The 72,089-nt window shown below is 44.3% G+C and overlaps 1 protein-coding gene across 1 annotated transcript; it reads left to right on the forward strand.

Annotated features, from left to right (window-relative positions):
• The first annotated feature begins 339 nt into the window (after nt 1-339).
• On the forward strand, nt 340-41,353 carry NAGPA (N-acetylglucosamine-1-phosphodiester alpha-N-acetylglucosaminidase). The gene is made up of 11 exons (XM_088454748.1): nt 340-627; nt 3,626-4,114; nt 4,606-4,745; nt 7,291-7,399; nt 11,922-12,050; nt 13,287-13,492; nt 14,417-14,464; nt 21,457-21,585; nt 35,117-35,248; nt 36,478-36,559; nt 38,857-41,353. The coding sequence occupies exons 1-11, from the start codon at nt 458-460 to the stop codon at nt 39,086-39,088; spliced, it is 1,866 nt and encodes a 621-aa protein (XP_088310874.1). The 5' UTR covers nt 340-457; the 3' UTR covers nt 39,089-41,353.
• The last annotated feature ends 30,736 nt before the right edge of the window (nt 41,354-72,089 follow it).

The raw sequence follows: 72,089 nt of genomic DNA on the forward strand, positions 1-72,089 counted from the left end.
GCCTATGGACATTGCCTTGTTTTCCCTACTACTCTGACACCATCATGTAAGAGAAAGTATTCCAAGAGAAATCAATCCTAGAAAAGCAGGAGTCTCCTGACATTTCAGGAGAGTATACAAATAAGAGTGGCAGCAATGCTGTCCATGTCTTTGCTACAAATCTAGGAGCAGGAGCACCGGTGCTAATGCAGGGATGTCATGTCACTATAAAAGGTTTTTGCACTGTGTGAGCCTTTGGCCAATTTGTCCTTCCTAGATAGTCTACTGATTTGTAACGACGGTCACTGAATTATTGGTAAAGTAATCACGGTCCTGTCTCAAAAGCACAGAGCAGTGACTGACAGACTGACTGGCATGGAGCAGAAGCTGCAGGACACGTTCTCCCTGTCCGGCCTGTATAGCATGCAAAGTGACGTCACGCAGGAAGCAGTCATGTGACCGGCCTCAATGCAACAACATGTCTGCGCCCAGGAGGAGAGGGAGATCAGCGTTTCTGCTGTTAGACGCATGTCTTCATTATGTCCCAGCAGCATGTAAGCGGAATGGTGCCCAGTGCAGGACATGCTGTAATAAGGACACACTGAGGATCGCACTGTTTTTGCAGTGCTGGCTTTATGTTAGCGCCAGGTAAACTGATGAGGAAGTTGGGGAATAGTTTGCATAAGCTGACGTATCACTAACCTCACGTAACATTGCTATTTCTGTTAAACATTATGTAACTTTAAAGTAATTGTTTTGCTTATTTCTCCAACTAGTAGTGCATGGCCTGACGCTTGTGTTTTACTGACCTATGGATTCAGCGCTCTTATACGTCCAGCTCTAAAGCTTGTTAGTCATGTGCTACAGATTTTCATCAAGTCTCTCTGTATTTGTGAGCCATATGGTTAAGACACATATGTATCGACTGTGTTAAATATTTATATTGAAAGTACCTAAGGGACAGATTTATCAAAGCTAGGAGAAAGATAAGTAAAATCCAATCAGCTTCTTACTGCCATGTTACAGGCTTTGTTGAAAAATTACAGGAGCTGATTGGTTGGTACTTTATCTCTCTCCAAGCTTTGATAAATCTGTCCCTTAAGGTGGGTATACTTGTGTGCGACGGGCAATCGTGCCGATGACCAGGGACACTCTGGACATCGTATGATCGCCAGTACACACTGCAGCGATTAATGAAGGATGTACCAATCACTTATTCCATCCTTCATTACACTGCATGGCTCTGCATGTGATGTCTACAGGTTTGATGTGCAGCACGTCAGACCTGACAATGTCTCATGCGACTGCAGTGTATATTGTGCATACACACTGCACGATTTGTCGTTCTGATTTCTCCATATCGGAATGACATCACTCCAGTGTGTACCCGGCTTTAGGGGCCTATGTATCAAAGCTTGATAAGCGATAAATCACCAAAAAAATCTGTTTCTAACGTACATTTTATAGGCTGTGTTTGAAAAAATTACAAATAGGAGCTGATGAAGGCGGGTATCCACTTGCAGGTTAAAATGAGCGATTGAACTATAACGATATTATATATCGCTCATTAATCGTGCACAAATCGGGCATGAAAATATCGGAAACGACCAGCAATGGTCGCTCCTGTTGGTCATTTCCGACATCAATCATCCCCTGAACATGCTGGTCAATCTGCCGATAACGACAGATTGACATGTTCAGGGATGTATCGTTCAGTGTAGGCACTGGAGGGGAAGAGGAATGACTGTACGATTACAATGTTGTAATCGTACTGTCGTTCCACTATCTGCTAGTGAATACGCACCTTGAGTCCTATGGTAGATACTTATAACGTTAAAGAAACACTGTTTTAAAGAGAGAGATTAGCTCCTGGCTCTCTTTATGCTATGTGGCTTAACTGGCTATGCAACTCTGGCCCCAACTCTGGTGGAGCACTAAGTGCAACATAAAGTATGTGAAATGACATTAGCCTCATATTCATGAAGAGCTTGACAATGACTCCTTGGGGTAGATTTACTAAGAAGCAGTTTGTCAAAGCAATAGTTTTAAAACGGAAATAGAAATAAATGCTAAACCAGGCTTGTTTAGCATTTATTCCTGCTGTTGGTGAAAGCCGCCAATGATAAGCGACTTTAGCAACTACAGTTTATGTAGAGCGAGTATTCATACTGATCAAAGACTAAAGAAAGCCAACCGGAGCGGATAACGTCGGGGTCATGTATCGATATTCTCCCCTATTAGATGATTCTCCCCTATGTATTCTGCTTATTACCAATGAAAGGTGCAACCAACTACCATAGTGATAACTAACAACAAGGAGGATAAGAGGATATTTGTAAAGGTGAACAAAACAATATCATAACGGTTTAAAACATAACTTTTATTAATATTAGTTAGAATATCAGTTGTTTAACTCTAATATAGTAAAAAAGCTTAAAAACATTTAGAGATGTATACAGCTGTAAAAAATAAGTGAATAATAAAAATATTTATGGATTAAGTCCCAGACGCTAAGTACTGCCCAAGTTCTTGAAGAAGTATGGCTGTCCATATATGAACTTGTGATAATGTAATCGAGTCTGACAATCCATCCGTTCGCTCCATCTCAGTTCAGTAGTTTATGTAAAGTAAACTTCAAAAATACGATTCAAATGTGTTGTAGTGAATAATCTGCATGGTCTCTCCCTAGCCATTGATATAATCGTCAGTGGAAGGGCATATGTATATCTGGGTATAAAGAGAGACCATATAATAGGATATGTTGGTTATAAAGACACAATTATCCTTTGTGTAGGTGCAAATACAATCTGGAGTTGATTTGCGTTAAGGCAGAAAAATATTCACAGTTCAGATTTCAGAGCTGATAATTCCAACATTCGGGCAGAAAGGATAATATCAATCGGTTTTCCACAATGTCCATAGTGTGGAATCATTTTACCATTCTAAACTTTATTATTAATAAAAAAAATGTATGACATTCTATCTTTTACATTTTTTTTTTTTTAGATGAACTAGTGATCTGTCCCGGGAGCAATTTTGAAGTTACGGTGATAGTCTTTTGTTAACTGAGGACTTATAAGATTTCCTTGTAAATAACATTAGTCGATTTTCCTCCTGACGTCAACACGAAAAGATTTAGTTTAGACGTGACACGCAAAAGGGCCATGTAACATTGTCCATGAGAAAAACAGTCTCCACTTCAACTCCAGCCATGTTAAATGTCTGTCCCTGTGCTTTATTTATTGTCATGCCAAAGCAGACTTACTGGGAAATGGACTCCTTTGAAATTATAGAATTGTTCACATAAATTAAATAGGAACGGTAATAAATGGGAAAAACTTAAATTTTGTATCAGTAAACAGGGTTTAAATCAATTGTTCTGGAGAAAGCAGATCATACATATCAATCTCTACACGGTATAAAATAAAGTCCATAGTTGTGATCTATACGTAACGGTTTAGCCAAGGGAGCGCTCGGACATCCTTTTTTTTCATGGACTTGCTTCACTAAAATTGTCACTGCTCGCTCCCTTTTGTCATGCATTAATGTTTCATACACCTAATTTTACATTTTTTACTATGTATAGATTTACATTTGTATCACATTCAACAAAAAAATAAAAGCAAGTATGTTTGTTTTGTTTTAGGAACTCACTGCTAGATGATTTACTGTTGCCTTATAATGTCTTTTCTGAGTTTGGTCCAAGCCGCAGCCATCGTGAGATCAGAGACTGTCTTCCTGTTACTAATGGGAATACCACACATGAAACGTGGCCTAGTAATAATTACACAGCGCTTCCAGTGGCCACCGTTAGAACATATGAATCAATCTTTCCTGATACAAATAAACTAAAAAAGACAGTTTATGGTCACTTTACCTTTATAAATAATCCCTTGAGGACTGTGTCCGTGCTGGAGCCTGGTGCACCAGGGAGTTGTAGTAGAAACCTTACTGCAACCGTAGAAGAAACTGTGAAATATGGGATGTGCATTGTGGCCCAGAATGGAGGATTTTTTAAAACGGATACTAATGAATGTCTTGGGAACGTTGTGAGTAATGGCAAATTAGTACAGAATTCCAAAGGCATCCAAAATGCTCAATTTGGCATCAGGGCAGATGGCTCCATGGTCTTTGGGTAAGTCATTTACAATAACATTATATGTCACTGCCATACTACAATGTTACTGTGTTGTGTTGCCATCTTACCATTAGTGCAACATTTATTTAAATTCTGCATGCATGATATGTATTTTTATTCTTTCATGAAGACTTTTAAGACCATTCTAAAAAGACCATGTAAAAATAAATAAACCATCAGAAATTGATGTACAAATTATATATATCATGGACTGGCCTGCATTATATGTGTGTATATATATATATATATGGGGTAGACAGGTACTGTGGAACTTCAAATCCCAGCATGCCCTGCCACAGATTTGCAGTTAGGGCATCTGGGATGTGTAGCTCCAGAGCAGCTGTAGAGCCACAGGTTGCCTACCCCTGATATATGACAAACAAGCTGAAAACTCAGGATAGCTCTTTTATTCATGTACATATATGTTGTGAGTGCAGGAAATAATAATAATTGGTGCCCTTTTGTTTTCTCATTGATGTGTGTTCCAGGTATTTGTCAGAAGAGGAGGTATTGGCTGTAGAAAACCCATTTGTGCAGCTAGTGAGTGGAGTGGTCTGGCTGCTGCGGAACGGTGAGGTGTATATTGAGCAGAGCAAGAGTGTAGAATGTGACAAAAGCCAGAATACAGGTACGTCTAGCAGGATGTGTGTCCTTTGTCGTTCCGCTGTATCTCTTGCTCATTTTTGTGTCCCCAGCTTGAAGCGGGCAGGGTTAGGACAACTTGTAGCCAATCTAACCATCCCCTTATTGATAAAATAAATACAGTATGTGAGCTTTCAGCTTTCCTGCAGCTTTAAAGCGTCTTCTGAACAAATGTTAATTTCTGTTTAAAAAAAAAAAAAAAAATGGTTATGAGAAGTTGCATGTTTTATATACCTAAGCAATTATGTATTTTGTAGTAGTGAATGTAGACTAATTTTACACAAAACAAAAAGCACATCTGGTGTGTTTCTACATATAGGGTCATGACTAACAAACATCTAATCCTCACCAAGTCCTATTATTTATTACATCTAATATCATGTGACAAATGACATAATAGATTTTATTTTTCTTTACTTCAACAAAAAAACAACAACATAAAAAAAGACATGTACAAACAAAGCTGTAAATACACTCCACCATTCAGCAGCTTGTAGAGCCACAGTTAGGAGCAATAGCTTAAAGCAGAGGTTCCCAAACTTGGTTCTCAAGGCCCCCTAACAGTCCAGGTTTTAAGGATATCCATGTGTGACCACTGGTGACTTAATTAGTACCACATTCAATTTGATTTAACCACCTGTGCTCAACCATGGATATCCCCAAAACATTAACTTTTGGGGTGCCTTGAGGACCACGTTTGGGAACCTCTGGCTTAAAATAATCATTTACTATCTCTCCATTCCTTTTGAGGAATTTCGTCCTGCTCCTCCTTACACTGCGTCACTTATATAGTGTTTGATAACCAAGGCATATCGATGTGCACAAAGACCAAACAACTCCCCTTTGGTGTCATCTGCACTCCGAAAGTCCTTTGTTTTGATCAGATGCAGCTTTGCAGTGTCTGTGAAGAGAAGGAACTCCTGGTAACTGAACAAGAGCCCCCTTTTGACTACAGAAAGCATTTCTTCTTTCTTGATGTATGCACTTTCTCTTTAGTAGTATTAGTAGTAGTAGTAGTAGTAGTAGTAGTAGTAAAAAAGCTGACATTATATTTGTACATAAACTGCAGAGGGTTTAGTTACAATATAAGCCATTCGCCACTCCACAGCGCCTCTGCTAATTCTATACATTGAGAGTGCCTGTATTAGGTAATATATTCATGAGTTTTTAAATTAAAAGCTATCTCACTAGGCGGTACTACCAAGAGCCTGACACTAGAAGGACCAGCACTCCCTTTCATCTACTGACACCATACACACAAAGTGGACCTTACACAATTTAGAAGTGACATCAGGTTTTGAAAGTTATCTAGAAAAGGGGTATGGTTTATTAGGTTGATATTTCGAATGTCGACACGTCAAATTTGAGCACTGACATCAAGTTGACATTGACAGAATGTCAATATTGTGAGTGTCGACATAGCGATTTTACATTCACATTGACTGTAAACCTACCCCTAACTCTAAAATCTGCTGTCGCCGATCTTAATGTCAACATTATGACTGCATACCCACAAAAGAAACACACACCAAACATTCTTGTAAACCAGTAAAAAAGCTACCATTCTATTTGTGCATAAAATGCAGAAAGCTTAGTTGTCACGTTTGCAAATAAGCCCCTTGCAACTTCACAGCGCTTCTGCTAAGGGAGGTTTTAAACAATGAGTCCCTATACTGAGTCATATATTCAAGTGTTTTACATTAAGAGATATCCCACTAAGAGGTACAATCAAGAGCCTCCAAAAAGTGCCCTGGGCGATCTTTAGTGTGTGTGTTTGTTTTCTAGATCACCTGTATCTCTCTAGCACCTGCTGTCACTTCTAAATTAATCCAGCAACTTCCATTTTGTATATCGTTACCCTAATATGAAAGCACTTTGTGTAATCTTTTTCTCAGATTAATGAAATGTAACATTTCCATTAGATTTTAAATTTTTCAAGGCATCATATGGTCTGATCTTTGGGTGAATATGCTGAGGTGCCCACTCCTGGAAAAAATGAACAATGGCCTCAATGTCCTCCATTTGTAAATAATTCTTCCTACTGCAGAATGATAGACATGAAATCATTTGTAAATGGAGTTATAAGACTTTCTAGGCTTATAAGCAGTAACAATTACTTCTCAGAGATCATCACAGATTCCTCTCTTTAGCATAGTATTAACTCAAATTAGAACACACCTTTCCAAGCTGCTACATAGCAATGTAAGTAATTCCTGATGATCAAATCACCTTGCTAAAGCTACCTTCTTTATTGATATAGAAGCTTGTACAGTGTAATTACTGTTCGCACGTATCTTCTTCAGGTTGGTTTATTTTTAGTTGAATAAACAATGACAAAGTAAATTCTGTAACGGGTGATTTGTCACATGAGATTACACTTATCAAATTTAAGGTCTTAACTAAAAGTAGATGATTGTTACTCGTATTAATATGTAACAAGATATACATCTGACATTTAGGCATTTTGGTATATCATTTAATTTTTTTTTCCCCTTCAAATCCATTTATTTTGCTTCCATGTTCTTGACCAGGTTCTTTTGATTATTTTGTTAATGTGAGCTCGGCTAGGACAGCTGTGGGGCATGATAAAGAAGGCAGAGTTATTCTATTCCATGTAGATGGGCAGACTAACGAGAGAGGGTAAGTCATCGCTGGTAATGATTACGCACTCACCTCACACATCATTGATTTTCCTGAAAAGAAAACCGTTCTGGAAGTCGGTAAAATATTGCCGGAATTCTCTATATTTAAAATGCATAATGCTATTGCTTGCCTCAGACAGGGAACTGAACTGTCAGACCCTTTAGATTATCATAAACCAATTTGCACTCTACTACGAACAACTCTATAATGTTAAGAACCTTAATGATGCAGTGACATTCCAGCCCACTGTGACTACCATAAACTGTTTCCAAAATCTTACCACATTTTCCCTGAACGAGTGCTATTCCCTATTGTTAACATTTCTTCTTTGCCATACTAATGAAATTGTATTGCTCAATCATTATACTCCTCACCTTCAACCCCATAATCTATATAATAATTCTGTAAGGTCTGTCCCGTCCCCAACATGCATGTGCAGTGGAAGTCTGAGCACGCCCCAACAGCTCCCACTGCTAGGGAGATGGGACAGACCTAGTCTAGGAGGCAGACCGACCGCTGGGGACAGGGTAAGTTTGGGAGCGGGACTGAGTGGGGGAAATTGGGGCTGGATAGAGGGGGCGAGGCTGGACAGAGCGGGGGGCGGAGCCCGGTGCAGACTGAGGTGACTTGGCATATGTTGGGTACCTTTACTAGTAAGTATATAACAGGACACATCCTTTCTGGTGCCAGAGTTGTAATTGATCAGCACTAGAAAAATAAAACTTCACCACTTCTGCCAAAAATCTTAGCAAAGATTGGGAAAAAGTATATTGTGGTACATTGGCTTCCAATACTCCTCATCTGCTTTCTTTCCCCTGATTAAGTGTCTCCCCTGGTACAGTCACTGTACAGAGCATGTAGAATCATCATTCTACCTATAGTTGATTGAAGGTTTCAGTGATTTATTATCTGTCATGTATTTTGTGGATTGTTTTGTGCGTTTTTCTGTGTCTCATTCTTGACTTTAACAACTGTGTAAATTACATTTCCCCTGTTGTTTTTTTCCCTCATCTCCCTTTTTCCCCTTATTGTTTGTTTTCTTGCTTTCCCCTTTGTATTGTACTTTAAGAAGAAAAAATATTGTAAAACATATAATTTCAGAAAATCAGTCATTGTAAGAATTAAGCTCAGGCCAAGGTCTCTTAAAGAGCATGTCATTTCACTTCTGTTGATAAGTCTTTCATTGCTGAGAAACTAGTCCTGCAAGAACTGATGTGTTATATGTAACTATAGCTATCTAACGGTAATAGGACATTGGTGTTATATTTCTTTTAACCTTGCCATTATATATATTTTTTAACTTTCAGATTGTGCTCTTTAATAGCACAAAGTTCACTTACCTTTGTACATTACTGTGTATTTATTCATTACAGTTGCTTTTGTCTGTCTATTTCTTGTTGTGTTGTATGTTAATTAATCTTTTTTTTTGTTTGTGTCCTGCTTTACTGCTTATTCATTCACCAGAAGATGCACAATGTCCAGTAAGCAATTACAAAATGAGATAATTAAGATTGGCTTGAACTCAAAGAAAGTCACATTTTTAAGTGCATGTTGGTACCAACATTTTATATTTCACGGTCATCGGGAGGGAACTCTTAAACAACCACAATTTCCCTGACAACCAGGTACCTAAGATTCATAAGGGCCTGTCACTCATCGGCTCTAGAGTTATGGTTAGATTGGGAAGACACTTCCATTATGGACTAACTCATTCTGTGCCACATTCCTCCCCATACTTCTAGTGGCACCCCAGTAAACTTTTATGCATTATTGTAGCAACCGTTGAAAGATATACACAGGGTACCAATAAATGAAGACCTATTGAATGATATATCAGTCAGTCCCACTGATAACAACCTATATCAGTGTTTCCCAAACTTTCTTGAATCACTGAGCCCTAGAGTATCAGCATTTTGTTCATAGCACCCCTAGGCCAAAAGTGTCTTATTGGTAAATGTATTTAAAATGATTAAACTAAGTTGTGCTTATATGTTATCCTTAGGGTCAGTTATGTGGTGGTGGGCAGGGTTGCACTTCTGTTTGTCCACATATTTTACGGTAGGCAGCCACCAACTCTGGTTTAGCCTATCACATGGACCAAAAATAATTGGATTTGCAAGTGACCAGTTTGGGATCCACTGATCTAAACAAACTTGCTAAGTGGACAGGGGAGACTACAAAATAAGAAGACAAACTCATTAAATAATTCACACACATCCTTGAGAAAGGCCGCCTGTACAGCTGAAACGCATTGGGGCCACATAAATTGTCAGACACCTCTGCACTAGGAGCCATAGAGCATCTTACTGATCAGTTTTACCATCTGTTATCCATGTCTATCTTCATACATGTCTGAGACTGTGGTGTGAGTAAATACTCCTTGCGACTCTGCCTTGGTTGAATTCTGATTGCTTCTTTCAGTGAATACATGCAGATTATGAATAGCAATGCCTGCAGGATTGCTTTGTGATCAGTTCTGTGTTTTTCTGCGTTTAATCGCTACTGTGGCAGTTTGATACAGATTGAGACTGTGGCACTTTGATACAGACTGTTACTAAGGTCGAGTTCATCCCCCACCTCTTCTTTCTTCTCTCTGTCATATTTTGCCTTTTACCTTAATTCATTTTTCTTTACCCCATGGTCGAGTATTAGTGTTTTATATTTACTGTGTGTCCTTGTGCTCTTGTTCGTCTTTCTCATTTGTCAGTCTTTTTGGTTCATTTATCAGCTGTTTGCATTGTGATCTGTTTAGGACTGACCAGTCACTAGCCATCACACTTACTAATAGCAGACGTTGATTAAGTACCTTTTTATATGCCTCATGTGTTTCCCTGGAGCATTACAACCCAATACATTTACACACATTCCCTCATTACACGCTGGGCATAGTGCTGTGAAATAAACCCCACTTTTGTGTGGAAGAACTTGACCGTCTACACAGAGTGTACTGCCCTCAACCCCATTCAACACATTTAGGATGAAGCAGAATGCAAACTGTGAGCCAGGTGTTAGCGGCCACCTCTTTGCCCAACCTCACGTATACGATTGTGGCTAAATGGATGTGAACAACCGCAGCTTTGTTCCAAAGTCTAGTGGAAAGCTTTGTCAGGTGATTGGATGTTGTTATATCAGCAAAGGGAGAACAAACATAGTATTGGCCATGTAGTGTATCTGTGTTGTGATTGTGTTTTTTTTTTCAGCCTTGATACAGTAGCTATTGAGCAAAGAACTCTGTGGCTTGTATATTAAATAATAAAGGACTGGAGTTGGTGTGGTCTTAATAATAAAAGGGAAGATGTGAATGTGACTAAACCGTGAGATATCCTAGGAGTATGGAGACCGCAAGTGTATTTGAACATTTAGTACTAGCGCTTGTCCCCAGCGTTGCCAGTGTTTTTCTTTTTTCTTGCATGCCCCCTCAGCATTTGTTTCATCTGCCCCATCGGCGGCTCTCTTTTACTTCCTCAGCCTCTCCCTCCCACCCCTCTGTTTCTTTTCCACTTACCTTTACCCACAGTCATCCTCCACATGCCATCCTGTCTATGTCCAGTACCAGCAGAGTGCCATCGACTGGGTGGGTGCATCGCGGCAGGTGCGCACCTCGTGCTTGTAAGGTCCGATGAGAGCAGACTCCTATCGCAATGGCCTAATTGTAATCAGCAGTTATCTTTTATTATATAGATTATTATGATGTAGTGTTCACTCTAGGATTTTTTTGGGCAAGGTGCTAATCGCAGAGGAGGGCACATTTTAATTTTGCATGGTCGCGATTTGTGGGCACTAATGTGTAGCATAGTATTAAATGTAATAGTTAAATCATTCATACTCACCAATGATGTAGTGTCTGTCTTTCATGCAACATATGAATTGATATAACTAATCTTAGGATCCCTTCAATTATCTAATGCTGGGTACATACTGGCAGATATTTTGGCCGATCAATTGATCAACCAATATATCTTGTGTGTGTCGGCCAGTGTGTACCAGTGATATGTCTGTTAATGACATCGTTCACAGACATATCATGTCGGCTGTGCTGCACAGTTAATGCCCAATATATCTGCAGATATATTGGGACATCGTGCTGTGTGTACGGCCGGTCAGACAACTGCCTGTATACTTGCAGCAGAGGCCGCGGATAGCGGGACTCACGGCCAGATGACAGATGATGGTTGTACAGTGTGTATGAACAACCATCATCTGGAGATATATCTGTTAGGTGTGTACCCAGCATTAGAGTAGCTGCCAGATCAATTTGTTTGACGGCTGCGTGCGAACGCATCTAGCGAGCGGGTCTGAATCGGGCCCACAGTTCTCTGTCCTGAAGTAAAGATTTCTTTTTCATAGACAAATTTGCAATTTTACAGCATGTCATGTCACAACCATGAAATTGATGGGAAAAAAAAGTTTTCTTGCAGCGGAGTTTAGCATTGTGTAAGCTATATAAAAGTGAGAATGATTGACTGTTGTAAAGTTTTTTTTTTTTTGTTTTGTTTTTTTATACCCCTTCATTCTTTAGCCTGAACTTGTGGGAGGTGGCACATTTTTTAAAGCAACAAGGAGTTTATAATGCCATAAATCTGGATGGTGGAGGATCTGCTACTCTTATTGTTAATGGAACCCTTGCTAATTATCCATCTGATCACTGGTGCGTATAAATAGATATTTATGTCTGTCGTGTCCTTGTTTATTCCATTGCAGAAATAATAAAATACTAATAGGATAAATGAACAGCGTTGTGGATACCAATTCATATAAATAAACTGCAAATGTGCCCATATACTCACAAATAACACAATTTATTATGTACATAAATATACATAATCATTTAAAAATACTAAAAAAGTAAATGCAAATATGACTGTGACACAACAACTAGAATCATATCAGTATACTGAAGAATAAAAGGGTGTTAATAGGTACAGTATATGCATCAATATTTTCAATATAAAGCTGGAAAGCATATAAAACATCTGCAGCCCCAGCACTAATAAAAGTTAATGTAAATGCCATAATAAATAACCTAACAGCCGCGTCATCTGTAGGTATAAGGTCTTTGATAAATATCCAATGGCGAGTTAATTTATCAGTTCCATGAACTCACTGATGACTAGAAATAATATATAGCCACCATAGAAAAGAATCCTTGTGCCGCCCCACGTTTGTAACAAGCTAGTGCAGTTTTAAATGTAATAAAAACAAACCTCCGACATTATGGAGCTTCCACTGTTGCTCACTACTTTAGTGCTTAGGTGCAGCATCTCCTGTGTAAAGCCGGACCTAATCCGAATGCCAGCTCCTGGCTGTCTACTTACTGGTGGACAAGCGGCGTCTCCAGTATAGGGGCTGGAGTGAAGTGATTACCGGCTTCACAGTCCTCTAGGTCCCCTCCTTACCACAGAGGGAGCATGTAGCAGATGCACGCAGCATGTGGCTTGCGAACTTCGGAACTAGCAGCGGGGTCCGTACTTTAAAGTCCTGCCAAACATGAACCGGGTATTGTGGTGAGGTGTGTAGAAGTCTTTCAATGTCCTAACGCGTTTCCTCCTATTAGGGATTTCTTCAGAGGGGTATTGTACGGACCCCACTGCTAGTGCCGCAAGCTGCCTGTTGCTTGCATCTGCTACATGGCTTGTAAAAGGAAAGAGGAATGTCGGATGGGGCAGCTGCAGACAAAAGGGACCTTGATAAATAGAAGAACACAGTGCATTCTTAGTAAATGCAATTTTGTTTTTTATTTAAACTTATTGATCTTACAACTAAAATATATATTGTTTTTGTGTCCGCAGAGTTCTTTAAGACACCTGAGCTGCAATATGTAAAAATAGATAAAAAATTCACATCACTTGTCAGGTTGTTACAGTATTGATTGATGTGCCCACAGTGTGCATGAACCAATGTGGCGCTGCCCAAGGAGCGTGTCTACTGTTGTATGTGTCCATGAACCTTTCTGTGATCCCACTGACTGTGGAGGCCATGGGCAGTGTGTTTCTGGAGAGTGTCATTGTACGGGACACTGGACAGGGAGCTCCTGTGACGTCCTCCGTTGTGGACCTTCAAACTGCAGTGCTCATGGCAACTGCACAGAGGGTATGTAACGCTGAACACTTGTCCTCAATGTACTGTAAAATAAATACAGATGTCAGTGGGCCTGATTCAGAGCCGGACGCTATTAGCGGACGCTCGTTCTAAAAAAGGGGCCGGATATTTAAATTTAGCGCTCGCTCTTTGCGGTGTGTTGACGCCTCTATGTCTGAGCGAGCGTACGAAAAATGCGCTCGCTATTTTGCAAAGGCGCCCCTTTTCCCGTTCGCATCACACGTCATCTCCGGTATTTATTAGATTAATCGGGAACATCAAAAGGCATCTGAACTGCTCGCAGTGCTTGTGGTAGGATTTTCTTTCCCCTAATACTGCGAGCAGTTCAGGCTAAAAGACAACCAAGTGACGTGGTCGATGACGCTCCTTTACTAATTATGCACTCCCATTAAACGCCCTTTTGACCGTCAGGCACGCCTGTGTTCGGATCTCCACTCCCCCGCTTTCAAGCACCTTCCCCTGTGACCACCCACAAATGGTACATTCTGTCAATCAAATTAGCAGCCCCTCGCTGTTTTACGAGCGCACGATTTCCGACCGCAATGACTGTTTTGCACATGCGCATTACGACCCATACGCATGCACAGTTGTGCGAACATCGCTCAGAGCGAACGAGCAGCTCTGAATCAGGCCCAGTATGTGCACACCCAAGTGGAATCCATATAACGATGGGCATGATTTCTTAAGCACACACCATACAAATATCTGTTCACTTAAAAAAATAATGATACCACATTAAAGTACCAGACAATTTGTTTGTGTAGTAGCTTTAGCATGTGCTGGACAAGTAGCTGGTTAATAGGTTAATTGCTGAGAGCATACCCACATTTTCATTGCACCTGTTTTCATAAATATTAATGTAAATGGTACTTAATTGGAAAAGTATAATATTTCTTTCCTCTCTGTATCTTACAGGTGGATGCCTTTGTGATCCAGGCTGGATGGGCAGTACATGTAGCAATGGTAATTTTAGGGCCAGATTAAAGTTTGTGGGGGTCCTTACCAATTTAATTGTCAAAATCATATACTGGATATGTTGGCGATACCTGAACCCCCCCCCCCCCCCCCCCTCCCTGTTCACTCACAGACCCCGTACCAAGTACTAACCAGGCACTTAATGGCTCTTGGTTCCTTCACGTCCTTATGACCGCGATACAGTACAAAAAGAATCCCAGTGACTGCCATACAGCACACAGAGCAGCAATGTGACTGCCATACAGCACACAGAGCAGCAATGTGACTGCCATACAGCACACAGAGCAGCAATGTGACTGCCATACAGCACACAGAGCAGCAATGTGACTGCCATACAGCACACAGAGCAGCAATGTGACTGCCATACAGCACACAGAGCAGCAATGTGACTGCCATACAGCACACAGAGCAGCAATGTGACTGCCATACAGCACGCAGAGCAGCAATGTGACTGCCATACAGCACGCAGAGGAGCAAAGTGATGGCCATACAGCACGCAGAGGAGCAAAGTGACGGCCATACAGCACACACAGCAGTAATGTGACTGCCATACAACATGCAGAGTATCCCAGTGACGGCCATACAGCACACAGTGCAGCAAAGTGACTGTCATACAGCACACAGAGCAGCAAAGTAACTGCCATATAGCACACACAACAGGATACAGCAAGGCCCGGTGACCACCCTACAGGTCACAGAGCATATGTTAATGGGGGAAGGGGATATTGAGAGAACTTCTGCACTAGTAGGTATTTCTAAACATTAATATGTAGCCCTGAATTATTACTTATGACATATAATATGCCTTATTCATGTGGGGGTGCTGCCAAAGATGACAAGTATGTTTACACAAAGAAGAAAAGCGGAAAATTATTTTCTTTGTTTTGGCGCACTATAGGAGTTGTGTACACTATAATCTTTATTTCAATAAATAATTGAAATTAATGAAATAAAGCTCACATTTTACACAATAACTCCTATAGTGCACCAAACAAAGACAATAATTTTCCCCTTTTTCTTTCTTTGTGTAGGACACAGAGCAGCCCAGTGACCGCCTTACAGGACACAGAGCAGCCCAGTGACCGCCTTACAGGACACAGAGCAGCCCAGTGACCGCCTTACAGGACACAGAGCAGCCCAATGACCGCGGTACAGGACACAGAGCAGCCCAGTGACTGCGGTACAGGACACAGAGCAGCCCAGTGACTGCGGTACAGGACACAGAGCAGCCCAGTGACTGCGGTACAGGACACAGAGCAGCCCAGTGACTGCGGTACAGGACACAGAGCAGCCCAGTGACTGCGGTACAGGACACAGAGCAGCCCAGTGACTGCGGTACAGGACACAGAGCAGCCCAGTGACTGCGGTACAGGACACAGAGCAGCCCAGTGACTGCGGTACAGGACACAGAGCAGCCCAGTGACTGCGGTACAGGACACAGAGCAGCCCAGTGACTGCGGTACAGGACACAGAGCAGCCCAGTGACTGCGGTACAGGACACAGAGCAGCCCAGTGACTGCGGTACAGGACACAGAGCAGCCCAGTGACTGCGGTACAGGACACAGAGCAGCCCAGTGACTGCGGTACAGGACACAGAGCAGCCCAGTGACTGCGGTACAGGACACAGAGCAGCCCAGTGACTGCGGTACAGGACACAGAGCAGCCCAGTGACTGCGGTACAGGACACAGAGCAGCCCAGTGACTGCGGTACAGGACACAGAGCAGCCCAGTGACTGCGGTACAGGACACAGAGCAGCCCAGTGACTGCCTTACAGGACACAGAGCAGCCCAGTGACTGCCGTACAGGACACAGAGCAGCCCAGTGACTGCCGTACAGGACACAGAGCAGCCCAGTGACCTCTCTACAGTACACACAGAAACCTGATGACCACCATACAATACACGCAGCATTTCAGTGGAATGTAGTTATGATCCTGGTGCTCGTGATGTCGGCACTTAGAATCCCGACACCAGTCAGAATACCAACGCCAGCATCCTGACCGCTGACATTTCGATGGTAAGTATTGGTGTTAGGGTTAGGCTGCGGGGGAGGGGCGGAGTTATATTTCGGCTGCTGGGAGGGAGGGTTAGGCGTAGCGTTGAGGTACTTACTAGTAGCTGTCAGCATTCTAACTCAATCGGGATGCCAGTGTCGGGATTCTAAGCGCTGGCATCCCGTACCCAACCCATCTCAGTGACCACTATACAATACACACAGCATCTCAGTGCCCACAATAATACACACAGCATCTCTACTGATTTCTGGAATTTGTTTATTAAATCTATTGTACAAAAATGCTTCTAATATATGAAAGGGGCATAAAGCATTGTCTGACAGCTGGCTAGACAAGAGGACACTTTCCTTGATATCCATATAAAAAAAAACAAACAATCGCCAGCCAACACTCTATGGGAGCGCCCGATATTGCAATTCAATTGTTTTTTTAGTGCCAATTAATTATCGTGCTTGTCATGCCCAATTAGATCGGGTTTAGCCACGTAAAACGTCTAATCCTGTCTAAAGTCCTGGATTTGAGCATCTAAACAGTAGTTCGGGCTCCCAAAACCAGGACTGATCTCACATTTCTTCTGGTCACCTCAGGGGGAGTCGAGCGGAAATGCCGGTGGCGGTAGCTGTTTGCTCCTGAACGGAGCAACAATTGAATTGTTCCATCAGGCGCCCAGCACTGACAGCTGCCAGCACTAACATGTTTAGATGTGTCATAAATATTGTAAACCATTAACAAATACAGAATTGTGGTGATTGTTGGCAATACCGTATTGCAATTCTACATGGATAATAATCTCATTTCACATAACAAACACTCCTTGTAGATCTAGGCTGCTTCAGAACCTTTTGAGACACACCGTTATGAAAGTGTATACTGTATGAACCATAAAAATGTCACTCATTTGCTACAAGTAGTGGGAAGTTTAGCTGTGTTGCCCCAACCCTTTCCACCATCCAGTGATAGAGCAGACTGACCCTGTATGTAATAGTGATCTTTAGCTGAAGGACTAAGGCAGGGTACACACCTAAACGACCAGCAATCGTGCCGATGTTATCGGCGATTTGTCTTCACCCTGGACATCACGTGATTGCCGGTACACACTTAAAATATGTAATGAAAGACGGAACAATCACTGTTCCGTCCTTCATTAACTTGTACAGGCTCACATGCGATATCATGTGATTGACTGTGCAGAACAGCCAATCGCACGATATCACATGCGACTGCGGGAACGCACAAATTGGGCATACACACTGCACGATGTGCCCGATTTGTCATTCCGATTTGGCCAAATGGGGCCGATATCGTACAGGTGTGTATGCACTCTAAGAGTTAAGCTGGCCACACACTAGACCAACTTACATCCAACCAGCCAACTAGTTGATTGGTTGGAATGAAAGTCTGGTACGGTATGAAAGCAAATGACAATCAGCAATTTGCTCCCAAACGCCGGAAAATGGACAAAAACTTTTGTTTGAACAAATTGTTTAAATCAAACATTTAACAAACTTGTCTGGTGACTATTTTCATCTGTTTTCTGGCATTTAGGAGCAAATTGCTGATCATCAGTTACTTTCATTCCTTACCAGATTTTCATTCCAACCAATCAACTAGTTGGCTGGTTGGATGTAAGTTGGTCTAGTGTGTGGCCAGCTTAAGGCAAACTAAATGCTGTATAGTAAATAATTTAGTAGCAGACTGTCTGCTATGTTTTCCGGCTAATTTGCACTGTTTTAGCTAACGGTAAATGTGACTGGGACTCCTTGGCTTATCATATCATATCCTCAGCAGATGACAGCGCCTGGATGTCCCAGCTTGCTTTGTGTACTGTACCTACACTGCTGCAGAAGATGGTGAGGATGGTGGGAAACTCAGGGCTTGATTCAGAGACGGACGCTAATGCAATTTTCACGCAGATCGAGCGATAGTTTGCCGCTGCGATCGCGTTGGGATTATGCATGCACAGAGGATTCCATCGCTAAGTGAGTGACAGACTGCCAGCGTTTGGAGGTGGTAATGGGGAGTGGTCACAAAATCGCAGACGTGTCTGTCCCTTTAAACGCCATTACATGGGCGTGCATAAATTAGCCACTGCGATTGCATACACAGCTCTGCGTGTCAGAAGAGCACCCAAGGCTGCGGCAGGTCAGACCTGACGCAAGGGTAAGATGACCGCCGATGGGCTTCGATGTTGCCGATGTTTACATAGGTATGCGTCATCGCACGCTGGTAAGGCAGCAGTGGGCGTCTTTATGCTCAGGTGATCTTTGCTAACATTAGCATATTTTTGCAGCTGTGTTACGTGCGAAAACACAGTTGCAATCGCATTAGCGGCCGTCTCTGAATCAGGCCCTCAGTGCAATCCTGGACCTTGGTCCGGGCGGCATAGAGCTCCTCAGCCAGAAGGGGATGCAGGCCCGATGCTTCGTGTGAGGGGGAAGGTTGATATGTACAGCAGAGGCAGGGGCCCTCTCATGTTATAGGCAGCACCGCCATGATTACACTCCAGTGATCTGCCCGTGGCCCTCTTGCCTCTGACTTTACCTATGTGTGGGTGCCTGGATGACCGCCCCAGCTGCCCCCTCTGGTAATCCGGCACTGGGTAATTTACATTTGGCTGTCAAATGAATATGTGAAATGGATCAATAGGTACCTTTTTATGCAATTTGAAAGATACAAACCTTGTCATTTTTAAATACTTAAATTACTATAGTTAAGTGGTCAAGGACAATTAGTAACATCCTTTAATGACTGTGCTATCTTTTTATAGAGCAGCCCTATTTGCTTGATTTCTACTTTTAATATCCTGGAGGATACATATGTTTGCTATGGGAGTGAAGCTCTGCCCACTGGAGGGAGGCACTTGGATGGAAATACTTTTTGCCCTCCCTGTGTACTACTTAAAGTGGAAATACTAATAGAGTAAAAGCCTAATAGAAAATCTGCTATAAAAGACATTTCTCTCTCTCTCTCGCCTTGGGCATGGCTTGTGTTAGCTGTTTGTCTGGGCAGTAGTGAAGCTGATCTGTTGTGATCACATCATCCAAATGTACTGGCAGGTTGTCAGTGTTTCCTAGTGCACAGTGAGGATGCTCCTGACTCCATGCAGCCTTCGCACAAATAGATAAAGCTGTGATTCTGACACAGCGAAACACGTCAGGGATTGGCTGCCATATTCCACAACACTCTTCCTGCTAGTCCATTCTGACTATTGCTGCCGCCATCGGGCGATATCCACCACGCTAGCCCAGCATTGGACCTGTGCCCTGGGGACCCTTATTGTGCGAAGTGCCTACATTGCTAATTGGACCCCGGCTATATTTGGACACTGGTTTCCTCCTCACAGTCCGCAACTCAACTCATTTGTGCTTGGGGTACCCCTATTGAGCTATTACGTGCCAGCACTGTGAAACGGATCAACTCCATCTGTTAACTAACGGACTGGGTAACTATCTGGCTGGACTTCATTTCTAAACAATAATTCATTTCTTACTCCAATGGATTTTTTTATTATGCTTTCCATGTGATTGGGATCAATCTGAGTTGACAAATGAGTGATTTGTGTGGTATTTTAGCAATTTCACATGCTATTCATATGTCTATATAGGTATTTACCAATATATGTATTTATTAAATTTGTTTTTTTACTTGTCACTAGAGCGCTGTTTACTTTTGTTTTATTCGCACAAATACTGTAGATGTCTATTTCATGTTCATATGTAATTAGTTGAAAAGAAACTGCATTGTCGTAACATCTGTATTGTCTATTCAGATATCAGTTTAGGGAACACAGATAACAGTTACCCTTTACCTGCCTTCACCCAGCCCATTCCACCCTAAAACTTTCACGCACTTGGCACTGAAGCAACACCTAAACTTGGCAAACACCTGTGGACTCGCACAGCCCTATCTCCGGACTCTGCCTTACCTGCAGCTGCAGCCTCCATCACTGACCTTGTCTGTTAAGTGACTCTCAGGCTGCTTAATACACTAAGGTGTTAATGCAGAGTTGGATATACGCCTGTTTGCAGAGCATATCTCGCATGTTTCTGTTCTGCATATGCTGTTTTCACTTGTAAGTATAAGCAGTTAAGAATATTGGAATTTGTTAACTCTGGCTGAAGCTGTCTGGCAGAGGAAAATCAGCTCTTATTCTAAGATATTGTTCTCTTTTATTTATGTAGCACTGACATATTACGCAGCGCTATACATTGTGGAAATCGTGACCTGGCACAAATAAATAATTACATTAAACAGAAGGTAAACATGGCCCTGCCCATATTACGCAGCGCTATACATTGAGAAAATCATGACCTGGCACAAATAAATAACAAACAATCACATTAACCAGAAGGTAAACATGGCCCTGCCAAGATGGGTTTACAATCTAAGAATTAGAGGTTGTGGATTAGCAATTGAAGATTAATGACCATTTAGTTCCATCTATAGTTTTATAATTTTCTCAGTCAGCGTTGCTAAGCCGAGCATGTCTACTTTTTCATTGGAACCAATAACTAATGGGGCCCATACATCAGGCAGCTATCGAGGCAATTCTGCGTTCTGCCATTGCCTGGATCGGGGCATCGGCGAAATCCAAAATGTTGCACAATTACGATTCAGCGATTCCAACCTAAAAATGGTCGGTCTGGGATCTTTAACGTGTTTTATTTAGCCGATTCCGGAATGTCTGCCGATCTGCATTTTTTGTTCGGCGTCAGCAGAATAGGGAATCGCCCCGTAGATATATGGAAGTTCCAGGCCTCAGCTGTTTACCACTAGAACAAATATTGTTGTATTTTTTTTTTTTTTAAAACCATAATTGCTTTCTGAATGGCATGGTTTGAATTCAAATATCCATTTTCATTATGTTTTGAGTAACTGTAAAACATGCATATGAATAATTCAGTATGAGTGCTTTTATCCCTCCTTAGTGTCATATAATGTGTTTTACTTCATTCTTCTCCACAGTATGTCATCAGGGCTTCTATGGGGATGGATGCACCAGTCAGTGTCACTGTCAGAACAATGGGACATGTCACTATGTTCGTGGGAACTGCGAATGCCCATCTGGATTCATAGGACTGTACTGTGAAGAAGGTAGTGTTATATATTTTCCCATACTGGAGTTCACCCTAAAATATATTTTTTATTTTTTAATTAAAAACTAAATACTAAAATTATTCTTAGGGGGTATTCCAATTAGCAGCGCTAAAGTAGCGCTGCTAATTGATCGCAGCGGGGCTATCCTATTGCCCATTGCCGGCACTTATCGTGGATATTTTTCGGGACTTGATGTGAAAAATAATCCACGATAAGTGCCGTTTTTTTCAACACCTAAATGGCGAAAACACATAGGTCAGCGAGCTTATCGCGGGTCCTATGTGTTTTCGGGAGAATTATTCTTTTAGTTTGAACAAAATAATAGAATAGGGTGAAAAAAAAACATCTGCAAATAGCGGGGATAATCCCTGTATTTTGCCAATCACGGCTATCCATTAGCACCCGAACATTGTTCGGGGCTAATTGGATACTGCCCTTAATCTCTCTAAATTCACCACAGATGCTTTTCTCACCCCTGTGCTGAGCCTGTTTGTAGGACTTTGGGCTGACAATATTCCAACATCAATATCTGTAATTTGTTTATGCAATACCCCCACAAATAATGGGGGCTATGTATTAAGCCTTGGAGAGATTTAAAGTGGACGGAGATAAAGTACTAACCAATCAGCTCCTAACTGTCACTTTACAGGCTGTGTTTGAAATGACATTTAGGAGTTGTTTGGTTGGTACTTTAACTCCGTCCATTTTATCTCTCTCCATGGCTTAGTACATGTGCCTTTTTTTTTTGGGGGGGGGGAGGGTGGTATTTTAAGAAAATAACATTGGTTGTTATATAACCCCTGACATGACAAAGAAAATCTACCCAAAATGACGAACAAAAGTGTTTGTTTCTCTTTCATCCACTAGGGGACACTGGAGGTGCTTACGCTGGGGTATAGAGGCGTGGATAACTGGAGTTGCCACTTTAAATAATTTAGAAGTGTGAAGCTCCTCCCATTCTATGCTCCACCAGTCCTCAGTTTAGAGAATGTGCCCTTGGAGCTGGTCACAACCTGCTGTGCTCTAGCAAGCCACATCATTTATTTCTTTTATTTCATATTTATTTTATTTTTTCTTTCTTATTTTAAAACATCTTTTACATTTTTTCTTAAGTACCCTTCGCCACCTCTCTAAGGTGGGGTCCGATTTACTGGCACCCTGTTAACCTCCTGGGTTACAGGAAGGAGTGTGCAGTTCTTAACCAAAAGAATCTGACAGCTCCTTAATGCCACACAACACAGCACAGACTGCCTTCAAGTGAGTGCTGTTCAGAGGAGCTGTCTGGAGAGGGAGCGCAGTGATCACATGCACATCCCCCGTCTCCTGTCCCGCGGCTATCGCTGGCTTCAGAGTGCGCTATAAGCGCTGCTCATTGGTCACACTTCTCCCCGCTGTTGAGCGCAGCTTGCGGCACCTACTCAGCGGGGCTTGCACAGGGGGGGGATGATTCTGCAGCGGGGGCAACCATTTTCCGGCCCTTAGGGCATGAAGAAAGGGGGCGGAGCCTAACAGAGTGGGCACCCTGTCTCAATAAAGCGGGCTTCCTGTCTAATTAACGCGGCAGTGGCTGTGAGAACAGCGTGGCTGGTTGTGAGTAATACTGGGGTGTTTGGCAGGGAATCTAATCTGTGGGAAAGAGTGGGGAGTGCCTCTTCCTCTGTGTCCCAAGCCAGCCTTCTGTTTTTGTTACTTCTGTTTATACTCTGTCCCTCTGTGTGTGGTGACTGTGTGTATCCATGTCAAACAGAACAAAAGCGGCTCAAAAGATGTTTGTCTGTTCTAAGTTTAACAACAAACTAACCAAGCCGCATGCCACTTTGTCCACGTTATGTGATGCTTGTATAGCAATAGATCCACCTATGGCTATTACGGCCTCACCTGCTCCTCCATGGGCCGCTGACATGGTAGGAGTAATGACGGATTTAACGTCAGAGTTAGCTGAGGCACGTAAGTCTCAACCTCCCTGGGTGGTGGGGGTAACCAAGTCTCTAGACACCCTGGTAAAGGCTATGGGTACAGCAGTGCCTGCACCCTCCACCTCCTACCAAAGACCGACAACAAAAGCGTACTCTGGCGACTGTTCTCCAATTAGAAGAGTCAGACGAAGAATTCCTCGCTACGGAGGAAACAGAAGAACCTCCAGAGCAGAGTTACGTCTACTAGCAGAACACATCCGTGAGTCTGCAGTTTACCTGGGAAAAGCTTCGAAAGATATCAGTCAGGTTAGTGCTCGCATATCTGCTTCTGCTATTTCGGGCCGCAGAGCCCTCTGGTTGCGCGCTTGGCAAGCGGACGCAGAATCCAAGCGTGCGGTGGAGGGTTTACCATTCACTGGCAATATGCTGTTTGGCCCGGAACTGGACAAATGACATTCCAGGCCACGGGGGGGGGTAAATCTTCCTTCCTCCCGTCGGCCGCTCCAGCTCCCAGAAGATCTTACAATGGACCTTCGTTTCATTCCTTTCGTGCGCCACATTCCTTTCGTGGTAGAGCCAGAGGTGCTCCCACGCAACATAGAGGCAGCAGAGGTAGAGGTCGTCCACACCCTGTTGCACGTAGACCATAGCCTAAACCAGCGGAAAAGCAGGTGGCATGACTGGCTTCCCTTCCATCGGTATCTCTTCTGTCAAATCAGGCCTTACTGACATATCACACCCTAATCCAACACGGTTGGATAATCAACTTCAAGAAATCAAATCTCAATTCGTCCCAGAAACTTCTGTTTCTGGGCATGATCTTGGATACGGCATCACAAAGGATTTTTCTACTTCAGGGTCCATAGGGTATCCACAGGATACCTTGGGGTATAGGTGATGACGTCAGTCTTCAGGCACCACAGAGTTAAAGTTTTCAGCCTCCCAGGATGCATCTGGGTCCCTCTCCTATACCCCGCCCCCGGGCCAAGGCATCTCAGTTTCGTCGGTGCCTGGCCGGAGTCGGAGGCACTGTGCAGAGGGGGGCTGTGAAGAGCCCCTGAAGTTTCTTTTAAATGCAGCGCTGGCTGCACATCTGGGAGTACAGCATGGACAGTCAGTACTGACGTCCATGCTGTCTCCCCTACACCCCGCCGGTACCAGAACGCCGGTACTGATCCGGGGATGCTGGTAGACATCTGGGGTCACGGCTAGCGGTGTCCCCAGATGTTTTGGACCATGGCCGGATCCAAGGGGATAGCAGGTAAGCAGCAGGGTCCCGCGGTGGGTCCCCGCTGGTCACATGGTCCTGAGTCCCCAGGCAGGGGGCTCCCTGGAGACTGGCTGCAGCGTGGAGCCAGGCGACCAACCTGCGCTTCCACTACGCCCTGGGACAGCGGGCCGCTGCTGAGCGGCATGCGCTGCGGCGTCCCAAGGGTTAAATGCATGCCAGGGGAGCGCGCTTTCCCTGTCTCACAGCCGGCGCCTCCCCTGCTGCACACAGCCTCTCTGCTCTGCCTGATTGGCCACAGTGTGTCAGCTGTCCTCCCCAGGCCGGCCTCCTTCATCCTCTGCTCCTCGGTGGCCATCTTTAAAGCATGGTGAACGCTGCTGGAAGCCTGTGAGCGGTGGCATTGCGGTCTGGGTCCCCCAGCATACCTCTCCTCTGTTTGTCACAGGTCAGTGTATGCAGCGCTGAGTCCTACCAGCCTGAGGGTCTGAGTAGTTGAGAACCAGCGCTAATAGTGCAGGGATTTGTTTCTTCTGCAGGGTGTTATTCACACTATACCAATACGTATAGGTGTGAGTGTCACATACTTACCATCATGTCTGAGACTGACTTTCCTCTCCAGCTCACGTGTACTAAATGTAAGGTACCAATAGCGGAGGGGGAGGTTAACGCGGAGGGGTTATGTCCCCAGTGCCTGGCACTGTCACGGCCGATTATGGTCACGGTCCCAGTACAGGAACCTTACAACCTTACAACCCTTGTGGGCCAGCTAGCTCCGCCACCTGCGTTTACCCAGACGGGTTTGTCCCAGCAGTCTGTGGTGTCACCCGTGCGGGAGTTCCCGAGACAATTGATGGTACCCCACAGTCTCCCGTCCCTTCCCAGGTTTCTCCGGAGCCTGCGTGGGTTAATACTCTAACTACATCGGTTCAGCATTGGTCCGATGTTTTACAGGGGGGAGTCTGTGTTGCGGCCTCATAACGGCCGGTGGCGTCTTTATCTGCTCCTTATGGGGATGACGATGAGACGTCAGATGATGGGGAGATTCTGGATCTATCTGACCAAGAACCTCTCCGTACCAAAGAGCCGGACGCTAAGTCCAAGGTGTATATCCCGGGTCTTATTCGAGCGGCCCGCTCGGCTTTAGTTATTGAGGATATTGATCCTTCGGTGGCCACATTCATATATGCCTTTTTTAAGGATATTAAGGGTGAGGCTACGGTGTTCCCTCTTTTTGATCAATTAGTGGATCATTTAGAGGAGGCGTGGAAAAATCCAGATAAACTGTTTCAGCCCCAGAGGCGCTTAGCCGTGGCTTATCCGTTTGCGGACAATTATTTTTCTAAGTGGGAATCCCCTACGCAAGTGGATTCACATGTCACACGCCTAGTCAAAAGTGCCACGTTGCCTATGCCTTCGATGTCATCCTTGAAGGATGTCACTGACCGCAAGGTGGAGATCTGTCTCAAATCCGTTTATTCCCTTGCAGGGAAGCATCCAGACCGGCTCTGGCCGTGTGTTGGGTAGCCAGAGCTATGGAGCGCTGGGCGGATAATTTGGAGGCGTCTCTCTGACTGTTCGGCTGAACAGACCGAGTTGGTGGGCAATCTCCGAGACTCGGCCACTTACATTAATGAAGCGGCCTTAGATATTTGTATGCTCACCTCTAGGATCTCCTCTGCAGCCGTGGCTGCTCGTCGCACCTTATGGTTGCGTTCTTGGAAAGCTGACGCGGATTACAAAAAGGGACTAGAAGGTCTGGACAGGTACTATTTGGTCCAGATCTGGACAAAATTGTAGTTACGTTGGCAGCAGCAAAATCTGCATGTCATCCGTCTGCTACGATTCCTTCTAGTGCTGGTGGGTCGTCCTTTCGGCCTCACAGGGTCCAAGGTAGGCCTAAAGTACAGCCCTTTCCACGGCAGGCTGGGACCAAGAAATTGTCCAAGCCCAAGAAACAGGTCTGGAGCACCAGACGTCCGGCTCCTAGGTCAGATAACAAACCTGCGGCCTGACGGTCCAGGCCTCCCTTTGGGGGACCCCAAAGTGGGGGGCGCCTGCTTCAGTTCGCCCAGTGCTGGTCGAGGACTACGACATACACTTGGATTCAGGAGGTGGTCTCTCACGGGTATGCCCTCTCCTTTCGGGACAGGCCTTCCGCTAGACCGGAGCAAAGCCTCGGTACTGTGGAAGGTTTTGCACATTATGCTCCAGGCCGGAGTTTCAGTGCATGTTCCAATTTCCCAGAGGGGCCTGGATTTCTATTCCATTCTATTTTTGGTGCAGAAACCCAATGGGTCTTACCGTTCAATACTAAACCTAAAGGCCCTCAACAAGTCCTTGAGGGTGCCTCTGTTTCGGATGGAGACCCTGCGGTCCATTATTCTGGCACTGGAACTTGGGGACTACGTGGTGTCATTGGACATCCAGGACGCTTACCTGCATGTCCCTATTCTTTTGCGCCATCAGCGGTTCCTCAGATTGGCAATCTACAACGAACATTTCCAGTTCCGGGCACTGCCTTTTGGCCTGGTGACTGCTCCACGGGTATTCACCAAGGTCATGGCGGCTCTCCTGCGGACGCAGGGAGTCCGACTGTTGCCTTATCTGGACGACCTCCTGTTGATAGCGGGGTCTCCAGAGCTTCTTTTACACCATCTGGATCTGACGATTGCAGTACTGCAATGTCACGGCTGGTTGACAAACTGGCAAAGGTCCACTCTCACCCCGTCTCAGAGGATCCTGCACTTCGGGGCCTTATTGGACTCCAGGCAGCAGTGGATCTTTGTGACGGAGGAAAAGATCCTTGCTTTGTAGTTGAGGGTGCGCAGTTGTCTGCAGTGTCGTCGAGTGTCGCTACACTCGGCAATGAGGTTATTGGGCTCAATGGTGTCGGTATTCGACATGGATTGCCTCAGTGTCTCAAGTCCCAGACGATGGGGCTCACTCCAGACGTTCGCCTGTCTCTAACCTGGTGTTTGCAGACGACCCACCTCATCAAGGGTCGCCCGTTCTGGGTGGCGAATTGGGTCCTGTTAACAACGGACGCCAGTCTCCGAGGCTGGGGAGCTGTCACGGGTCCACACTTGTTTCAGGGCAGGTGGACTCGGGCGGAAGCGGAGCTTCCAATAAACATTTTGGAGCTCCATACAGTGTCAAGAGCTCTCCAGCTGGCACAGCCGGTTCTCCAGGGTTACCCTGTGGAGGAACCCAAAGTCGGACAGCACTCGCAGAAGTGTTCCGTATTCTGGTCTGGGCGGAGCGCAATCTCCCAGCATTATCAGCAGTGTTCATCCCGGGAGTCCTCAACTGGGAAGTGGATTTTCTCAGCAGGCAGGACGTGCATCCGGGAGAGTGGTCTTTACACCAGGACATCTTTCGGAGTCTGCTGGACAAGTGGGGTCTTCCAGAGATGGACCTCATGGCGTCCCGGCACAACAACAAGTTGCCGGTGTACGGGTCTCGAACAAGAGACGAAAAGGCGTCTCTGGTGTATGCCCTGTCCGTCCAGTAGACGTTCCAGTTTTCCTACCTTTTCCCTCCGTTTTCCCTTCTTCCGCGGGTAATACGGAAATTCGAATCAAGAAGGAGGTACACTACTGTTGATAGCTCCCGAGTGGCCCAGATGACACTGGTTCTCCGACCTCCAGAGTCTGTCAGTAGACGTTACCCTGAGGTTACCATTACGACCGAATCTGCTGTCACAGGGTCATTTTCTTCACCCGGACCTGACTCGGTGTGGCTGTTGAAACGGTCATGCTAAGGTCCAGAGGGTTTTCCTGGCTCCGTGGTTCAAACCATACTAAGAGCTCGTAAACCTTCCTCGGCAAGAATCTACCATCGTGTGTGGCATACTTTCTTCCGGTGGTGTAGACCTAGAGGGTATTCCCTTGGGTAGTTCCGCCTGTCTAGGGTGTTGGCTTTCCTACAGGCTGGACTGGATCATGGGCTTCGCCTGGCTTCTCCGAAAGTGCAGGTGTCTGCCCTGTCAGTCTGGTTTCATCGTAGGATTGCTGCGCTCTCTGATGTGCACACCTTTATGCGAGGTGTTCTTCGCATTCAGCCACCTTTTTGTTCCACCGGTGGCGCCTTGGAATTGGGCTGTGGTCCTGAGAGTTCTCCAGGGACCGCTGTTTGAACCACTGGACTCAGTGGACTTTAAATGGCTTACAGCTAAAACCATATTCCTTCTGTCCATTGCCTCGGCCAGAAGGGTTTCGGATTTAGGGGTTCTCTCTTGTAGACCCCCTTTTCTGATTTTTCATAGGAATAGGGCAGTGCTTCGCACTCGTCCGGGATTCCTTCCCGAAGTGGTATCCAGTTTTCACATCAATGAAGAAATTGTTGTGACGGCTTTCAATTCACCTGGACTTTCAGTGGGTGACGCCACTTGGGATGTTGTGCGGGCATTGAGAATTTATGTTGACCGTACTTCTTCTTTTAGGAAGTCGGACGCCTTGTTTGTCCTCTATGGCTTCCGTAAAAAGGGTTGGCCTGCTTCAAAGTAGACTTTGGCAGGCTGGATTCGTATGGCAATTTCAGAAGCTTAACTTCATGAAGGTCTTCCAGTTCCCTCCTTGGTGAGGGCTCATTCCACTAGGTCTGTGGGTCCTTCGTGGGCAGCTAGACGTGGTGCCTCTGCAGTTCAGATCTGCAAGGCTGCTACGTAGTCTTCTGTCCATACCTTTGTGAGGTATTACGCTTTTGACACCTTTGCCTCTCAGGATGCTTCCTTCGGGCGGTGGATTCTCCTCTCAGCACAGGAGCGTCCCCACCCTTAAAGGATACTGCTTTGGGACATCCCCAAGGTATCCTGTGGATACCCTATGGACCCTGAAGTAGAAAATATGAGATATGGTAAGAACTTACCCTTGTTATCTCTATTTCTACGAAGTCCATAGGGTTCCACAGGACTCCCACCCTGTCGCACCTGTACTGCAGATGGGCTTTATTCTGGTCACCGGTTTTTCCGTCTCCCTATGGTGAGAATGTGATTCGTGTCCAGATTTTTTCTTCTCTCTCTTTCTTCTTCTCCTCCGGCCTATGGCTTGTGACGTAATTGAGATGCCTTGGCCCGGGGGCGGGGTATAGGAGAGGGACCCAGATGCATCCTGGGAGGCTGAAAACTTTAACTCTGTGGTGCCTGAAGACTGACGTCATCACCTATACCCCAAGGTATCCTGTGGAACCCTATGGACTTTGTAGAAATAGAGATAACAAGGGTAAGTTCTTACCATATCTCATATTTTCTTCCAATAGACAAGGCCCGGGATATCCGGTTGTTAGTTCAGCTGGTCCTCAAGGAAGGTGTCCCTGCTTCTTTGTCTGCGTCTCTTGGGGATGATGGTAGCAGCTTTTGAGGCACTACAGTTCGGCCGGTTCCACTCCAGGGTGTTTCAGCTGGACCTGCTAGCACAGGGGTCAGGGTCTCATCTGCTTCTTCATCCACAGATCCGTCTGAGCCCGGTTACCAGAGTGGCCCTTCTTTGTTGGATTGTGTCCACCAATCTGTTAGCGGGCAGAAGATTCGGAATGTGGGACTGGATCATCGTAACAACGGATGCCAGCCTTCGAGGATGGGGAGCAGTAGTCCTCGATTATCACTTTCAGGATCGATGGTCCCCTCTAGAACAGAAGTGGCCCATAAATGTGTTGGAACTCAGAGCGATTTACAATGTTCTGATAGAGGCAACGGACTTTCTAAAGGCTCGTCCGGTAAGAGTTCAGTCCGACAACGCGACGGCCGTCACTTACATCAACTGCCAAGGAGGGAGTCGCATGGCTATGCAGGAAGTAACTCAGATCCTTCGATGGGCCGAGAACCAGTCAGTAATCCTGTCGGCGGTATTCATCCCGGGTGTGGACAACTGGGAAGCAGATTACCTAAATCGACAGGATATCCATCCCGGGGAATGGAAGCTTCATCCAGACATGTTCAACGAGCTAATAAGTCGATAGGGATGTCCTCAGGCGGACCTCATGGCGTCACGATTGAATCGTCAGCTCCCAGTATATGTGTCAAGAACTCGGGATCCGCAGGCGGAAGCGGTAGACGCCCTGTCAAGTCCGTGGATCTACGACTTCTTCGTTTACCTTTTTCCTCCGACTCCGCTTCTTCCTCGTCTTTTAAAAAGGATAAAACAAGAATCAGCCTCTGTAATTCTCGGGGCTCCGAACTGGCCTCGGAGAAGTTGGTTCTCGGACCTTCGGTCCCTATTGTCAGATCATCCGTGGCCCCTTCCTCTACGCCCGGATCTTCTGCAGCAGGGTCCTTTCATACACCCCAACTTAGCGCAACTGCGTTTAACGGGGTGGCTCTTGAAACCGATATCCTAAGATGCAGGGGCATCCCAGACGCGGTTATCCCCACCATGCTACGCGCCAGGAAGCCAGTTTTGGCTGCGCATTATCATCGCGTCTGGCGTACTTATATCTCATGGTGTTCCAGTCGGGGTCTTCAGTCTAGAACTTTTCGGTTGTCCTGGTTTGTGCTTTTCCTTCAGACGGGTCTGGATTCTGGCCTTCGGCTGGGAACTTTAAAGGTGCAGGTTTCTGCCCTCTCCATTTTCTTTCAAAGAAAATTGGCCCTCATTCCTGAGGTGCAGACGTTTCTTCAAGGGGTCTTGCATGTGCAGCCTCCTTTTGTACCTCCGATAGCTCCCTGGGACCTAAACTTAGTGCTTCTGTTTCTTCAGTCGCCCATGTTTGAACCTTTGGAGGAGGTCGCTCTTAAGTACCTGTCTTGGAAGACTGTCCTCCTCCCGGCTCTCGCTTTGGCTCATAGAGTTTTGGAATTGGGTGCTCTGTCCTATAAGCCACCTTACCTTGTGTTTCATGCTGATAGGGCGGAACTCCGGACAGTAGCCACCTTCCTTCCCAAGGCTGTGTCGGCTTTCCATATCAATCAGCCTATTGTGGTACCGTCATTGCTGGAGGACTCTGGTGGTTTTTCTACCTTGGATGTGGTTAGGGCTCTCCGCATCTATGTTGCCTGGACAGCATGCCTCCGTAAGTCCGAGTCGCTTCTTGTCCTCTATGATGCTTTTCGGAGGGGTTGGCCAGCGTCTAAGCAGACTTTGGCACGTTGGATCCGGCTGACTATTCATCAGGCTTATGTTAATACTGACCATCGGCCTCCTTTGTCCATTTCGGCTCATTCCACACGTTCTGTGGGTGCGTCATGGGCGGCTGGTAGAGGAGCCTCCACGTCACAATTGTGCCGTGCGGCCACTTGGTTTTCAGTTCACAAGTTTGTCAGGTCTTACAAATTTGATACGTTTGCAACTTCGGCATCCCGTTTTGGCCGCCTTGTTCTGCAGGTGCCGCATTGCGCCCGTGGGGAAAACTTTGGGACGTCCCCAGCGTAAGCACCTCCAGTGTCCCCTAGTGGATGAAAGAGAAAATGGGATTTTGGTACCTACCGGTAAATCCTTTTCTCTGATTCCACAGGGGACACTGGATGCCAACCTCTGCGCTCTTAGGGCCTGATCCAGAGCCGGACGCTATTTGCGCTCGCTCGTTCAGAAAAAGGGGCCGGCTATTTAAATTGAGCGCTCGCTCTTTGTGGTCTGTTGACGCCTCTATGTCTGAGCGATTTTGTAAAGACGCCCCCTGGCCGCTCGCATCTTACGTCATCTGCGCTATTTATTAGATTAATCGAGTACATCGAAAGGCGTCTGAACTGCTCGCAGTGCTTGTGTTTGGATTTTCCTACCGCAATCATGCGAACAGTTCAGGCTAAGAGACAACCAAGTAACGTGGCCGATGACGTTGCTTTGTTAATTATGCACACCCTTAAAATGCCCGTTTTGACCGTTTGGCACGCTTGCGTTCGGATCACCACTCCCCGTTTTCAAGCACCTTCCCCTGTTACCACCCACAAACGCCTCATCCTGTCACTCAAATTAGCAGGCACTCGCTATTTTGCGAGCGCTCGATTTCCGACCGCACTGACTGGTTGGCGCATGCGCATTATGACCCATACGCATGCGTAGATGTGCGTCCATCGCGCGGAGCGAACGAGCGGCCGCTTACAAGCGGCTCTGAATCAGGTCCTTAGCCTACCTGTTCGGCTCGTTCCGTATGTTGCATGCTTCAGTCATGTGTTCTCTCTTTTTTTTTTGTTTACTCCGCTTGTTCTCCATCTCCTCTCGGTCTTCATTTTCTAAGCTGAGGGCTGGTGGGGCATAGACGGGGAGGAGCTTCACACTTCTAAATTATTTAAAGTGCCAGCTCCAGTTATCCACGTCTCTATGCCCCAGCGTAAGCACCTCCCAGTGTCCCCTGTGGAATCAGAGAAAAGTATTTACCTGTAGGTACCAAAATCCCATTTTTTTGATTTTCTAAAACTGCAATAATCCAGATTCTACACCCAGGTTTTCATAATAAAATCAGCACTTGAAAATAATATTGATGTTTATTCATTTTTATATTTCCGCTATCTTAAATGAAAGGCCTGCAAAGCGAGGTAGCCCTAGAATGCATACAAAACTACACGACCTATTGCAATGAAATGATGGGACAATTCTCTTTCTAGCCCAAGAACTGAATGTACAGTAGTTTCAAGAAAGTGATGTAGTTGTGGTAAATTGTGCATTGCCAAAGCATTTACTATACAAAGTGGAGTGGCTCCCTCTATCTTGATCCACAAATCCATGCTCTTCCCCATGCAGTGATTTGCACAAAAGTTGTTACATGACATCACAATACAGCATTAGCTCTGTGGATATGGACAGTTGTTGTTCTTGACATGCTTTGACACAGAACGCTTATTGTTGAATGTGTACGGCTACTACTCTCATCCAGGTAAATGGGAATGACTGTTATGCGTGATGAGCACTTTACCAGATCATGTTTTGGCAGGAGAGATCCATATAGGAAACGTTAAATAGAGGACTTTAAATGTTGTGGTATAAAATAATACAACAATCATAAGACATCATGGGTAATGTTATTAGTATATGAATAGCAGGAGTTAGCAACTCCGGCACCTGTGCCAGAACGTGGCATGCGGAACAGTTTTAAGAGACAAGCGAAGGTTTGGAAGATTAACAAGCTAGGACCCATGTCTTAAATTTAGGCCTCAATATTTTATAATTAAAAGAGCGATTTGTTTAATTATTCAATAAAAAATAGCAATAATCCTAAACCAACTGATTTACCTTTAAGCTCGGTCTCGCTGGCTGCCACCAACTCTTTGATCCTAACGCTCTTACTACAGTGTTCTCCCAGGATCAATTCCACGGGCGCACTGTGCTTACGTTACTGTGACAGGAACAGTAACGGCGATCCCTCCCCAGGGCGCGGTTTGGACGACGGGAATATTGCAGAGAGGATAGATGGAGAACGCAGACGTGCACTTTGTCTCAGCGTGCATTGCTACAGTTATCTGTGTCCAGTAAGCAAGTGGGCAATATATGCAAGAGTCTTCAAAAACTATATTTGTGTCCAGTCAGATTACACTGCCCCCTCCCAGCTACTTCTTAATGCCACCAGGATGGCAAGATTTCCTGGGGACAGCGCTACATTACTTCCCCCACTCGCGCCTGTTCTATTCTTAGTGTGATAGCAGTCACTCGCCTTTCAGTGATGATATTGAGGATAATGTTCTGCACACATTTCATTGCGCTCATTGGTTTTTAATGCTAATTTTTGTTTGTATTTGATATGTGTATTTCAGCTGATTTCTTTAAGAGCGCATTGTTTTACAAACTTTATACTGTAGTTATTTGTGTGGTTTGAAATGCATTACATATTTCTATGATAAAGAATGTGTTATGTTTATTTGTTGCTTCCATCATGTTAATAAGTATATATATAGAGAGAGAAAGAAAGAAAGAGCTGGAAGGTAGCGGCACTCAAATGGAAGGCATGAATTAAGAACTTGTGTACTTTTATTGACAAGTCCGTTTGAGTGCTGCTTGCTTCCAGCTCTCTATCCTTACTAATATGCAGTGCACCACGGCTAATATATATATATATATATATATAGAGAGAGAGCGAAAGAGCGAGCTGGAAGCTAGCGGCACTCAAACGGAAGGCATGAATTAAGATCTTGTGTACTTTTATTGACAAGTCCGTTTGAGTGCTGCTTGCTTCCAGCTTATTAGAGAGAGAGAGAGAGAGAGAGATTTTAGCCGGCACATTGATAGTAAAAGGTTGCCGACCCCTGATGTATAGTATATTGTTGTATTACATCGTTATTACGAACATGTGGGACCCAATAAATATGGCATTGATGAAGTAACCAGCTGCTATTATCAAACAGAAAAATAATTTTCAGTCATTAAATAATACAAATCAACAATGGTTGCTTAAAACCAATGAGTAATGTAGTGGATTTTAAAATATTCCTATGCCTTATATTATAAATTTTCTATTGTAGTTTGTCCATTTGGCTATTATGGCTTGCAGTGCAAAGAGGTTTGCCAGTGTGAAAAGCAGTGTTACTGCCATCCTGTGACAGGAAGCTGCAATGTTACCCATGAGCCTCGGCTGACTGAACTCCTATCAGAAGGTATAATGATATTCCTTATGAAGATTGCAATTACTAATTTCACTTTATAGATCAACTTTAAACCATTTACATAGATTATTAGTTACCTTTGCATCACATATAATTTTTATTGTGCCTCTGAACAGTGAAATAAAAGGAAATAAGAGTTTATACATTTCGGTATATCATGTTGTGTTCCTACCCATCCCTAGTTCATATTGCATAAATAGCTGGCCTTGGCAATGATTTGGGACTGTCTTTAATATTCTGTATAGCAATTTATCTTTTGCAATTACTACAAACTAACCATTTTAAATGTGTTGTGTCATCTATATCCATGACCAAAAGTTTTGAGAATGACAAGTATTGGTTCTCACAAAGTTTACTGCTTCAGTGTTTTTAGACCTTTTTGTCAGATATTACTATGGTATACTGAAGTAAAATTACAAGCATTTCATAAGTGTCAAAGGCTTTTATTGACAATTACATTAAGTTTATACAAAGAGTCAGTATTTGCAGTGTTGACCCTTTTTTTTCAAGACATCTGCAATTCGCCCTGGCATGCTGTCAATCAATGTCTGGAATCGAAATTTTGAGTCCATGGCCAGGAAACTCCCCAGACCTTAATCCCATTGAGAACTTGTGGTCAATCCTCAAGGTGCGGGTGGACAAACAAAATCTCACAAATTCTGACAAACTCCAAGCATTGATTAGGCAAGAATGGGCGGCCATCAGTCAGTATGTGACCCAGAAGTTGATTGACAGCATGTCAGGGTGAATTGCAGAGGTCTTGAAAAAGAAGGGTCAACACTGCAAATATTGACTCTGCATAAACCTTAATGTAATTGTCAATAACAGCCTTTAACATTTATGAAATGCTTGTAATTTTACTTCAGTATACCATAGTAACATCTGACAAAAAGGCCTAAAAACACTGAAGCAGCAAACTTTGTGAAAACCAATACTTGTGTCATTCTCAAAACTTTTGGCCATTGCTGTACTTCTATTCAAGACATAAGTCACGGTCTCTAATAAATGTTGCAAACCAAACAAGTTCCACATTGGCACATTTACCTCCATCTTTTCCTGTGCGGTTACATATAATTCAGAAACGACTAACCTCTGAAATACCTTTTATTGACCTTTAAGAAATAAATATACTGTATTTAGTAAAACTTTATTTTGCAATTAAAACATTCAAATTCTATATTTAATGTAAGCATTTTATTATATATTTGTTCTCATTTCAGTTGGCCAATGCATGGAATCGGTAATATACTCATCCTGGTGGAAAGCTGTCCCATCTGATGCTAAAATAACTTATCTCCATGAGTAAGTATTGCTCTGTAGTTTATAATCTTTAATATGTTTGTTTTATTTTGGTTTATAGCGTTGTTCTCTATGTCCTAGAGAAAGTTAGCTTAACATGTACAATGTTCTATGTTAAGCTGACTTTCTACTGCAGTCCTGATGGGATATATTAATGAACAATAAGCTTTTGCTGTATATGAATCTTCCAGTCCACACTGTATGTGTGTGGGAAACAAGTCTGCCCAGCTGTCAGTCAATGTGTTTTTTGTTTTTTTTCCATTTGTGACATAGTGACTTCAATGTTGCAGAACAGTGGCTGGTGTCACTACATAAATGTAATGAAAACAAGTAATTGGGAAGCAGCCACGGTATAATACTGATAATGCCCAGTAGATGTAACCGTTAGTAGATAGGAGTTTTGCAGATTGATCTATTGCATGAAACAGTCTTCATGAAGACAGTATATTTCTGAAGCATCAGCTGGCCAAAACCTTCCCAGTTCATAGATCAATCCAGGAAGAACAGCATAAGGGATCCCAAATTCACCAAGGTTCGCCAAGTTTATCAGATGTGTCTGGTCACTTTTGATTAAGTAATGTACTTTCTAAAATAAGAGGTTGGTGTTAAACCCAGAATTTTATGTAGAAAGTACTAAGTGGACTGGACTGTTTCCATTTAAGTGCTCTTGGTTTATCAGCATTAACTACAAACATAGAGCTCGGGTCAGCACCACATTATCTCCTTGTCTACCCAACTATAATATATAAGGGAATCTAGAAGTAGGTAATGCTAACCAATTTCTTATTGGAGCTTTTAACCAATCTTCGAATACTTTGAACTCACAGCATTTAAAGACCATATGGGATAGGGAACTATGGGCCTGATTCAGAGCCGCTCGCACGATGTGTATGCAAATTGCGTAGGCAGTACTACCGCACAGCAATGCATTAGCACGCCCAGTATTTCTTAGAGAGCGATCACATAGTGTATGCAGACACCCACCAGCCTGTTTTAAGATGCCCACTTGTGCACGTCATGTCCAGGAAGTGTATGCAACCATCAGTACATCAGATGCGATCACAGCTATTGAGGTTGACCATACCCTGCCGCAAGCACTGCGAGCACTTCAGTGTAAAAACAAGCCAGGTGACGTGTACTATGATGCTGTCTTATAATTATGCACACCTCTAAAACGCCGTTGAGATGCTCAGGCACGCCTGCGTTTGCACCTCCACTCCCCCGTTTTTAATGGCCAGTCCCTGTTACCACCTACAAACGGCTTCCCCTGTCACTCACTCTGCTGGGCTGTCTATGTGCAGCGAGCGAATGCATTGTGAACTTTTGCTAAGGTATGCGCATGTGCACTGCGATGCATGCGCACAATGCATACACACAGCAGCGAGAGTATGCATCTTAGCGAGCGGGTCTGAATGAGCTATAAGTATGGCATCTTATGCTGGGTACACATTGAGACAACGGATTGGCCAGTAGATGGATCCGCCGTCTGTGAGCTATACACAATTACCAATCGGCCTGCTCGATGTGTCTGGACTGACATTACAACTGGGCAGGCATTTAAATTTGCTTGCCCCATTGTGGTGTCAGTGTCAGCGGGTCCTGCAGCCAGTGTACGGATCGGCCATACACACATGCAGATGCACTGATCTATCTTTCACATACATAACGGGTGTACACACACACAAGTGTGTACCCAGCAAATAGAGACGGAAGGATTTGTAAAGTGTAGGTGAGAGGAGGTGAAATAAACCCAGTGCAGCTGGTGTCATCAAATGTGACTGCAGAGTAAATCTGTAATAGGGTACCTCATTGTACTCCCAAGTACGGAAAGGTATATACAGATGGCGCTTATCAAGATAATTGTATCAGTGCCTTACTGATTAAGAGGTCAGATGTGCTGAGTTCATGTGACTGTTACCATTTATGTTTAAATGTGCCAGTTATTTATCATGGAGAAAATGACATGCAGTTTATAGCGCTAGATCTGTGTTTGTCCATCATTACACCGCTACCATGGCGATCACATCTGATTCATCACCTTCCTACCATCCAGCCAGTCACGTTTGGCAAACAGGAACATTTCATAAATTTCAATTTACACAGACATGTTTGCATCCGGTTACAAAATGCAAATAACATGTTCTGTCACTATATGTCAGATATTACATGTGCTATATTAACATATAGTTTTCAAGATTTTATAAATGCTGAAAATGTCTTAAAGTTACAGGGTAGCCCTGGAGTCCATAACGAATGTCTTGCATTTTACAAATGATTGACACTATACCTGTTCTCTGCAGGATTTCCTGGGCAATATTAAGCTGCACTTTGGGGGCACTACTTGCGATTAGTGCTGCACTGAATATCAGGCAGGTGTGGTCATGCAGAAGAAGACGACCAGACTGGAGATATTCATACCAACAGCTACAACCAATGAATGGAAGTGTGGATGTACCAGATATGTATGAGACCTGCAACTTATATGACACAGATGATAACGTGGGGGTGACGCATGTTGAAGCTGGAAGTTGAATGCCATGGTATAGACTCATCCATTTCTGCCTGTATGTGCAGCAACCTAGTGCCTTAAGCTCACTCTGGGACCAGGGCTTAAAACTTGAAGACCCTGAATATGTACATTATCAGGACACTGAGCACAATGTGCGGTATTCAGGAAACTCTTATACTTGAACTATCTTCCTAATGTATATAGCTTTATTTTATTATATGGGCTATGCTACACCAACACTGGACTTTTTCTGCTTGTTTTTTTTTTTTTTCATTTATCCTCAGCTGCACAAGTGCCAAATAGGTTTGTTTTTTTAATGGAATACGTTGAGGATACACACAGTCCATTTGTTCTTCACAAACGGTGTATCAGTGACTAATAAACTTTAGGGCTATGAAACGTAAAAAAAATCCATATTCAGCAGCAGGAATGAGGCACTAAAATGTTAACTTCATATATGCACATAGATACAACTTTTCTGTCTTGGGACGGTTTAGTAATACAGTAATATATGCCAGATGGGCAGTGTATTTGGTGCAAACACCATCCGTCTTCTGAAATTTTGTTTCTAAGAGTAGACATTATTTCCTACTGGTAACGCCATAGGTGCAGATGGTTATAACATAACTAGTGCACCAGCCAGAAAGACCCAAATGTTCATATAACCACTGACAATATTTTATTGTAAGTTGATTATTTGTTTTTGCCCGTAACAGAAGGTTACAACTTTTGCACTAATAAAAAAACAATGTTCCGTCATTATGCATCCTGTTTTTAAATACAGGCCAAGTGAAATGAGACGGGAAGAGGGACAGTATACCAAAGGTAGCGATATAGGGAGAAGGTCGGTTGTATGCCAAAAGTATTAGGTGCTTGTATAAAGTGTGTGGGGTAATATAGCGTATAATCCTTTTTGTGTTGGGATCTCTCTAATCAATTAGACTTTTATCAGTGATCTAGAGTTGGTGCTGGGCCATGGTGCTATAACAAAGTACCATTGAATCTGGTACATCTGTGTACAGAGTAGAGCCAGCCAATGGTGGATATCATGGTGCAGGATAACAGGGTAAAATAACATGTCCACCTATTGAATCAGGTTTGCAAAAATAACATTTGTGACGGTACTCTATGGTGGCGTTATATATGGGGTTCGGAGTAACACTGGTTTCTAGTGTTCATTCTAGCATCCTGTACCTGTCACAACCCATGCAATTCCTCTTTCCTGCCTGTGGTGTCGCTCTCTGCTGTGGTGCTTCTAACACTCTCAGCTAATGCAATAAACTGCTGATACACAGGGATTGGGTATGAGATATCGACGCTCGGGATCCCGGCGGTCAGAATCTCAATGCCGGCATCCCGACAGGGTTAGAATACCGACACTTGTCCGTCAGTATTCTAACCCTCCCCTCTCCCTACCCTAAACCTCCCTCCCCAGTGCCTGACCCTAACCTCCCCCCTAGTGCCTAACCTCCCCCTCCCCACACCCTAAACCTATACTTTCCCCCTTAGTGCCTGACCCTAACCTCCCCCCTAGTGCTTAACTCTAACCTCCCCATCCCTACACTCTGAACCTATCCCTTCCCCCTTAGTACCTAACCCTCACCCCAATCCCGTTACTTATCTTTGGAATTCCGACGGTCGGGATTCCGGCGCTAGCATTCTGAGCGCTGGAATCCCTGCTGTCGGGATATTGACCGCATACCGATATACAGACAAGAGTAGGCTAGAAGCACCAGAGCAGAGAGCTACATCCCCAGGCAGGAAAGAGGAACTGCATGTGACAGGTGCAGGGTGCTAGAATGAACATTAGGATTCTAATATTATATTGTTATAGCAACCCATTTGAGTACTGCCCATATCTGATCATAATCATAAAAAGTCATCTTTGATCTGGGAATTTTATAGTCTATAACATAACTTGCATATGACTTTTTACATAACAGTAGTCCATTAAAAATGTAGGCTCACTCTCTTTCACAGCTCACTTCTATGCTTGTAAGAGAAGCAGAATTGTGACCAAATACTCTCATTACAAACTGGGAAATGCAAAAAGGAAAACTATATTTTTATCATTTCATATGAGGACTATGCACCAAGATCCGCTCTAAATTCATGTGACAATACGCAGCAGTGTGGAGTCTTTTTGGCAAACCATGATCCTATTTTTACGGAGGTTTGAAGTTTGTGTTTGTAACTTTATAAACTGCTTGGTTCACACTGAAGGACACCCTGAACTGTAGTGTGTTCTCTAACTTTAAAACTGAGCCAATAAAGAGATTATTAAGAGAGCCATTGTCCTTGTGTTGTTATGCTATGTTACTTGCGAATAGAGCCTCATTTAGAGTTAAGAGTCAGTCCAGCAATGTTACTCCTTCGATTGCACAAAAAAAGTGCAAACAGATTTATAGTTGGGGGGAGGGGCATCGTAGTCCAAGTGTAAATCATGTTGTGTAAATATAAAGATGCCCATTATATGTGTACATGGAAAAGTGGGTAGTATTTTTCCTTCATGAAAGTATAAATTGTATTTACAGCCTTTGTATCAGAATGTGCTTTGTACAGGTGCAAATACCCCCATCCTTTATTTGGATTTGCTCCTAACTCTAAATGAGGCTTATAATGTGTAAAACATGTTTCTATAAAACAAAATTGCAGAACAACTTTGAAAACCAATCGTTACATACATCAAAGTACAATGCAAGGTAATATATTAATGTGATTTGAGAGATATCGGCTAGTCAAACCAGCTAAAAAATGCTACATAAGGATGTCCGTCTATCTGCCTGTCATGTGCTCTGACCCCAATACACACTAGAAAGCAATGTTATTCTTATGTTTAAAACAGATGGATATATCCAATTGGTATGGATGCAGAAATATTCTCCCACAAGGAAATCACTCAGCCGATATCTGCTGTGGGAACACTCTGTGTCAGGCATTGTTCTAGAATATAATAGAACTCTGTGTGAGGCCTCGTATGTAAATGCTCAATTGGGCTCAGATCTGGTGACTGAGAAGTGCATAACCTATGGATAACAACAGTGTCATGCTAAACAAACCATGGATAAATGCAAGGATGGCACAATCCTAAAGGATGTGCATTGCCCACTGTTGCCCTTTGTTGACAGAATTCCAAATGACATCAACTTTGTTGTTTGTGAAACAATAAGTTCAACAGTCATAGTCACTGTCAAGTGCGAAAAAGCAATCACCCTGCTTTCAAAGTGACTGAGGTCTCCTCTTACAGACATGCTAGCCGAAATAATATGCAACCAGGGCAGGCCAGCATTATTATACATGACCTGTGTTTGGATGTTATAACCTTTATTAGTGCATTACTCTCAATGGTTACCAGATGGCTCGTGCACGTCTCTGATTGTTGGAGGACTGCGCAGGTGCAGCCCTCCACCTGCGAGTCATCTTGCAGTGTCTTCCATTTGGGGAGAGTAGCAGGGGCATTCCTGTCCCGTTTCCGGGAACTGTGGCCAAGGCCAGCTTCTGCGTCGGTGGATGCAGATTTCCTGGCCTTGCAAGTGACCTGTCACCGGCCAGGCTGAGGTGAGCTTCAGCTTGCGCAGCCTGGCCAAAGGTTCAACCATTGCGACCAATGGTGATCCAAGGCAGACGCTGCACTCGGGTCTCTCAGATGCTGCAAGGAGGTATCTATTTCCGCCACACACCATCTGCTACATTTACATTTTGTTTGACGGCTGTGCAATACCGTCCATCTTTGAATCAGGCCCTTAAGCTGGCCATACACCTGCGCAACCAGCATCGGATCAGATTCACCATCCGACTCCCCAGGGCTTCCTGGCAGAGCCGGCAGCAAATTTGTTGTTTTTGTTAGCACAGGATCTGTTGTATGATCGATCCTGTGCCTCAGGGAAAAAGTAATTGAAATTACTTGAATGGACACATGATGCATCGCATGCACAAAATACACGGTACGAACTGCACACGATAGGATGGAACATATGGGCTGCACATCTGATCATACGATCCGTTTTAGGAACTGCGGGAGCACGCATCGGATCGTATCTTACTCCAAATATACACGATATCCACAGGATCCATCCTAAGGACTCATCGAAAATCGGGCAATCGGCCCGAAATCGTGCAGATGTATGGCCAGTATAACTGTCTTGTTACCTAACGCCATCAATACTTATGAACCGAAGGCCTTGTGCCCTACCCATTTTACAATCTCGCTCACAATCCCCTTAGCCGCAGCATGATTGACATGCTGCTGTATTTGGGGGGCGGAGAGGGGGCGTATCCGAGAGAGACGAGGCCAGGGTCTGCGTTAGTGGATGCAGATTTTCTGGCCTCGCAATTGAACAAGCATTGGGCAGGTTGAAGTAAGCTTTGGCTTTCGCAGCCTAGCCAAAGGACCAAGTTGCAATGGTGATCCAAGGCAAAATCTACAGACGCTGCACTCAGATCACAAATGCAGTACAGGAGGTGTCTATTTCCTATAGACCTCTCCTGCATAATTTGCATTTTGTTGGACGGTATTGTGGCTGTGCAATACCGTCCATTTCTGAATCAGGCCCAGAATCCTTTTCGGAATGATAGACGTTACCATCTGCAGTAATTGCATCTTCTTTACTGCTCTTGTTGAGGAGAGTGCTGCTCTGCACTGTCTCATCAGTCCTACTGTCGATGCTCCATGGTCTCTATATTAATGTAGGTGCGCTGACGTCTGTGTCCTCCATAGGACTAGGACATCCCCTGAGCATCTTCTAAGTGAGACTGTGCCATAGACACACTGCGGTATGGGATGTCATTATTATACCTACCATCCGGATGCCGGTGCCAGAATCCCGAACCGCAGACAGAACACCAGGGCCGGAATCCCGACATCAGTGGAGATGCCGAAGCCAGAATCCCGACAGCTGGCATCCCTATCGTAAATATAGCAGGCGCTGTTAGCCGCAGGTGGGGGGGGGGAGGGTTAGGTTTAGGCACCCTGGGGGGTTAGGCTGCAGGGGGGGGGAAGGGGGTTAGGGTTAGGCAGTAAGGAGGGGAGAGTTAGGGTGTGGGCTAGGGAGGGTTAGGATGCAGAAAAGGAAGGTTAGGATTAGAGGGTTAAGAGGAGAGGTTTACCCCTTCACCCCTATCAGAATACCGAGCATCGGGATGCCGCTGTCGGCCTTTTGACAGCCGGCATCCCGACTGCCGGTATTTCATACATATCCCCTGCGGTACATATATACACCACTGTCACCAAGGCTGGGTACTATATATACTCCAGTGCCATCACTGTGTGTATCTGCATTAACCGCTCCTGGCTGGATCTGCCATACTGTATGTTGCTGTATTGTATTCCTGTTGCATTCACCCTATGTTCACTAGCATCCTCCTACTTGTTAATAACCAAATCCCCGGTTAAGCAATTCACTGTGTGGTCTGACCTCCATCACACACCGCTGACACCTATCAACACCATAGGTTCTGCCAATAGCTCTCTCACGCCTTACATCACACATTATAATGTTCCCCACCCACCTTAATTTACATAAAGTATAAAAAAAGCAAAAGTGAACTTATACAATTAAATAAATGGTTTTTTTCTCAAATCAACCTTTTTTAGGCTAGTAGTAATTCATTGGAGACAAACTCTCTTCTGTTACTATCTGAAGTTAGCTGCCTGGTGAGTGCCCATAGAAGCACCCCAGGCCCGACCCCCTTGCGCCTACTGCACATATCTACTACATCTCGGGCCCTGTACATGGGTCATCCATATTGCCTTATCACATCTGGCACAGCTACCAGCCCTCGGCAGCTTTATGTGCAAAGACTGCAGCATTTCTTACGCGGTATACTGCTGCAGCTGAGCCCATATAAATTTGTGCTACAGCAACTTAGCAGCCCATAACTCGGGATGTCAAGGTTCCACATAATTACTACTGCAATCATGTAGGGGTGGTGTCTCATACATACCGGCTCCAGTCTAAGCCCAAGAGACATGGAAAACTGACAAGAGATATCTCTCAGGGGATCCTTTGCAACTCAACATACCCTCCAGCAGAGACAGCTCTTGTAACACCCTACTAAAGTATTCTCCTTGAGGAAGTTATTTAGAAAGTTACCCGAGACTGGGATAGGTAACTTATCCCATGATTCTAGCAATATCAGACCAACTGGTACTCAATGCCATATTTTATTGGCAATAACAGCAAACATATAAGATAGAGCAAACAGTTGAATTAACACTTTGTTTCATACAGATACATTAAAGGGTACATTATAATTTCAGAATTCACATAGAAAACACACGTGACCTGATTAAGTTTTATTATATGGGAATCTTCTTCTTTCCCTGTCTGTATGCCTGTGAAATTGAATGAGTTTAAAACACACAGCAAGAAAACAGTACATGGTACAAACTTTATGACCTTTGCACGATATATATGTTCTACAATCCTAAATGGCTAACTTTAACTATTTAAGTCATTACAATATAACAGTTGCAGGCCCGATATTTCTTTAACGGTGGTGCACGACTGTAACTTTTGTAATCCTGAGCTCTGTTAATGTGCGCTATTTCCTTTTTCCAGGCTACACTGCTGATTATACACACTTTACTTTCTTTTCTTCCTGAACTGTTAAGTTAAAAATAATGTTTTCCAAATTGATTGAAATGGCATAGGGTTGTTCTAGTAATAGCAATGAAGTCACTGATTCTGGATATTTCTACTAGGCTGCGCACTATAGGGCTGTACAGATGCAGTGAATGTAGAATCAATAAGTCAGAGTGTTGAACCCTTCACCTTACTAGGTGCGTCAGACAGTGCCTTGATCAGTTGTTAGTTATTAGAATAGCACACAGGCTGCTAACTGAGAACAACTACAGTCAATCTCTTATTATAAAATAGCTGATGAGGCTTATACTTCAACTTCAGGGTGGGAGCTGTAACTATACTACACTTATATGTAGTGCAGTAGTGTAGTGGAGAGGAGGCTCACTACCGTAGGTAATAAGGCAGTAACTACTTGTTAGCCGGCTGGATAAAGATGTGCTATCCAAAGGCTGTGCTGGGTGCGCTTACAGACCTCTCCTGAAGCAGATGATATAGAAATGGGAGTTGCTTCTCCAGACAATCACAGCCCCTTCAGTCAGCTCCTCCGTTCAGGTCCCAGCCTCCTTACTTGGCCGTCGCCCCTGACTTGCCTCCTTCAGCCAGCTCCGTCCTTCTCCAGGCTGCCTCTCCGACTTGGCCGCTGCCCCTGGACAATGAAGGGCTGGCTCGGCCCTCCTCCGGCCGCCCCCGGCTCCGCCTACAGCAGCTGCCGTCAGTCAAGCTGCCAGCTCCTCTGGCTGGCTCTCCGCAATCTCCACAGGTAAGCGCTCCGTCACCGATCGCCTCTTCCCCGCCACAGCGCCTCAGGAAAAAACCCCAACCGTCTCTCAGGCAGTCCCTCTTATTAACTCCGTCCGGGTCATCTTGCACGCGCCGACTTCTCTCCCGCCGGGGTCGCGTGCAGTAGCCACTGTTTAAAACGGCAGTTGGCCATTTCACCAGTAACTTGCAGAGTCCCCCTCAAGAGCCGGTAGAAGAGTCCCCTGCTGCTTGCCCACTATTAACAGTTTTAGGTCAGGTTGGAAAGGCCACACTCCGGGAGGTGTCCCGTGGTCCCTATCACTTTAAATGGAGTGGAAATGTTGGCTATGTTTGACACGGGATCCCAGGTGACCACCATGCAATTCAAAACCTATCAAAAATATTGGGAGACTAAACAACTTCTTCTTCCCCCTCCGCCCTGGCTACAACTTATTGCTAGCAATGGGTTGGGAATCTCCTGTCAGGGGTATTGGGAGGTGGATGTCCAGGTCGGGAAGGCAGAGCTGCTTAAACAAGGGTGTATTGTCACCAACGTGGAAGACACTAATGCTGTACCTGTCATCATCGGAATGAACATTCTGCAAAACTGCCCAAAAGAGCTTATATCTGCTCTAAAAACCGAACTGTATCGGAAAACCTCGTCCGAAAAACATTCTGCAGCATACTATTAAAATCATCCAGGCCCATCAAAAATTTGCTGCAATTGATGGAGAGATAGGAAAAGCCAGAGTGGCCGACTCACGACCAATAATTTTGCAGCCCAACTCCAAGATGGTAATATGGGCCAAAGCCCGCTGTGGGCCGCAATGAACCAACTATGAGGCCTTTATCGAACCAAATGAAGGTACGGGATATTGTCGTCGCCAGATCACTGGTAGAGGTTATTGGTGGTCGTGTACCCATCCGAATCTTGAATCCACATAACCACCACATCCGGCTATTCTGTCGCCATCCAGTTGCTAAGCTATCTCAAGTCACCTTCCAGGATGTGCTCCATCCAGGTTTCACTGTGGAGCAGCACTATGTGGCTCCCGAAAGTCCGCCCGAGTCAAAAGAAGAAGTATGGTGGAAAACCATACAAATCGGGGATGAAGACACGTCAGAGGAGAAAAAGAATGGCGTCCTCCAACTGGTACAGGAGATTCCTCTCGCTTTTAGTGCTAATCCATCGGATTTTGGGAAAGTTGATTGTGTGATGCACCAGATCCCAACTGGAACTATTCCACCCATCAAAGAAAGACACCGACCCCTGGCCCCAGCTTTGTATCAGCCGGTGAGAAAGCTGATACAAGACATGAAGGCGTCTGGAGTCATCAGGGAGAGCCACAGTCCATGGGCGGCTCCCATGATCTTGGTAAAGAAGAAAGATGGGCAGCTACGGTTTTGTGTTGACTACTGTAAATTAGTTAACATAACTCATAAGGACGCATATCCGCTTCCCCGAATAGAGGAGTCCTTGGCAGCCCTTAAAACTGCTAGGTATTTTTCCACCATGGATCTGACGAATGGATACTGGCAGGTACAAGTAGCTCCGGAGGATAGGGAGAAAACTGCCTTTACCACGCCCATGGGGTTGTTTGAATTCCTAAGAATGCCATTCGGGCTCTGCAACGCTCCGGGAACATTCCAGCGACTGATGGAGCATTGTCTAGGCCATAGAAATTTTGAAATGGTCTTACTTTACTTGGATGATGTGTTCGTTTTCTCCCGTACCTACGAAGATCATCTTAACCATCTCCGAGAAGTCCTTGAACAACTCGTCAAATATGGTCTAAAGATAAAGCCCTCCAAATGCCATCTCCTTAAACCAAAAGTGTCATACCTTGGACATGTAGTAAGTGCCGATGGAATTTCTCCGGACCCTGACAAAATTCGGGCGGTACGAGAGTGGCCTGTCCCACGCACCATCCGCTATGTGCGACAGTTTCTGGGCTTCGTAGGATACTACAGGTGCTTTATCGAACACTTCGCAAGCATTGCCGCTCCTTTTCATGAATTGTTAAGAGGAGTTCCAAATTCCGGTCGCACCCAGAATGTTCAAGTAATGTGGACCCGACAGTGTCAAGAAGCCTTCAACCAACTAAAGGTCATTCTGATGGAAGCACCCTTTCTAGCTTATCCTAATTATGGCCACCCTTTCCTGCTATACACGGATGCCAGTAATCAAGGACTGGGAGCAGTCCTCTCACAGAGACAGGGAGAAAGGGAACGGGTAATTGCCTACGCCAGTAGAAGTTTAAAACTGACTGAGAGAAATGACGCTAACTATAGCGCATTCAAGTTGGAGTTGTTGGCGTTGGTCTGGGCGGTGACCGAAAAATTTAACAATTATCTATTAGCCACTCCCTTCATTGCCTACACCGATTGTAACCCCCTTGCTCACTTATCAACAGCTCAATTGGGAGCCCTCGAACAATGTTGGGTTTCCTGGCTAGCCAATTTCCAGATTGACATTCAGTATAGGAGTGGAAAGTCAAACATCAATGCAGATGCCTTATCTCGAATCCCTCATCAGCAAGAGCAGCCGGAAACGGAGGACCTTGAGGAGTCGGGGGAAATGCCTCTATTTCCTTCAAGACGAGGTCCAGCTCAACAGAATGTTATTCAACCAAAGGATGTCGATAGTGGGAGAAGTGATACAGGAGCACTCTGGCTGGAATGGCAAGAAAATGATCCCAGTATTCGGCAACTGAAAGGACATGCAAAGTCGCAGCCAGATGACCGCGGAGGAGAGACAAGTGGCTTCCAAGGAACTTTTAAAATTATGGAAGCAACGAGAAAGATTGTCTTTACAAAATCGTCTCCTGGTTCGACACAGTATTTGACCCTAAGACCCACTTCAAGCTCACACAAATTGTCATAAATGCCGCTACTTCCCTTCTGAAGGCCTACCATGATGACTCCGGTCACTTTGGCTGTAAAAAAACTGAGAACAATATCCGAAAGTGGTTTTATTGGACCAGTATGCGTCAAGACATTGAACTGTGGTGTGCGGGATGCGTCCCATGCACCTTAAAAAAAGCCCCACTAGGTTCAGAAAAAGCTCCTTTGACCCCTATTCTGACCTGTCGTCCACTAGAGATCGTTACCTTGGATCACATAAAGCTGGAAAGGAGCCGTACCGGCTATCAATACGCGTTAACGATGGTGGACCACTATACTAAATACGCAGTCATCCTGCCGGTCCGAGACATTACAGCCAGAACTACAGCTGAGATTTTTTGGAGGGCATTTGTGCGGACGTTTGGATATCTGGACAAGGTCTTGACAGACCAGGGATCAGCGTTTCAATCCCAACTCTTCAAGGAACTGTGTGCACTTTATGGCTGCAAGAAACTAAGAACGACCACTTACCATCCGCAAGGGAACGGAGTATGCGAAAGAATGAACCGCACTCTCATAAATCTGCTCCGATCCATTCCTCTCCCGCAGCGAGCCGAATGGCCTGACCTGTTGGCTGAAGTAGTATATATCTACAACAACACCGTTCATCAATCCACAGGGTTCACACCATATTACCTTCTATTTGGAAGACAAGGTCAACTGCCCGCCGATGTCCGACTGGGTGTATCCTTGGAGGAAGGGCTCGCATCCCACCCTCAGCATGAATGGGTTGCCGAGCATCAACACAGGCTGAAATTAGCTCATGAACTAGTCAAAAAACAGGCTCAGCTAGCACGACAAAGGCAAGAGCAGGATTACAATCGTCTGGCCCATGCTGAACCACTAGATCTGGGGAGTCGGGTGTGGAAATGAAAAAATCAGCGTGTAAGCAAGCTGGATCACCAATGGGAGGTGACCCCTTATGTTATCATTGAGACATTAAAGAAAACCCGGCCTTATATCGTATCCAACCAGAAAATGGTGGTGCCCGTCATACAGTTCATCGTAATCAGCTAAAACAATGCCACATTCCTACTGTGGATTTCGGGGATTTACCTGAAGACTTACCTGACTCAAACATTGAATCCCCAGCCTTGGGGGACGTCCAGAGGCTGGACCATCCAATGTACTTGCTAATGAGCATGTATTGGCCTGTGACCTGGGGCAGTCAGGAACTCCAACTAGAGCCGGCTCGCGGAGCCCAAAGCAATCCTGAGGTCATAGACCCTAAAATTGAAACCTCCGCTCCTTTTGTGGGAAACTGTACCACTGTGTCCCAAAATGATCCAATCCCTCATGAAGTTAGGCAGTCAACTCGCAGTACAAAAGGGGAACGGCCCAATACGGTACCAACAGTGATGCCCGATTGGTACTTTAAGCAGCACAAAGTGCTGTAATGTTAGTAATGTGAAACTTGTTGAAAATATTTGTTATGCCACGCGAGGACACGCATATTTTAGTGGGGGGGAATGTAACAACACTAGTTATGAGAATACCAATGTTGAGTGCCTATTAAGTAATATGCTTGCTGTTTATATAAGTTATGTATTTTACTGTATACTCATAGATAGATGTTATGCTAGCAAATGTATGGGGTGTTTTGATGTATTAGGGACTGGCATCGATATGCCTCATTCTCTGACAAAGTGGACTATTCCTCCGGGACAATGGACTACTCCCCAGCTTTGATCGGCTGGGAATGGAAGGGCACGAGGCCCGGACTGCCGCACTAGGCTTGGGAGGGGAGCCCTACTGCTCCTGCTTTGGGTCCCACTACTGCATTGTGTGCCCTGAGACACGCGCACCCGGCGGGAGCTGAGCCGGCGCGTGTGAAGGACCTGGACGGAGGTAATATAAGGGGCGGCTGAGGTGACCGTTAGAGAAGTCCTGACGGAGCAGAGTCAAGCGGATGGTCTGCGCTCTTACCTGTGAGCCCGCCGGCGGTCAAGAGTGAGAGTCGCGAAGAGAGAGGACCTGGGTTGCTGTGCCGGAGATCATTTGTGAGACGGCAGGAAGTCCGGTGGTTGCTGGGGAAGGAGGCGAGCCCGCGGGAGGCGGCAAAATGTGTCAGAGGCTGGTCCGGAGTCGGTAGGAGGGTGCTGGAGGTGGTGACTTCCAACAGGTTACCTCCCATCGCAAGCCAAGCGGCCAGAGAGGTCTGTAGTAAAATACAAGAAACCACCTTGCATTATAGTACTACCGCCTCCCTGTCAGGACACAATCGAACATTCATCCTAAAGAGTGGCAAAACTTGTGCCTGTTAACCCAAGCATAGCAGACCCTAATAAACAATTAAACTAGACATTTATATACTAAGAATAGGAGCAGAAGCTGCAACAGTAACCCATTCCTGCCTTCTGTCAGCTGTTAACAGCAGCGCTCAGCATCATCCCTGTTAAGACTATTCATCCCTTCCAGCACTACATAAGTTTAGGGTCAGGAAGAGAATTATATAATAGTAACTTTCTAATGAAAGCCGCTAATGCTTCACTACAGCTGTCAGTATTAACCCATCCAACACTGTAATCAGTTGACAGGGTCCGCATCCACCTCTGCAGCTAGCTAAAGCTAATCCTATTGTGGAGTATCAGTGATTGCAGGGAGGCACAGGATTGAGATTACCGCCTGTCCTGCCAATGTATAGACTTATGTTACCCTAGGCTTATTGCTATACCAGCAGGAGTGAGCATGACTTCAATTAACGGAGAGCAGGAAAAGTGCAGCAGGGAACTAATAAGTTCTGATCACCCTATTCAGTTTATGTAATTCAAAGCTGCTGGCAGCGCAACCCTCAACTAAGACATTCAAAGTGCACCACCATACTGATATAAATGGCTAGCCCGTTATAGACTATACCTAGGCAAATAGACTTGTAGTAAAAGCAGCTGCTTAGGAATCGTGACTAGTTGTAGAACATATATATTGTGGATTGTTGTGTTTTTTTGTGCATTATCTTGCTCTAATTATTCCTTTGCAGTGGACCAACATTGAAGTCAAGTGGTTCCAGAATAATAAAACACCCGTTGGGATACGTGTAATTTCTTGTGTGGAAATTGTTATGAAATATACTGCATACGCTGAATAATTCTAAATGTCTCATTAACACTGAAATTGTACTGTATGCAATGGACAAATCTAAATTTCTTGTTAATTCTGATATTCGAGTTGCAGTGTGAATAAATACTTGTTCCCTTTATACCAAGTATTTTCAAGGAATACCAGAGTCGGAGAAATAAAGCCACCCTATATGCAAAGTTAATTATTTATTCACCATACACTGGGTAAGAAGGGTCTTACACTCTGTATATCCTCCCTCTTAGCAAGTCCTCATTGCCATCACCGGTAGTAACATCCTAGTCCATTGCATCTCCCCATCCTGGTATTTACAGCTGTTATACTCATTGGAATAGACTAAGAAATAAATAAGTTACTCCTGTTGAAACTGGCATATCTCCCATAAATGTGAACATTGGCAAATTGGTATTACCATGAAGAATCAAAACCCCCAAGGACATTTGTACCCACATTAAGGGGTCTATTTACTAAGCAGTGTTAGGAGACAGAGTGAAAAGTGAAAAGGTGCCAGTCAATCAGCTCCCAGCTGTCATCTCACAGGCTGTGTTTGAAAAATGACAGTTGGGAACTGATTGGCTGGCACCTTGTCACTTTCTTATCACTTTTCACTCTGTCTCCTAACACTTCTTAGTAAATAGACCCCTCAATCCCATAGGGTATTGTTTTTTAAACTACTACTAGTTTTTATCTAACTATTGAGAGAGTGTATCTAGCATTACCTGATCTGGACAGAAATCCTCTAGCTTGCCGCTTAGAAGCTTGCACTCTATTGGTCTGATTCAGAGATTCACCCTAATGCGATCGCAACTGCCATCTCTTGCTAATGTCTTCCAGAGCTTCCCTGAGCATAGGGACGCTCACTGATGCCTTCTGATATACGTCCAAGGTCGTACAAAATTGTAAACATAGGGGAACATCAACGCAGATCGGGCAGCCTCTGAGTAAAGTCTGACCTGTCTCAAACACTGCGTCTCTCCTGACACACTAAGGGGTCTGGCTAATTTCTAAGCACCCATAAAATGGCATTTAAATGGTCCACACACGCCTGCGTTTCTTAAGCCGCATCCCTTTACTACCACCAAATGCTGACTACCTGTCACTCACTTTATGAATTAATCACCTGTGCGAGCATACCGAACCCTGTGCTTGCGCAGTACGGCTTTCATGCATGCACAATGGCTAAAAATCTCTATCTGAGTAAATATGGGCACTGCGTAAATCTCTGAATCAGGCCGATGCCAGCCTGATGATACAGCGGCGGGCTGGATGCCATGCAATTCATCCTCATACAGGTCCAGCCTCCAAAAGTTGAAAGCAAGAGTAATATAGCCATGTAGATAGTTTTACAATAAGACACAATTAGTGATGAAGGTATATTAAACACTTTTCTATATACCTCTATGTCTGTCTTTTATTACCCCGTTTTATTCTATTAATGTTGTTTCCAATTCTAAAGCTCAACTGTTATTATTATTATTAATAATAATAATATCAAAGATTACTTGTTGAAAATATAGATTTAGCAGTACATATGCAAATAACTAGAAGTTGTAAGCGCAATTCATGTCATTACAAGTTTGTGAAAAATTTATTTTTCTTATATATATATATATATATATATATATATATATATATATATATATCTTATGTTGTATATTTTGTAAATAAAGGGAAATAATACTAAAAGCAACCATCCCTTTTATTGAGTTTAGCATACTGTAGGTTTATAACAAGGTGAACTGTAGTTACTACCTCTACCCTCTAGGTGGCGTCCATCTACTGTTCACAGATATTGGAGGGGGGGAGGGGGGGAGGGGGGAAAGGGACCAAAACATTGCCTGTGCCCCGAGTACGTGCATGCATTTCAAGTGGCTTGCAATATACAAATGTGGTACAACTCCTGCCAGCACGAAATTGAATTGTAAATAATTTACAGAGAAAACAGAGTAGTACATGTTATTGTTAGCAAAAAACATCTCTGCAAAAAACTAAAAATAACTTCTATTTAAAATCCAACTACAACACAGTCCCCAAGTGCAGCATTATCACACAACACAAACTGATGTAGCCAGGAAGTCAGCAGTCCAATGAATGAAGCTCCTCCCTCTCTATATCCCCTAACCAGAAAGCCAGCAGTTTTTTCTAACTGCCCACATGAGCAGGGCGCTTTTCGATTGTGCAGCCATGGGCATTCTTGTGTATGCTATATATATTTAAATGTATAGTATTTAAATATATGGCAAAGTTATCTTCACAAATTTTTCGCTTTTCTCTACTCTCACTTGAGAGTTGATACAGGGGACACATCACCTTTCCTCAGTGGTGACATCAGGCATAGCAGACAGGCTAAACATGCACACAACGCATTATCTCACCCTCCGGGCACATTACAGCCATGGGATGGACTCAAGGGTGGGTTTTAATCTGCTGATCACATGAACACAGCATGGGCAGTCATCTCCCAGCAACAACGCTGGGGCTTACTATAGATATAGTTTATTATGTATATGGTTCCTATGAGCTGTTCCACTACCCATACCACTTGAAGTTTGTCATATTATATGCCTCGCATAGGTGGAAAAACACACCATCTCGGCGTGCACCTCTACGCACACTATCTAATATTTTATTGAGCAGGTGTGGCAACGCTCCCCTTGGCAACTGAGTGGCAAACGCAGGATTTCTACAGAGGGGTTTCCAAATGCTTGATTTTAAAGAAAGTGTGGCCAGTCCATGAAAAGGGCATAATCAGAACTTATCCAGCTATAATATACGTCATACGGAGGTATGAAATATCTCTGACATATACAGGGCCAGCAATCACAGTGAGCTATTACATGTGGCAGTAGGGCCATCCTGTCTGAGCTGAATGGTTTTATTTCAGATGTGGGCTCCATTCCAGATCATTTCAGCAAGTTTGGGAATCTGGGGGAGGGTGCAGAAATAGAACCTTGCAGTGCCCTGGAGATAGATGTACAGATTGGTCGCCCTATGTATGTAATAACTCTATAGATGGTCTATATCAGTGCACCCCTAAGAGTGCATGTTTTCCAGATCTCCTAGTTGGTGCACATTTCTGCATGACACATTTTAAAAGATCAACAGGTAGTGCTAATTATTTAATTTGTGACACCGAGGGGATCTGAAAAAACATGCAACTTTAGTATTATATTTTATTTCTATTGTGGTCATCATGGTGTGGACTAGGGAGGAGGGCTTCCAGGCAACCATAAACCCTTTCCCTCCCTACATTTGCCTATGGGTTAGGGTTAGGCTGCAGGAAAGGTGGATTAGGGGAAGGTTTAGGGCACTTTCCTAACTGGGTCGGGATTCTGACTGTCGGGATGCCGCTGTCAGTATTCTGACCGCTGGCATCCCTACTGCCAGGATCCCGTACCCAACCTTCCAGAGAATCTCTGTTCACTACATTATGTGCCACAAAGAAAAAGCTGCAGAATTATCAATAAATAATAGGGGTCTGATAAAATAAAGGGGGAAAAAAGGAATTTCCAAGCAGAATCTTATAGCCTGCCTCAGTTATTATGTTTAATGTAAATGTCAAACAAAGCTGGCTACAGAAAATTTCACACTTAGCACCTTGTATATACATATACTCATTAACATACATATCGACCAGATTCCGGCACTCATTCCTTAATAATGTCAACATGCCTGGGTGCTGCTGCCTACAAATGAATAATGTGTGAAATAAATCCGTGGCACTCATAGGGCTTCAAGCTTTATGTAGATAAAGGTAATAACCGCCTAATTACTCTTACTCCATGTGTTCATGAATCTGCGTTTAATTTTATTACAAAATTTTGTCAGGACATTATATATACAGTGCCTTGCAAAAGTGTTCACTCCCTTTTGCATTTTTCATGTTTTGTTGCCTCACAACCTGGAATTAAAATGGATTGTGTGAAGGTGTGCATCATTTCATTCACAGAACATGCCTGCAACTGTTAAGTTGTGTTTGTTTTTTATATTGTGAATCAAACAACATTTAGGACAACATAACAGAAAACTTCAGCGTGCATAACTATTCACCCCCCTAAAGTCAGTACTTTGTCGAGCCACCTTTTGTGGATATTACAGCTGCAAGTCGCTTTGGATAAGTCTCTATGAGCTTGCTACATCTTGCCCCTGGGATTTTTGCCAATTCCTCAAGGCAAAACTGCTCCAGCTCCTTCATGTTGGATGGTTTCCACTTGTGAACAGTAATCTTCAAGTCTGACCACAGATTCTCAATTGGATTGAGATCTGGGCTTTGACTAGGCCATTCCAACACATTTATATGTTTCCCCTTAAACCACTCGAGTGTTGCTTTAGCAGTATGCTTCGGGTCATTGTCCTGCTGTAAGGTGAACCTCCGTCCCAGTCTCAAATCACAGGCAGACTGAAACAGTTTTGCTCAAGAATATCCCTGTATTTAGCACCATCCATCTTTCCCTCGAGTCGAATCAGTCTCCCAGTCCCTGCTGCTGAAAAACATCCCTACAGCATGACGCTGCCACCATGATATTTCAGTGGTGATGGTGTTCTTGGGGTGATGGGTTTGCGCCAGACAGCATTTTCCTTGGTGGCCGAAAAGTTACATTTTAGTCTCATCTGACCAGAGCACCTTCCTCCATACATTTGGGGAGTCGCCCACATGCCTTTTGGCAAACTCAAATCGCGTTTTCTTATTTTTATCACTAGGTAATGGCTTTATTCTGGCCACTCTTCCATAAAGCCCAGCTCTATGGAGTGTACAGCTTATTGTGGTCACATGCACAGATACACCAGTCTCTGCTGTGGAACTCCGCAGCTCCTTCAGGGTTACCTTTGGTCTCTGTACTGCCTCTCTGATTAATGCCCTCCTTGCCCGGTCTGTGAGTTTTGGTGGGCGGCCCTCTCTTGGCAGGTTTGTTGTGGTACCATGTTCTTTCCATTTGATGATGATGGATTTGATGGTGCTCCGGGGGATCATCAAAGATTTGGATATTTTTTTATAACCCAACCCAGAATTGTACTTCTCAACAACTTTGTCCCTGACTTGTTTGGAGAGCTCCTTGGTCTTCATGGTGTGATGCCTCTTGTTTAGTGGTGTTGAAGCCTCTGGGGCCTTTCAGAAAAGGTGTGCTTATACTGACAGATCATGTGACACTTAGATTTCACACAGGTGGACATCATTTCACTAATTATGTGACTTCTGAAGGTAATTGGTTGTACCAGAACTTTTGAGTGGCTTCATAGCAAAGGGGGTAATTACATATTCACATGCCAATTTTCAGAATTTTATTTATAAAGATTCTTATATATATATATATATATATATATTTATTTATTTTGTGACACAGTTAGGTTAGGGGGTCCCTCTCCTGGGTAGAGGACTCCTTCCTTACACACACACACAGCAGCAGGGAAGCAGCACACCAGTCTGGATGCAAGTACAAGCTGGTCGGCGCCAGTCTTTATTGTACAATGTCAGAAACAAACATAAAGAAAACATAAACATAAATCCTAGCCCTGTCGGGGCACTAACTTCACAGGTAGTTCCCTCACTACCAGAACCTGGCAGGGCCTAATGCCCTCACCAGCAACAAGGGCACAGCACAACACTTACAGTTAGGTTTTCAAGTGTCTCTGAGCAAACTCCCTGTCTGCTCTCCCAGGTGAGACAATCAGCCCTCAACACACTAGGCTTATATTGGCCACTCTCAGGTGGAAACCCTAACAAGCCTGTTACCAGGCTAAGAGAACCAACACCTGGAGTGGCCGTGGGTGGAGCCCTCCCTCTCCTCTCACCCACAACCCCCAGGTCCCAAACCGGCTTTTCAAAAAGCCGAAACTCAAGCCTGCTACACTGCAGACTTTCTCCTGGGGGTTTAAAACACATAAGACAGGAATCTTGGACAAATGTACCTGCCACAGACCACTTTACCAATGATCCTATCACAATATATATTATTTTTTTTTTCTCATTTCACTTCATCAAATTAGACTATTTTGTGCTGGGCTGCAGCGGGAGATTGCTTGCGGCTGCTAAGTAGCAGCCACAGCATTCTCCTATGCCTGAAGGGGGGAGCGATCACACTGATCGCGCCCCCCACTGGCTTTGCACCGGGCTGAGGGGCTCACAGCGCCGCTGCAAAACACTATTTTTTTTCAAGGAGGCGTGGCCACGCCTTCTGATATTAGGCCACGCCCCCTCTTTACCGGGGCCCGGCGTGGCTCTCTACGCCCCTGGATATCAGTGCGGCCGCCCACAAAACGGCAGGCGTTCCTTAAGGAACGCCTTCGTTTGTGAGACCACCCCCCCTCCACACCTACAAAACGGGTCAAGCTGTCGATCAACATCGACAGCCGCCCCTTTTGTAGTGAACTCCGGAGTGAGAGAATTTCTCTCTCGCTCCGGGGCTTGCGTGCGCAGGGCCTAAACAATGACCCGGTTGCGAGCGCTCAGCGCTTGCGACCAGGTCTGAGTGAGGTCCACAGACTCTAACACAGAGCAAGGATACCCTATCATAGGGGTGGAGCCACAAGAACATCGGAAATCCTGACGACCACCTTCAGACGAGTGGTGTGCACACCATACAGGAAGAGCCCCCCCCCCCTCCCACAAGGGTCATCTTACACATCCCATTCCCAGTGTGTGACTGCACAGTAGACGCTATATTGCAGACACACCACAGGGAGATATAACCACTATTTGGAATACAGACAGTGGAACACCCTACTGTACTAAGCTCAGGTTGTCAGCTGTAATGGGATGAAAGATTGAAGTGCCGGAGGGGGTCCAAAATACCTGAAAGCCTAGGTACCCGGCTATGGGTTAATCTGGCCCTGCCTATATCTTGAACAAGAGATCTGTGCTAAGGCCTAATTAGCAGCACACAGTTACACTTATTCAACCGCAAGTGGAATTTAAATTGAGATCTATGAAACTCTAAATCGCTCTTGGCTATGGAGCATGAGCAGTGGTAAAAATACATGCAAATGTTGATTGGGTGCTTATCCCTCCCCTCTAATATTATTACTATTATTAGTGTGGCTGTCGAGATGCATTCTCATTATTTATTACATAAATAGGCCAGTGACATTTAAGCAAATTTTACAACCACCTTACTGCTTTTTTTCCTCCCACTCACTGTTCAGCCTATTTGAGTCTGGCTTCCATCCTCTCCACTGAAAACTGCCCTCATGAAAGTCAGCAATTACCTCCTTGCTGCCAAATGCAAGGGCCACTACTCTATGCTCATTGGCCCTCATTCAGACCCACTCGCAAGCGGGCGCACGTACGTTAGGCGTACGTACAAAATTATTTAAATTCAATGGCTTGCTCGTATTTTCGTTCGCATCTAAAATTCCTCCCTAAACTCAGGCGACCCCTCCTCTAACTAACGAGCGTGCGAAATAGCGAGCGTACATCCCCGAAATGGCTTGAAGGGAACGCACGCACAAGTGAAACCGGAAGTGGCCTTGTCAGATGTCGATTACCTGCTCCTTTATTCTGCCTACCTCCCTCAATCGTATCATGCCAATCAATGTATCAATTAGCTTAATTGTTTTTTTTTTTTCAACACAATGCAAGAAACTTTACTCTTGTCCGTGTTTGTGTTTACCCGCAGAATACGTACGGGTGGAACATTCGCTTTTATTGTTCAAAAAACATGTGAACCACAATTAAACAATTGTTCTATTGCTGTGGATCCCCGCATATTTCCCGGGGTTCATTTATTTTTGTAAATTTGCTTACGCATGTCACTGCATCAAGCCTATCATAACTCTCCAGAGATTTCTGGCCCTGTTGAACACATGACTCATACACTAACCAATAAAATTGCTCCTGTTAATTTCCAAAATACATTAGCCAATCAGAAATTTTTTGCACACTTTATCAAAAATGTTTTGTATGAAAAACTCCATTGCCATCATGAGAGCCTCCGCATTCACCAGGCGCGAGCTGCTGGTGCTTACGGAGGTGATGGATCGCCGTATCACCAGCCAGCCTCCACCCATCACCAACCGGCAGAAGCGCTCCGCGTATGCGGAGGCACGGTCCCGCCTGCGGTCCTTAGGTTCACGCCGCAACATCGGGCAGCTGGAGCGCAGGTGGTCAGACCTGCAACGGCGAACGCCCCGCTTGCTGGCATGCTTTCGCATGCAGATACTGGAAAGTAAGTGTTATGTATTGTGGTTTTCATGTTTGTGTTTGTGGGGCAAACTGCGTGTGCATGTTTTCCTGTCTGTCCTATTTATTATTTGTCCTCATATCTGCCTGTGCATGTTTTCCTGTCTGTCCTATTTATTATTTGTCCTCATATCTGCGTGTGCATGTTTTCCTGTCTGTCCTATTTATTGTTTGTCCTCATATCTGCGTGTGCATGTTTTCCCTCTATTTCAGTTTTTTTCATTCTACTCCTATTTGCATGTTTTTTGTTGGTGGTTTTTGGTTTTTTATTTGGGCCCGGATTTGGCCAGAAACTAACCTCAATTTGTTTGACATATTTTAGGTGGACAGCCAAGACTACGCCGTCACCGTCCGGCCAGACGGCGTTCCCGGCCACTATCCCCAACCCCCAGCCAACACTCCACCCCAAATATTTCCCCTATACCCCATTCCTCCCCAGCCTTCCCAGACCCTCTCCCGGAACTGTCGGGCCTCATTCCCCTCCGTCCCACTTCCCCCTCTCCTCCACCCACCCCTCTTCCAATTACCCCCTCCCCGGAGTCCGTCATTACCCCTCCCCGTTCTTTGGGGAATGAAGGCTCCTCCGAGGAAGAACATGGAGGGACTTCCGGAGCTCCCGTTTTGGCTCCCGGTATGTTTTTCTTTCGCATTTTTTTTAAGCACAAACTGTTTGTATGTAATCATGTGTCGTGCCTTTATTCGTGATTTTTGGGTTTACTTTTGGTGATTTAGCAGTTTGCCTTTACCTCTTCCTGCTGGTTTCAACATACACATATCACACCTGTGGGAATTTGTACATAGGCCTTGTATTTTTGGCAGCACCCCCTTTTTGTTTTGTTTTTTTAGGTTTAGGAGTGATTTCGTTGTGTTTTTTTTTTTTTTATGTGGCTTCCCTATTGTTTTATTAATCCACACACTTTTCTCACCCACAGAGGAACAGAGGCGTCGGCAAGAGGTGGTCGAATGTGTTGGCCAGATGCGCCAACATGTCATTGGCGTTCTTGTGGGCCTTGACCGGCTGTCTGGCATCCTTCGCCAGTAGTTTTTTTTTTTTTTTTTCGTTTTCTAAATAAATTGTTGATTTCGAATATACGTTCTGGCTCATTCTTTTTTTCCAAAACAAAAATTTTTTTTCCCTGACATAAGTTGACTGTTCCTGCAAGGATTTCCCTTTTTTAAAAGTTAGATTGTGTTTTGTATTTGTATGTAAAACAGCCACAAGAAACACAGAACAGTAACAATGTCATTTCCCTTTTTGGGTGTAGTGTCAATTAGATATTTCTAGATTTTACAGGTTCCTAGTTGGTGTGCAAGCTGCTTAGGCCAATCTTCCAAATCCAAAGGTTTGGACAGGCTTCCTTTTGGTGTGGGTTGGGAACCTGAAAATATATTTCAGTTTACATCAACTGGTGTCAGTACTGGATTACCCCTTAGTCAAATGTAAGGTGTGTTAACCAGGTTACACTTGCTGTTAACGTCCAAAAAAAGGAAGACCATTTCACTCTCCAAACATTTATTCACAACATAAATGAGAAATCAAAGTGGTCACTCCCTCAAAAAAAAAACACAGTGATAAACTCAAATACAACACATACAAATAAAATATTTAAATTAAAAAAACAATCAAGAACTGGTTGACGAAGGACCATGCCAACATGATTCCACATACATGGCGTTGCGATATGGGTTCCAGAATATATGCCCCAAATCACCAGATCCAGGTTTGGTAAGGGTAGCAGGAAGTAGTGAGCGTTGGAGTGCCAAAGATTATGTGAACAAACAGAAGATGGAGAAAAAAATAAAAATAAATTAGATGTTCGCAAACAAACACAAACACATTAGGTATAAACACTGTAGTTTTGGTCAAACTTACCTAAAAAATCTGGCCACCACATCATCGCGTATGGCCCCCCCACATACTGACCTCCGACCAACCTCGGGGGGGCCATCCTCAGGTAAAGCATCCTCTGGCTGCATTGGGACACCACTCCTTATGGCGATGTTGTGAAATATCCCACACAGGACCACAATTTTCGACACCATATCCGGCAAATACATGAGCTCGCCACCAGAGCGGTGGAGGCATCTGAATCGGCCTTTTAAAAGGCCGATACAGCGCTCCACCACTTGCCTGGTGGCTGTAAGTGCGGAATTATACTCACTTTGTGGGCCTGGTGTGGGAGCCAAATAAGGAGTGAGCAGCCAGGACATGCAAGGGTATCCACTGTCTCCTGTGAAAAATAAGAGACAACATCAGGAACACTGTGTATCAAGCTTAACATTGTTATGTACTAAAGGTCTCCACTTACCCAGAAGCCACGCATCACCAGCTTGTAGGTTGGTTAATTTCTGCCATATCCCTGATTGCCGGATGACGAAGGAGTCATGTGCACTTCCTGGTAATTTAGCATTCAGGGACAGGATCTGGAGGGAGGCATCACATACCACCATTACATTCAGGGAGTGATAGTGTTTCCTGTTTCTAAATATTGCCTCCAGCCGTGCTGGAGGCTGAAGTGGTATGTGAGTACCATCCACAACCCCTATGATGTGTGGGAAGCCAGCTATTTGGTAAAAATTGGCCTTGGCCACACTAAGGGCACCCATATCCAAAGGCATTTGAATAAAATGATGGAGGTGCTTGAAAAGTGCCTCCATCACTGCCCTCAGGATCCGGGAAAAGGAGGATTGGGAGATGCCCGCCACTATTCCCACCGTTGTTTGAAACGATCCTGAGGCACAGAAATGTAACACCGCCATAAATTGCGTCAGTGGTGGTATTGCTGTTGGACTGTCAATTTGCCGCTCAAGATCACTTTCTATTAATGAGAGAGTGTCTATGATGATTTTGGGAAGTAGACGGTAGCGTCTTAAAACCTCATCATCGGGCATTCCAAAAAGGGTGACACGTGTTCGAAATATCTGGGGCCTTGCATGCCTACGATGCCTACGCCTGGGATGAGATTGAGGTTGGTCGGCTTCCGGGAGCATGGCCAGAACAATCTGCCCCAGATCAACCTGAAATTCAAAGATTTCAAAGTAAGGCTTTTGACCCAACCCAAAACTATATTAAAACAACTTAGCTTGATGATACCATCCATTGCTGCTTACATGCCGGGGTATTGTCATGATACGACCAAACTGAAAATAATCACCAAAATTACTTGACACATTTCACTCTGTGCATTTTTGTTTATAAATTTTGTGCTAGACCAAAGTTAAAATATGCCAAACACCCATTTAGCAAAACCGCAAAGCGACATTTAACACAGTACATCAAAACGGGTCGAAATGTTGGCTCAAAAAGCGAAAGATAAACCACCAAAAAGTTAGAATGATTATTAAGCTGTTTAAAATGCGCTAATTAGTTCGCTAATACAAGTCACAAGAGTAACTACTAAAAATGCGCTAATTAGTTCGCTAATACAAGTCACAAGAGTAACTACTAAAAATGCGCTAATTAGTTTGCTAATACAAGTCACAAGAGTAACTACTAAAAATGCGCTAATTAGTTCGCTAATACAAGTCACAAGAGTAACTACTAAAAATGAGCTAATTAGTTCGCTAATACAAGTCACAAGAGTAACTACTAAAAATGCGCTAATTAGTTCGCTAATACAAGTCACAAGAGTAACTACTAAAAATGCGCTAATTAGTTCGCTAATACAAGTCACAAGAGTAACTACTAAAAATGCGCTAATTAGTTCGCTAATACAAGTCACAAGAGTAACTACTAAAAATGCGCTAATTAGTTTGCAAATACAAGTCACAAGAGTAACTACTAAAAATGAGCTAATTAGTTTGCAAATACAAGATAAAAAATGGACTTACCAAGAGCAAATATCTAAGATTCAAAATCAAAAGGTCTTTGGGGTCGAAAATAAACAAAATCTAAAATAGAAAAAATTAGGGATCCAAAAATTACAAAATATATGAAACACAATGAAACAACAATTGAACAAAAGTTAGACTTCACAAAACTTACCAAATCAAGAAACGAGGTCCCAAAAATATAAACCAACAAAGATAACGGAAAAAAAAACCACAAATCTAACCAACAAACGAATCTCCAACCGCCAACTCCTTTCTACGCAATCAATAAACTCCAGCCAAGATAACCTCCAACAATCCAAAAACGCCACCTCGACTTGAGACACACCAAGCCATAAATAGTGTTTCGTTTCCCGCACAAATTAAGGAGGGATCATAGGGCCGCACAATCAATGATGCGGCCGCAAAATAAGGACGCATGTATAAATACGTCACGAAAACACATTCAAATTCTGGTGTATTTCTTGTTTGGACCTCAGACATGGCGACAGACCAGGGAAAAAATGCCCAAGAGTCAGGCGGTAAGTCTTTCATGCATTTTCTATCAATGATTAATTTGAAACATAAGATTAGGCAAGTTGTGATTTTGTGAATTCTGTAAATTTACACAAATAGGTGAGGAGGATGACATGGAAGAGGCTGCTGGGCCCAGTATTCCGGCCAAAGCGGCCAAAAAAAAAAGGCAGCCACATTTCACAAGAAAGGAGATGGAGGTTTTGATCCAGAAGTGTGTGGACATCCTGCCACAGGCAGACAGGAATATGAGTCTAAGCCAGAAGTGGAGAATGTGGGAAGAGGTAGCCGTTGCTGTCAATAGGGTGGGTGATTATATCCGTCTAGCCCGGGATGTCAAACGGCGGTAAGTAAACCCTTGCCCCCCCTAAAAACAAACCCCATTTTAAACAAAAGGATAATGGCTTCCATTTTTCCCCACAGATGGGGCGACTTCAAATATCGCCTAAAGCAAAAACTCGCGGACAGGGCTAGGCATGCAAGGGGGACAGGTGGGGGTCCCACCCCTGTGTCATTGGAGTTGACGGATTTAGAAGAGCTGGCACAGGGGTGTGTGCAGCCTGTGGAGGTGTTTGGCGTGTCCAACATGGATACGGACATGCCAGACTTTGCGGCTCCTCATGTTGGCCCAGGTAAGTATTGTGATGTCACCAACACTGAAATGCTATTGTGCCAATATGTAGATTCTAATGTGACTCTTTTCTCATTTTTCCAACAGAGACACAGGCGGATGAGTCTGCTCCAGAGGGAAGCCTTGGCCGCAGAATTTCTGCAGGGGAGGAACCAGTACATCCGGCTGAGGACCCTGCAGAAGCCAGTCCAGGGAGTGCCCCCTCGCAGGCAGTGGGCCTCCTCACAGAACTCAATTTCAAATCGGATTTCCATACGGAGATTCTGCAGAGGATGGACGCCAGTCTGATACGGGTGGCTGAGGCCCTGGAGCAAAATGCTGCGGCCAACGTGACCATTGGTCAGGCCCTGGCGGAAAATACCAGGGCCAACATCCGCATCGCCGATGCCCTGGAGCAGCTCGTTCGCCAGCACATGGTGGAGCCGACCTCCCTTCCTGCCGGAACATCAGGATCCTCCACCTCTGGCACAACATCAGCCAATCCTCCAAATGTGCCTAGACCTGTGCCTAGTCCAGAGGCCACAACATCTGCCTCTGGACAGGCCAGCCCGATGGCATCCCGGACCCGGTCTGGCGCCCACCCTCCCCCATCCAAATGGGCGAAAAAACGGTGACAGCAATGGCGACTTTTCCCACACTCCTTCTGTGCTTGGCTCATATTCCTTTCTGGTCAAAACTTCCCTCTCCTTTCTTGTGAAATGTTTTTAATTTATTTTTGTACGTTTATGTTAGCAGTTATTGATTATTTTTTTTTGTTAAAAAGTATCTTTGCCAGAAAAAAAAAACCAAAATATTATGCCAATTGGTTTGTGTTTAAACAATAAATTTATGATAAAAATCTGACATTGTATTGTGACATTATTGTACAAATGGGTTACATTTAATCCTGGCCCTAAAGGCAAAAACTGACACAAAAAACCATTTCATTTTAAAAAAAAAAAGGCCTCTTGAAGGAACGTTTAAAAAATCACATAACGATGCAAATTCCACAGTAAAAAAAAAAGGGGGAGCTAATTAAAACATGATGACATTATTGTCACAATAGGCCATAAACAACAAATTGAGGCCAAAAAAACCCCCAAAAAATGTACGCCAATTGATTGTGTAATCCTGACATTAGCAGGTATGATTTCCACCTGCGTACGGTTTTGTGCTATCCCAATAAACTGCTTTCCAAACACATACCAAGCCGGTTTTCAATACAACACTAATTGCTTTTGTGACCACCCGCGATTAATCGCTGCAACATCATGGAGTCCCGGGACGGAGGAGAAGGCCATCGCCAATGTGGTCGAGTAATCCAGACCCTAAACTGGGCGAGCATTTTGAAGGGAAAGAGGATGTTCCAGTGACGTATGTGACGGTCCGAACACATTTGACGTTCGCATCTGCTAATGTATGTACGCCCCAAAAACGCCTCGCCACGCCTGCGTTTTTCCATCTCCACCCCCGTCAACACCCAAAAACGCCCTGTTCTGTCAATCACATTTGACATGTCACTTCCTGTACGCTATTTTAGGAACGAGAGAAAAAAAGCTCGCAATCTGCCGTATGCACATGCGCAGTGTAACACCGACGCATGCGCGGTTAGTCAACATCGGAACGCAACGAGCGTACTGTTGGTAACGTGCGGCTCTGAATGAGGGCCATTGTCCTCAAAACTCTCTGCTACTTTTGAGACCACGCTCTCCACATGCAAATCCTTCACTTCCTTGTCTACGTAGTACTGCCATCTCCTGGCTGTCCTACTATCTCTCTGACCATTCCTTCTCTGTCTTCTCTCATGGCTCCTCTTCCCCCCACCACCATTGGTAGGTGTTCCCCAAGGTTCTGTTCTTGTACCGCTCCTATTTTCCCTCTATTCGTCCTTTTTATGTGAACTCATCAGCTCTTTTGGCCTCTAATGTCATCTCTATATTGCTGATACTCAGATCTACTTTTCCTCCCCTAACCTCTCCCCCTCTTTTCTCACTCGTATCTCCAACTCTGCTATCTCTACCTGGATGTCCCAGCACTTTCTTAAGCTTAATATGCCTAAGACTTAGCTGATTATCTTTCCACTCTCCAGCATAACCTCACCTCCCAGAATTTCATTATGTATTGACGGCACAACCATCAGCATTAATGGGACGGTTCCTGTTCACCCTTACAACTATGGAGAGGTGAGACTTGCTTATTAATGTTACTCTTGCAAGAACACGCAACATAGTCCTGAGCTGGCACTATAACCAGCTCAATTTGATGTGTTTTTCTGGATTGTCACGGAATTGAGATTTTTTTTTTTTTACTATGTCACGTGATCAGGACTACGGGCTAAACAAGATCGATAGTATCCTCCCCTGTGTTTATACAAGTGACCGCCAGAGAGTGATGACATACTAGCGTCACATGATAATTGGGTCCTATTATGTGATAACAAGAACTATCTCTATGACTACAATCACAAAGTACCGGATTGGAGGAACTCCGTACTCCATTACAACTATACTTCATTGGTGAATATTTAATAAAGTTTATGGCTTTGTTATTTTTAAACTTGGCTACACAATTAAGATATTAAATAAATAGGTCTGCCTCCCTCATGCTTTATTTAGTTATTTATTTTCTGTTTCTTTTAGCATATTGTTATTTGTGCACAGGTGATAATTATCTGTGATAAGAGCAGTGGTATATAAGTCTGATTAAGATACTCTATAGTTACCTTTGATAAAGTTGCCGTTGTGGTGGTGCGAAATGTGTCAGCGCACCTGTTTTTATCAAACCCGCTGGATGTACTTTTGACTTACCATGGAACACCTGGACCCACCTTCACCTTTAATACTCACACTCTGCAGCTCCAGTAAACTCCTTGGCTCACCAGTGACTCTTACCTACAAGTTCACGGTGTTATCTGAGGACTATACGCTGGATATACCATCCCCACCAGAAGGAGACCATCCCTCTATCGGTGTACGAACTGGTAACTATAATCACCAACTGGATTACTGCCTATCATCTAATGAGCAACATTACAGCTATTGGGACTAATTACAGCTGGGGTACTGTATTTATACTGTAGGAACAGGGGGTTATTGTACTGTTCACATGGCTGATATTTTTTATAATACTTTTTACCCAGCGGGTTTGCAATAAGTGATGTTTATCATGCACATTGTTTTTACTGATTATCAAATTTAAGCTCTGTTTGATTTTAAATGTATCATTTTATTGTGATTGTTATTTAGCGCTACCACCTTTCTTGTGTATGTAGTTCACACACCTGCCCCTCTACTGCTGCACTCTAACTCCCCGGACCCCCGGAAGTGATGCAGCGGTCTCTGAATTATAGGCGCAATATAGATTTTTTTGGAGCTCTAGATGTTGAGGGGCTGATTCTTAGTTGGGACTGGGAGCAAAGCAAAAAAAGTGCAAGAAACTTTGCACCTTGGTAAAACCATGTTGCACTGCAGGTGGGGCAGATGTGCAATTGCAGAGAGATGTACATTTGAGAGGGGCATGTCCAAATTCAAATCTAAATTGCAGTGTAATAATAAATATGTCCAGCCTTTGTGGGTTACATGCAAAAGCAGCCAGTATTAACCCTGCATACAAAAAAATAATACATATATTTGCACCCCTTGCATTGCAAAATGGTTTGTTCCAGATATAAAGTTACTTGCTTTTATGATATGCTCTCAACTCAAAATCAGCCCCTGAATCTCTAAAATGATCCATGGCGTCTAAACGAGTGTAAACTATTTATACAAAGGTTTGGTATCTTCTCTTTTGTATATTTACACTGGTGTCCAGAACCCTACTATCATGTAATCAATGATCTCCGCGTATATGGAGAGTTATTTCAAAGTTCCATGTATATAGAAAGGCAAAAAGAGAAAATTCCTGACTTCCTTCTTAGTATACATCAACTTCTACAGCTGCAGCATGCCTGCCGAGCTGTATTATACACTCATTGGAACTTTCCTAAATTGTATCTAAATGTAACGTTCCCAATGTTATAGGATATGAATCTAAAATATGTTCTCGTAATATTGTGTAAATTAAAATTATCATTAAGCACCATTCTGCCTCAAATCTGCAAAGCAAATATGCTAAAAAAAATCTTTTGATATTTATGTAAAAGACCATTTTTAGTGACCATTATTTTACCGTCATTTTATAGACTGTGCTAGATACATTATAGCTAGAAGCTGATTGGTTTCTATTAGCTATGGGCAATTTCTCCACTCTGTCTCTCTCCAATGTTTAATACATCTCCCCCTTAGTGAGAACCCAAAGGAGTCTATATATAAAGCAGTGATAACTAGGGATGGCCAACGGGGAAACGGTGGTGTGTAACCATCAGCATGAAACCATCGATGGTTTAATCCATCGATTGTCAGCCCTACTATATTAGCCAGCCCTGCTCTATTGACCAAGCTTGCCAATTAAATGTGAGGGGTGGAGCTATGCTCTGTATCCCGGCACCAGGTAGGAAAAAAAATATTGCAGGGCTCTGTGCCATCGATGGCGGGGAACCATTGAATTTCCACCATTGATCATCAGTGGGATATCATCGGTGGTTTGTAATCATCGATGGTCATCTCTAGTGATAACCCCTTTTTTTTTTTGCTGGTGAAAGGATTGTTCCTCCTATTTAGATGAGATACTATAGAGAAATCACTGATTTTTCTTCTGGCCTTTGTATTTTCTAGGATTACTATGATCCTATAGCCTACTATAAGCACTGTGGTGTCTGCACAATTCAACAAGCTTCAAACACTGTTACCTATACCTGGCAATGTAGGACATGCCAAGACGAGAAAGGCTTTGCTTCTTCCCCACTCAAATGAGCTGCGCATATGCATTTTAGAGTAAGACTTAGCAAGAGGTGCACCAATGTGAATTGCTAAATGTTTTACTGCAAAAATTGGTGATATAGATTTTAGACCCCTAAATCAAACGTCAGCAACAGAGTATTGGCTCCTTGCTTGGGATAGATGTACCACTGTCCCCCAACAACTCTTCAACAGATCTGGTCTGATGCTAGAAGAAGGGCCCATGGTGCTCCTCCATTTCAGTCCTTGAGATATATATGTGTGTATACATATGTATGTCCATGCTTTGCACTCAACTAATTGGATTCCAAACTGTGGGCCTGATTCGTTAAGGACCGCAGCTCTATCTGCTGTGAAAATATGCTAATGAATGCTATTGCAATACCATCGCACTGCCAGCATAGAGACACCCACTGCCTTCCATTACCGCTATCTCACATCTGTAATACCTTGCAAACCTCCATAAACATTGGTAACATTGAGCCTACTTAGAAATTTCTAACCTCGTTGCACGCAGTGAGTACTCAAGCTGCATATGCAATCACACTAGATAATTTATGCACGCCCATGCAACGGCGTTCAAACGGACAGACACGCCTGCGTTTCTCCGACCACGCCCCCGTCACCACCCCCAAATGCTTACTGCCTGTCAACCACTCTGCGATGGCGATGCGATCGCAGTGGTGCCTTCGCGCAGGTGCAATGCATGGGCAGTACACAACAATCGACCGTCTGCGTACGCTTTAGCAATAGCGATCCGTAAGGAACCAGGCCCTGTATTTCATTTAAATTTAGGGAATGTCTGTTCCAAAATATTGCAATAATTGGTCAAGCTGGTCAACTCCGTCAAAAGACTCCCCTTCTAGCCAGTCCCTACACTGACTCACAAACACATGAGAATTGCTCTGCATTCTTTGTCACCAGGTATCACACAGATATTATACATAAACTATGCTTTTATCATGGGTTGGGGTCTGATAGCTTATACGCTAAAAGAAACAGAAGTTGTCCAGCTTGACAAATTATTGCAATACTTTGGAACAAACATTCCCTGAATTTAAATGAAATACAGTTTGCAGTGTAATTAGGTGAGTGTGGAGCATATAGAATTTTTTTAATTTAAATAATAATAATGTTATTTATATAACACTTTGTGCCTGATTCAGAGCTGAACACTCTGACCAGAGCGCTCGCTCTGAATCAGTGCCCACCTACCTGAAAATGGAGTGGCCTCCTGGCCACTCGCATAGCTGTGGGTGACCACCCACAGCATATGCGAGCGGCCAAAAAGATGGTCGCGATGGTCTTTGACCATCGGGCTTGCGACGAGACCCTGCGGTAGGGTCTCGCTGCCGTAAGCCCAGGAGTGATTTTGGCTCTATCAGAGCCAAAATCACTCCCACTGACATCACTAGTGATGTCAGTGGGGCCGGCTTCAGACGGTAGGCGTTCCCATGGGAACGCCTCCGTCTGGCAGCCATGCCCCCGGCACGCCCACCAAAGGGGGCGTACTGTCAATCAGCATCAACAGCACGCCCCCTTTGGTGTGAGACCCGGAGCGACGGAGAGCCCGTCGCTATCCGGGTCTCGCGCATGCGCACGACGGAGCTCCCTCCGTCGTGCACATGCGCACTGGGGCAACATCGACCCGCTTGCGAGCGTCCTTTGCTCGCAAGCGTGTCTGAATGACCCCCCTTGTTCCTAATAGGACTCGAATTGCTTTACATTTGCATTTAAAACGCACAAAAAAGCTTA

This window comes from Taudactylus pleione, unplaced genomic scaffold (genome assembly GCF_031769625.1).
Source record: "Taudactylus pleione unplaced genomic scaffold, aTauple2 ptg000040l, whole genome shotgun sequence".
Lineage (NCBI taxonomy): Eukaryota > Metazoa > Chordata > Amphibia > Anura > Myobatrachidae > Taudactylus > Taudactylus pleione.

Bases quoted from the DNA above. Each gene is read 5' to 3' on its own strand.
- NAGPA (XM_088454748.1), top strand. From the start codon at position 458: ATGTCTGCGCCCAGGAGGAGAGGGAGATCAGCGTTTCTGCTGTTAGAC. The intron at 7,400-11,921 runs GTAAGTCATCGC...TTCATTCTTTAG, and splicing joins GGGCAGACTAACGAGAGAGG to CCTGAACTTGTGGGAGGTGG. The intron at 36,560-38,856 runs GTAAGTATTGCT...TGTTCTCTGCAG, and splicing joins AAAATAACTTATCTCCATGA to GATTTCCTGGGCAATATTAA.